The 60,847-nt window shown below is 43.9% G+C and overlaps 3 protein-coding genes across 4 annotated transcripts; all 3 read right to left on the bottom strand.

The window, feature by feature from the left end:
• Positions 1-2,513: 2,513 nt before the first annotated feature.
• camsap1b (calmodulin regulated spectrin-associated protein 1b) lies at positions 2,514-17,690 on the bottom strand. Of its 2 annotated transcripts, XM_029829090.1 has the most exons (19): positions 17,143-17,690; positions 16,194-16,360; positions 14,333-14,595; positions 12,940-13,101; positions 12,712-12,792; positions 12,333-12,365; positions 10,282-10,423; positions 9,999-10,138; positions 9,781-9,877; positions 8,913-9,060; positions 8,574-8,656; positions 8,397-8,481; positions 5,969-8,234; positions 5,710-5,846; positions 5,411-5,634; positions 5,208-5,310; positions 5,010-5,119; positions 4,576-4,694; positions 2,514-4,425 (listed from the first exon to the last, which is right to left on the bottom strand). In XM_029829090.1, exons 2-19 carry the CDS (start codon positions 16,357-16,359, stop codon positions 4,129-4,131), a joined length of 4,656 nt encoding a protein of 1,551 aa, XP_029684950.1. In that variant the 5' UTR covers position 16,360; positions 17,143-17,690; the 3' UTR covers positions 2,514-4,128. The 2 variants fall into 2 exon arrangements, with proteins under 2 accessions (XP_029684950.1, XP_011614278.1); XM_011615976.2 differs by lacking the exon at positions 12,333-12,365.
• Positions 17,691-18,421: 731 nt separating this feature from the next.
• ubac1 (UBA domain containing 1) lies at positions 18,422-23,639 on the bottom strand. The gene is made up of 10 exons (XM_003975108.3): positions 23,190-23,639; positions 22,568-22,688; positions 22,415-22,488; positions 22,170-22,277; positions 21,966-22,068; positions 21,657-21,765; positions 21,243-21,513; positions 21,074-21,160; positions 20,730-20,868; positions 18,422-20,625 (listed from the first exon to the last, which is right to left on the bottom strand). Exons 1-10 carry the CDS (start codon positions 23,325-23,327, stop codon positions 20,510-20,512), a joined length of 1,266 nt encoding a protein of 421 aa, XP_003975157.1. The 5' UTR covers positions 23,328-23,639; the 3' UTR covers positions 18,422-20,509.
• Positions 23,640-24,182: 543 nt separating this feature from the next.
• Positions 24,183-55,735, bottom strand: notch1b (notch receptor 1b). Its single transcript, XM_003975109.3, has 34 exons — positions 55,476-55,735; positions 54,868-54,949; positions 44,876-45,138; positions 44,430-44,768; positions 43,369-43,491; positions 43,021-43,254; positions 42,504-42,659; positions 42,220-42,405; positions 41,501-41,614; positions 39,449-39,562; positions 39,096-39,329; positions 38,908-39,018; positions 37,603-37,795; positions 37,293-37,438; positions 37,100-37,213; positions 36,312-36,431; positions 35,877-36,029; positions 35,540-35,768; positions 34,930-35,131; positions 34,653-34,806; positions 34,355-34,539; positions 33,843-33,975; positions 33,214-33,471; positions 32,730-32,842; positions 32,064-32,635; positions 31,470-31,904; positions 31,226-31,374; positions 29,706-29,919; positions 29,316-29,406; positions 28,955-29,120; positions 27,613-27,911; positions 27,169-27,316; positions 26,989-27,086; positions 24,183-26,870 (listed from the first exon to the last, which is right to left on the bottom strand). Exons 1-34 carry the CDS (start codon positions 55,531-55,533, stop codon positions 25,515-25,517), a joined length of 7,542 nt encoding a protein of 2,513 aa, XP_003975158.2. The 5' UTR covers positions 55,534-55,735; the 3' UTR covers positions 24,183-25,514.
• Between the last annotated feature and the right edge of the window lie 5,112 nt (positions 55,736-60,847).

Genomic DNA, 60,847 nt, shown 5'->3' with positions numbered 1-60,847 from the left:
CGTTTCGCCCTTTCGTGAGGCACCAGCAGGGGGCGCTTTGCAGCCGGTCGCGCTCCTGCTGGTCCTGCTCCGTTTCTCTGCTCTGGAGGTTCAGGGTTTCCAGTCAAAACATGCTCGTTTGTGCTGTTTCCTTCACTGCTAATCTGCCTCGAGGTGATGTAATCATTTCTGGATGCGTGTCACCAACACATGCAGTCTCGTTTCACTCTAGAATCCCATCCGCAGGTCTGTTTCCTCCGTTTCCTCGTCCTTGTTTTCATGTGGAGGCGAAGGTGGATGTGACACGACCACATTGAACCCAGTCAGTGAAGGCATCAGACCCTCCTCTACTCATCCTTTCTGGCTCTCATTTATGCTCAGAACAGCAAGGTTTTAAATGATGAATTAGGTGGTGAAGACAGCAAAATTAGGTGGAATAAAGAGAATCGCATTGGCTGACCTGACTCCAGGAGAAGGCCTCAAGCGTCCCACCGATGGTTCCCCATCTCCACCGTCCGACCTGCAGTCGCACTCTTTGGACAGTTTTGTTGCGGCAACTTCTCCAGCGCAACAGTCCCGGGAAACACACCGCGAGTAGGAGTGAAACGAAGGCCGCTGCAGAGGAGTGAAGCACCTGAAAGAAGCAGCAGAGGAATCAATCGGACCCATCCATCGCTGCAGGGCTACCGGGCCACTGTTGTGACCTCTCACATCTTCAGCGATGGAAAAACAGGCACAGCTGGATTTATATAAGGATAAGTTCCCCCAAATAAAATAAAAAAACACTACATTTGTCCAGCGGAAATTGAGTCAGAGTTCATTCTGCTCGCAACGTGCTGCCCTGCAGGTGGAAAATGACATTTCTTTTAAATACCAATAAGGACGACCAACCACAATTATCGCCTGTGGTGGTGTTGGTGCTGTTTCTGTGGGTTTTAGAATTTTAAATCTGCTCCATCACGAGCATTAAAGCTGATGAAACAAAAAAAAAACAGGCGTACCAGGAGTCAAGGAGGTGTTTGGTCTTGGTGGCTCTCAGCTCCAAGATGAGGGTAGATGGGTCCCAGGGTTGGAGCTGAGGGCCACCGAGACCTGAGGGCCTGCCAGACCTGATGTGAAACCAAAGTTATTTTGTTCTCAGAACGGTCCAGGTCAGCTAAAAGGGAGATAAATGTATGAGGACCAATTGTTGCTACGCTGCTTTTTGTTGGACTGAGCTACTCAGTCCACTGAGCGCCATCTTGTCCAAAGCTTTTGAGCAGTTCTCCGCCAGGCTGAGCTCACTCAGGACTTCTGGGTGACTGAAACAGATCTGAGGTTAAGTTGGACTATACCCGCTCAGCCATTCTAGTGACCAAAGCCTTGTCAATCCTGGGCCCGGTCACCAAGGTGAGGAGTTGAGCTCCGGGAAATTATGTCAAATCAGCACCAGAGCTAAATAACCAGACCCAAATGCTAATAGGGAAGCGGAACAAACATATTACACAGAAATGTGTAGTGTATTGTTTAAGTTACACACACAAAAGAAATTGGTCTGGAATTGGACCGTACCTACCACCGTTTGCTTCTCTCTGCCCCATTTTAACCAGCACATTTTGGTGTCTCTGGCGCCCTCTACTGTAGATAATTGGTAATGTAAATCAATTAATTACGTTTACAGAAGAAATTTTAAAAAATCTGTTCCGGATTCATGGCAAAACCTCGCTCCTGTTTTCATCCTGCAATAATGATTAAAAGCTAATATATGGACATTTTCTCAGCTAAATCTATCGGAAAGTCTGTCGGTAATATATTTTAGTCTTCACTGCCCCCTGGTGGAGGTTTGTTATATTACAGCAACACTGCACCGTAAACATAACGGGATGGATTCTGTTACTAACGTGACACAAACCACTGCAACCGTCAAAAAGTGTGACAGCCCTTCAAATGTAGCACAAAGTAACATTTATGCTACATTTGCTCCTTTGTCTTTCACAATTCATATGAATCTTTTAGAAATTTCAAACGTAAACTGGCAAAACATTTCCAAGTATATAACACTGATCAATTTCCATCATATAGAATTAAAGTCCTTACCTGAAAGTATTTTCAAGCAGAATATAACCTGCCCTTCAGCGAAGCAACACTGGCTCCATGTTCACATTTAGGAGCAGCAAAGAACAAACAGCAAAAACGGTGAATTCGTCAGTTTCACTCTGTTATTTCTTACACGAGACATGTGAGCACTCACCCTTCTGCTGGACATGTCCAGACGACCTGAGGCAGCAGGCATGAAGACGAAATGGGACAGAGTTGACATCGCTGTGGTTACGAGAGTTGAAAGGCTGTTCCAGTTGGTAAGGAATAGCCACTAACGGATGTCATGATTTCAGAGGAGTGCTGGTACAAAGGTTATCGGCTCAAATGGGGAGCAAAAATAATGCAAAACAGCAGAAAAATTAAACCTGTTGTCTAATTTTAAGAAAATGAAAACAGCCAGGCGGACTGACAAATGACACTATGAGAAAAGAATTTTAAAAATGAACATAGGCTACTTTAATTTACTTGAAAATTTATTGTCAGTGCTTCCATTTGCAAAATAAATAGATGGCATGGAATTAAAGATAAAAATCAACAAGGATGAAAAGTAGATGTGTTAACAAAAACGGTGAGCAAATGCTAGTATCATCATTTAGTGTTGATAAAAATACACTCTCATACCAAATACCCCCCTCAAAAATAATTCGAAATACAGCAAATGACAAATCAAGTATAGTGTCGTTTTTGGAGACAGTAGTAACGTACAAGACGGCCTTCGAGTCGAACAGGTCAGCATTCAATATCGGTGTTACGGAGCAACGCAACAGCACTGTTACCCATTCCAAAATTCACCAACAGAAAGTAAAGTGCTTGTGCAAAACGTGTTTGTTCTCCAGGCCGATGGATTTCTGTTTTCAAGGACTTCTGATGCAGAGACACACGACGTGGCAGTATTGGTCAACACTTTGGAGGAATGTTCTTTAATGTCGAGACACAACTGAACCAAAATGCGGCCCCAGTCGCACAAATCCTCTGTAAAAATATCAAATACTGTCATTCAGAGCAGTTACGGAGCGTCACACAATCAGCTCTTCACAAGTATGTGTGTGTGTGTGTGTTCTGTGGTTACGATTAAAGACAGGGAGGAAGAACAAAAGTCCTCGGGGAGGGACATCGGGGGACAGAGCTAACATTGCATGACAGAAGCCATCCACAAGTGTTGGTGAGTGCACCTCTAACAGGGTTCAAGAGTGTCCTGTGGAGAGAAAACAAAGCTAATCTCTAAACATCGGAGAGTTCTCGTTATGATAAAAACACATAACATCAGCTCGGACTCCATATTACATCGCTTTAATAATATAAAGTTAAAACCAAGAAAAAGAAGCATTTTCTGTGTACCAAAATAACATTCACCCTTACGACACCCTCAAGAAAAAGGATGCGTTAAAAATTCAAACCAAAAGGCTTTTTGACCACCAGCGGGAACATCTGCGCGCCTCTGTTCGCGTTCTGGGCGTCAGAGGATCAGCCGCTCGATTAAAAGGAATAGACAACAGTACCATGATGAATGAAGGCCAAAGGACGTCTGAGGGACACCTGAGCAGCTCCCCCGTGACAAAAGAAGAAAATCGAGGCAAAATTGGTAATGCCAGCCCGGCTTGATGGTCCGCACAGGAAGAACCGTGAACCATTCACGGGGACAGAAACAGAAGCGTCTCCACGTCGCCCAACGCCGTCTTCAGGGCCGAGGCTGAGCTGGCGACCGAGACGGTGCTGGACTAATAAATAAAATACATCCACCAGGTGATGAGACAGAAGACTCCACAGGCCCGTGTGTGGTTTTGGAAGAGGGAACCAAACCAGCAGATAGCGGAGCACGCCGGGACCACGGACGGAGGAAGTGGATTCAGCGTGCACTGGTCTGTTTGAAGCACCTTCCCGTCAGAGTCCCCCCCGGCAAGGCACGCGCGTCTTTGTCCCCGCCTCGCTCCTCCTACGGTCCAACGCCACGGCCGCGCCCGTCCAGCCTGGCCGCGAGCGACAACGCCGTCTGTCCAGGACACGAGCAAGATGGGAAGGTATGATGATAGGTAACCGGTTCTTTTTTTTTTTTTTAATAATTCAGGGTCTTTATTTTCCATTTTTCTTTGGCACGGAGGTTTTTTTAGCCTGCCACAGGTGGTTGTGGATGGTGATGGCGTCCACGCTGACCGACACGGTCTTGGCGGGGATGACGGTGAACTGCTTTCGGTCCGAGTTGTACTTGTACAGCTTGTCGATCATCTTCTTGCTGATGCTCTTAGGTCCAGTGCCTGTCAGCTTTAAGATCTCCTCCGTGTCGGGGAAGTACGAGTAAAGTGCCCTGAATTGACAGCCGCTGTCACGAAACAGTATCATCAGATGGTTGGACTCGCACTTCTCCAGCTCCTGGTGAGAAACAAGGCGAATAAACAGTTTGAAAACAGGATTTAAATGTGCCTAAGACGGCAGGTGTTTCTTGTGAAAGGCCTGTTGACCCTAAAATAAAAGGTTGTTTTTAATGAGAACTCAGACGGTGAGATGTGTGACAGAGCCCACCTCTAGGATCTGTTTCTTCTGGGGCTCATTGACTTTGCCGGCCAGGCAGCAGTGAGAGATCGCGTTGTGGATGATTGGTTTGTTGGACTTAGCGCTAGGCTCCTTGAAGAGCTTCAGACCTGAAATATATGCCAAAAAAATGAAAACCAAAGGAAAATCAACAGGAATACATCACTTCATCAATGCGAGTGGTGCCACATCCATTCTGACAGCAGGCCTGCCCTCAGAACCGCCATGATTTCACGACCATAAGGCGCCCTTAAAAGTCTTCAATTTTCTCCAAAATGGACGGGGCCCCATATAATCCGGTGCACTTTATGTATGTGTTAAATACAGAAATAGCACCCGTAACTGAGACTGCGCCTTTTAACGCGGTGCGCCTTATGGTCACGAAACTCCGGTAGTTCAACCCGTCAGGGTGCCCGAGCCCTCACCGGTGTATTCAGCCTTGGCAGTGGTGGACGACGCGGTGGAGCCGTTGTCCCAGTCCCTCTCTGTCGCGCGGCTGTTTACGCTGCCTGTGAATGACTCCACGGAGTCACAGCTGGAAGCAGCGGCAGAAATAAGACTTCTCTTTCACATGTACATGAATGGAAAAGAAAACAAAACCAATAAAGTGTGAGGGTGCTCACCGCTGGGATCCCGCTCCCCCAGAGTTGATGCTGTCTGCCTCATTGGTGGCAGCAGACGCCAGCGACAGGCTGGAGCCCGACTGGGCGTTGCTCAGGTTGTCGGCTGTGTGAAACAAAAAGGATCCGTAACACTTAACGGCGTCATTACTGCAGCAGACAGAAAATAAGCGTAAAGAAACCACACTAATGAGCATTTGTCTTACGTGTAGAAGAGTCCTTGGAAACGTCGATGGAGGACTCCTCTCTGAGGACAGACTTGGGTCTGGGTCTCTGCTTTGGTTTGGGGGTTTTGGGTTTGAAGAGCTTCGGCGAGAGCTTCTGCTCTTCAAACATCTCCTGCTGCTTCCTCTGCTGATATTCCTGCTTTATCAGCTCTCGCCGCATCTTCTCCTCTTCTTTACGCAAGCGATCCTCCTCCGCTTTCCGTCTAAGAGAGACCAAACTTTTTCCAAACCTTTTCTAGAATGAACACAATCTGCATTGCGTGGAGACCGCGGCGCACCTTGCTTCATCGCGTTTGAGCTCGGATTCTGCTTCCAGCTGTTGTCTACGCAGTCGAGCCTCCTCAGCTTTCTTTTGCTGTTTCAGCAAAAACGCCGCCTTCTTTTTAGCCAGATCCCCCTCTGCCTTCCTGTCATCCTACAACAGGACAAAGAACCTCACTGACTTTTCATCTTTATCTGGTTTTTCCTCCCAAAAGAGAAGCATTTACCACCTTTTGGTGGCTTTACTAGAAGCAGAAAGTCTTGTAATGCCGTTACCTTGAAGAAGAAACCCAGGACCGACTTCTGTTCTCCTTCACCGCCCTCTGAATTTGCGTCCTCGACGGCCTCGTCTTCTTCAGATTTCAGCTCGGACAGATCCACCTCTATCAGGGGGGCTTTGCTGCGTGGAACCTCTGATGGTATGTTCTCCCTCCCTGAACCGTCTGATGAGTTGAGCTCGGACTCTTTCATGGTGCTGGAAAGGCACTCTTCGAAGGACACTTCTTGGGCAGCCACTGCAGTCAGGTCTACTCGAGTGGGCAGGCGGATATTCGCTTCATCGTTGAGTCTGAAAGTGGTGTGCACATCCCCCGGCCTCTCGGCTGTCTCCTCTTTCACAGGGGTTCTGGGACTCTCCCGCTTGGGGGATCTGCCCCCCTCTAAATGCCTCGTTTGCGGTAACGTCTTGGACCCGCTGTGGGCTGGGTGGAGGGCCTTGGAGGCCACCCGGCTCTGCTCCTTGCCTAACTTTAGCTCAGAAGGTTTGGACCTGGAGCCTCGGCTGGAGCTCAGCTTGGGTGGTTTCCTGGTGGGTACAGTGCTGCTTCCGGAGACGTGGTCCACAAAGTGAAAACTTGCACCTGCCTTTGAATCTCCATTTTTCTCAGCGGCAAGAGGAGGAGTTGGAGATGCTCCAGGGGGAGACTGTACATTCTGTTTTATCAACAGCTCCTGCTTCAGTGACACCTGCATCATCTGCTGCTGGATGCTGTTGATGGCTTCGTTCAGCTGCTCGATGGAGCGACTGCATTCGTATGGGTCCAGTTCTTCATCAGGACAAAAGTTTCCATTGTTTTCCTTCTCATCTGCTTCTAAGGCACCTGGCAGGAAGGTTCCCTCCAGTTCTCTGTCTCCCTTTTGTGTACCCGCACACATTAATTCTTTGCTTGGAGGTGCTTTCTCCCCACCCAATTCATCCTTAGGAATATCAGCTTTAAGAGGATTGGGAAAGGCATCGCTCCTACCTCCATCTTTTTTTACAATGTTCAGGAAGGCAGCCTTCCCGAGCTTCTGCCTCTGTCTGGCCATCAGCAAATCCCTTTTCTTCTTCTGGTGCTCGATCGCACGTCTCTTCTCTTCCAGCTGCATATGGAGCTGAACAAGTTCCGAAGCCAGCACGTTCGCAGAACCGCCACCATCGCCCGTACGAGACCACCCGCCCATGGGAGAGGAGGGGCTCTGGTCTCTTTTAAGTCTCCAGGAGTTCAGGGGCCCACTGCTTTCTGACCCATCTGGAGTGGTCCTTTGTGAGCTGGTGGCACTGGAATATAAGTCGTGATTGCTGCCGAAGCGCTGCTGCTGCGCTTTGCGTTCGGCAAAGGAGGTCATCCGTACGCTGCCGCTGGCCATGCTGCTGGCCTGGGAGTGAGTGCTGAGGCAGGGACTGGAGCGCCCGCTGCCACCATTCAGGTCTTTGTCCTCGTGCTCTTTCACATTCATGTCTTCTTGTAGTTTGGCTGATTCTTCTTCTTCATCGTCCTCAAAGGCTTTCCTGGTCCAGTTGGGGTCTTTAGTGGTAACAGCTTCATCCAAGTCTTCCTCTTCTTCATCCTGGTCTTCCAGTTCTGTGTCCATGACTTGGCAAGACTTTGATTCTTCAGAATCGGACTGTAGATAAACCCCAGCTGACTCTTTGGATGAGGGGTCTATGCTACTAGTAACAACAGGCCTAAAATCTACCAGACTCTGTAAAGGCTCCACTGACATGTCTTTCTCCTCACCAGGAGGAGGATACGTCTGGTTCATACTGCATGGAGGTTTTCTACGAACAGCTGACGTAGAACCATCTCCTCTGTGTAGAGAGCCCCATCCTGAAGAACAGGGCCCCTCACCACTCTCCTCCTCCTTGTTTAGGCATACAGACTTCTCTTTAGCAGTTTTGAGCGCGGCAGGCATCAGGGGTTCCAGGTAAAACGTATCCGCTGCAGGTCTTGGGTCAGTAGAGAGTTTGGCTGCTACTGTTGCAGCTGGTTGTGTTGCATCAATCCATTTGGGCATTAAGGAAGCATCAGTCCTGGTAACTGCCAATGTTTCTTCTTCATTCTCTACGTGCACACTAGCATGGAGGCCATTGACTCTGCACATGGCAGCCTGTGGAGGCTGGTTGGCAGCTGGCAGGTGTTTTGGTGTGGCGTTGAGAATGTTGGAGGCCAGGCTGTCTTTACTTATGGAGCGAGCCAGACTCACGCTGTCGCCAGAAGCTCCGTCTACGTCCCCGTCTGTGGCTGAATGAAACATGAAGGGACTCAGGGTGGACAGCGGTCTGTGGAAAGAGTATAAAAAAGAGAGTAGATTAAGTTGATCCTTTTTCATGGAAGAAAATACATTTTTTTCATGTAAGGTGCTTAGAGTTCATTAACCAACCTGGTCAGTTAGTTTAATAAGCACAGAACCTGAATCAAAACGTTAAAGGAACAGGACAAACCTCTGTCTTTTGTCAGGCCAGGCAACGACAGAGCCTCTCGGCTGTCCATCTGTTCCAGTCAGAGAGTTGGATCGGTTTCTCATACCTAACAGCAAAAAGTAAAAGCATAAAAAAACTGGCCAGAAATCCTGTAGCCTTAAATTCAACAGTGAAAGCTGTGAAGAACTCTCTCCCTACCGTTACCATCCTCCTGCTGCTTTTGCTGCCTCTGTCTGAGGGGCAGCAGTGGGTGGGAAGGACTGAAGGATGGACCTGCCCTCCTGGAAGTCAAGTAATCCTTTTTTTAGCAGGTGTGCAATTAACAGATGAGATTTGCAGAGACTTAAAAGACTTAAATTCCTTTTTCTGTCCCAGATTTACTGCACTGCTACCTACAACACAAATCCTGGGGCTGTGTAACATATTGTACAGGAAATAAAACCAAGGTATCAGGGCCTATCACTTCAGCTAAAGTAGTGAGTTAAAATGCAGAAGATGAAACAGAATGATGTTGATGTGAAGTGAGAAAAAACTTACGGGGTGTCGGAGTCTTCAGGGTGCAGGAAGTACCTGTTACACACCTCTGGGCTGTTCTGGTTATCAGGGTTGGCCAAGAAGCTGCGCTTGGTGGCGTTGGAGATAGGCACTGCTGGGCGGGTACACTTAGGCTGACATACGACTCGAGCTGATCAAAGGAAAAAAAAGGAAAGTCTTTTTATTGTCCATTTTGTGTTTAAGAAATTGCTTTATAAGATTACCATTTTAAATGAAACGTGTGGCATGACTTTGAAGGGGCAATAAGCAAAATCCATCGTGTTAGAAGGAATTTTTTTTAAATCGCTATGTGAACATCTGAAGGTGTAATTTCACCCGGAGTGTAACATGATGACACCTGTGTGTGTGATCTCCAGCTCTTTGTTAAGCTGGTCTCGCTGCGCGTTCACGTACATGGAGCACTTGGCCCCGTCTGTAAACGGCTACAGCCAGCGGGCATATCTTCAAAGCGAAGATGGCGGAGATCAGAACAAAACGTTCACCTGAAGACCAGGATCCGACATGACCTCTAAGGAAACAACGGTCATTGGCGAAGAGGATGTCGGATAACGAAAGGGAGAGAAGCCGGATTAATACTGTGTTTGCACTTTGCAGATCTTGGTTCACAGACGAGACGGGGGAGTGGAGAGCAGAGGTAGAGGGAGGTGAGGCTCGTGACACTTTGTTTTGGTCTACAGACAAAGCACAACAGCGAACCTAGCAGAGAAAAAAAATTGCTTATTGCCCCTTTAAGCTTCATAAATAAAAATGATGTTTATCAAGCTATGACTACTTGAGTTTAAAAAATATTAGTGTGTTAAAAGCAAAACTATGAATAATGTGGAATCTTCTTCAAGAGTGCGACACTTACAATCTTTGAACTCTTGGAGATCACGAGGTTGGACAAACTCTGGTTTGACTGTTTCAAACCACCAGAACAGTTCAGCTATGAACACCATAATGTTGTGCTGCACAGGGAGCAAAAAACACACATTTTAACCAGTGTAAACAGACTGGTGACTAATTCTATGTCCTTAGAAACCACCAAAAGTTACTTCTATTTACTCTAAACAAAAGCTGTGCTTGTACCTTGAGCACCAGGGGGGAGTAGAGCATGTCCTCAATCGTCAGGTAAAAACTTTTGTTCAGGTACTCATTGGCAAACTCTCTGAGTAGCTGGATGTTGTACAGGCTATCAGCGATGGATGGGACTTCCTTCAAGCAAATATCTAATCAAGCAGGAAAAGGTCAGTCCAGGATACAGCTCAGTGACCCGACGGCTATAAATGCCACACCAACTGGACTGGGACAGTAGTGCTAAAAATAGTGGCACACGGGGATATTGGTGTCGATGCAGGAAATCACAGCATACCCTCCAGCTTCATGAGGTCTGGGCAGTAGCAGTGGACCAGAGTGAGTAGAGCCGCTCCGTCACAAATATCCCTCATCAAATCTTCCAAAACTCGGAAGAAAGGCAGCTGTCGGCCAGATGCGTGGTCCCGACGGTACCTTACCTAACCAAAGATAGGGCCAATGTGAATGCAGTGATTAGCGTCACGTAATCCATCAAGTGGACGCCCCATGTTTGAATCCCAAAGCAAACAAAAACATCCATTTCTACTGGTCAAACCTGTATTCAATTTATTAAATAAATTACTTTTTACAAATGTATGGGAATGAAATCGTCTGTCTTCTCGGCCACCATGAAGAGAGAAGCTTGCTCTAACAACCACGAGAAGGCAGAGGTGCTGCGACATGACCAATACAGACGGGATGGAAGATTTAGGCCTGCCAGTCAAACTTGGCAACATGTCTCAGATGACTGGAAACTTAGAATCACTGACCCACTTATAGGTACGTTTAAGTGTGTGAATAGAAAACACACTCGCCCCAGTTTGACATGCACACACTATGCAGGTAAAGATGGACTATTATCGCTTTACAGTTCACAAAAAAACACTACAAATATCCAATGACAAAGTTACATTTGGAGCCAAATATAGTTAAACATATACATCAAAAACCAGTTAATACCCAAACTACTGTCCTTTAAGCTCTTTCATAAAGACTTAAGCACGATCATTATGGTGCTATTTTCCCGCATCGTGTTTAAACATACAGCATATGAAATGTTTTTTGCAGCAACGTAGTTTAATAACAAGCTGCACTGACTGTAAAGAAGCAGTTCAACTGTGAATCTACGAACACTAGATCCAGGATTTAGGACCTCTGTGGGGTCTTTTGCACACTAACACATCGACGACAGGATTTTTTTCTTTAAAAATACTGGAAAAGTTTGACGGCTGCTTAATCTTTCTTGGGTTATGCAAGTAGAACAACTGCTGTGCTGGTTGTGCAAACAGAGCAGCTTTGCTCTGCAGACTAAAACTCACTGCTGCATACTAATTTTCAGAACTGGTATTTGGGTAGCTTCTATAAAGCTGATGAGTGAAGTGTGGAACCAATATGCATTAGGTAACATGACAAATCTGGCAAAGGTCCATTTTATATTTGAATATTTTTATGCAAACTACATTTTAAAAAAGAAGACCATGTATTTATTTTTAAGTTAGCAACATGACTGAGAAAAATCCCTTTTTGAACATTTGTAAAACCAGATAATTCCTGAAAAATGTAAACTTCCAGGCTGGCTTTTGACACCATATAAGGTATCTGGCTGAAGTTAGAGAAAGAGGTTAAAGGAATGTGTGACATGCTCTATACCAAGCAGTACTTACTCAGCTTGTCACGTACCTAACCGCCACATACCTGTCACATACCTAACTGTGTGAGAGCAGCCCTGCCGATAGCAGAAGCTAATCGCTGTGATGGTCGCGATTGCATTGACGCGATTCAATCGATTTCTTTTTTATGCCACTGCAACACACATTTTTTGCTCTCTAATACTGAAAAGGGCTTATCCTGAAGATGAAAGACCTTTCCAGGCAACGCAAAGCCTGCATAAAGCCAGAATCTACAGTCAAAGGAAGTTATAGGCATTGAGGAAATTGTGTGAGAGCAGAAGGTAGAGACTGGAGGAGAGAATATCAAGGTAGATCAGAGAGGGGTCAAGGAAGAGACTGCAAAGCAACGACAATATGTATGCATCTAAACTCTCTTTGATGTAACACAAGCATACTGTCACTTTTGAATTTTGCTGATAGTTCTGCATGAAATGGCACAGCACACATTGTGTAGCTAGAAGTACACGTTACTTCACACCTGTGTGGGAAATTCACCACACACAAAGGCTGAATTATAGTAATTCACTTCGTTGACACACCGGCTACAAGCAGCACAGAATGAGCGTGGATGAGCCATGGTGGAGTGTGCGCACACATCAACACAGGACTATGCGTGCAAAAGGGGAAAGGAGCAAAGAAAATGGAATTATAGGGAAGGGGGAGCTGGCATCCAACTTACAGGGACTAGCTTCCAATACCATTTGGAGGGAGACTATCCAGTGTGCAGGGATAAGAGAAGGGAGGAAGGACAGTTGAAGAAGCAAAAAAGATCAACAGGTCAGAAGCAAAGACAAGGATTTGATCTGTTTCTGGTGTAGAGAAACAGAAAGCAGGGTCAATTCCTGAATGCCATTAGGAAGAAACTTTCCTTAAGCAGACTAATGACTGATGTTGTAAACCACGTTTTTGGGGTTTATAAATCTGAAAAACCTTAATAAAAAAAGCATGGTATTAAATTTTGAATAAAGCTACATATGGACCAGCAGAAATATGGGGAAAAAGTGGTAGAAATGTGATCATTTTTCAGTTTCTCTGCAGTGGTCAATGGCCTGCTTTACCTTCTGATGGCTGGGAGACTCCAGAGGGTGATGCTTGACTTTATGCTCCCTCTCTGTAATCTCCCTCATCTTCATATTCACCTGCAGAGCAAACCTTGTGTTAGTGACATTATTTCAAAGAGAAACCATGACACACGCCAGTGATCCTAAACTAACAATGTCCCTCTTCTTTTGTGACAGAAACTGAGCTGCTGCTGAGGGGAGTTAGTCGTGTCTGTACATTCAAACCTTGTTAATCCAAAAGACCATAGCATCCTCCAGGTCAAAGGGCAGCTCTTTGGAGGCTCTAAAAGTGGAGAAGCGTTTGACAGAAGCCACCACTTTCTCAATGCTGATCATCTCCACCGTGTAGGCCATCATCAGAGCATCGATCATGGACATGTGAGCACTCTGAAGTAAGAGGGGACAAAAACACAATCCAATTACTTTGGTTGCAAGTCAACTGCACTTGAGATTAAAATAGAGACAAAGTTTGCAACCTTAAATAAACTCTTCCTAACAAATCTGAAAAGCAACAATTCCGATTTTATTCCAACTTTTCCACACACAGCCTCTCAGTCCGGTTGAATATCATCTGAGTAGACATTGGAAGAATGCCTTCAATGTCTTCCTCATAGTTAGAACACAGGTTTTCATACTTTCCACAACAATAGAGCAAGTACCACAAAATCTAACGTGAATGTAAAATGATTCCAGCCTGTGCAAGACGCTGCTGCTCTAATCCAATGTATGAGGGAAATGGACAGTGATTAGACTAATTATCATTATTAATGAGTTGTGCAGCGCTTTGTGTGGAAACAGAAAAATACCATTTTGGTATCGGGGAGGAACATTCAAACATTGAGAAAGGACAAGGACAGCATTTAGTACTGCCATCTTTTTATGATCATGATTATGTAGAACCTGCCCCAGCCTGAAGTATTTTAATAAATTCTAAAACTGTAATAAATACAATAGACAATCTTAAGGTTGTTAAAATAAAACTATGATGGTTTGGAGGGATGTACCTCTGAATTGAGAGCTCAAAATCAGGTAGAACACAATGATGCACCGACTGGAGAATGAGACTCAGAATAAAAACGTATAGTTCTCTTTACTGCAGCTTGGAGGTTTGTGTGTTTAAACACAGGCCCGCCTGGATTATGTTGTCAGGCTGCATGTAGGAACAGACTAGGAGTGACTAGGACTCCTGAAATCAAGGTGCAACAGCTTCCTGGTTCCATCATAAACAGAAGAACCTAGAGCTGTGACTTCACTGTGGGCAGATTTTTGAATCCACATCAATGCAAAACAAATCACACCAGAAAAAAAAAGATATCAGCAGGAAATTGTGGACCCCTGTGGGGTTTTTTTCATCCTCCGCCTGAGCTTTCTGCTCCCACATCCGTCTGTACAAACAGTCTCAGTGTAAACACCTTGAGATTGTGCAGCCGCTGGTGAAAGAATGAGAGGCGTTATGTCTCCTACAGATCCCTGCGCTGCAGGAGAGGTGCAAGCAAGCGCGCATGTTGACATTTAACCTTTAAAGTGGGCCGAGTTACATACCCAACTCTGTTACTCTACACCAACGCCGTCACCTTTAAATCAGGTTACTTCGGCCACTCTAAATCCAGCAACTCACCATTTTGATGGGCATGCAGGAGAGGTCCTCATCAGCGACGGGAGTGTCATCACTTTCCACTACATATATTCCTTTTCTGGAAAGGCTGTGGATGACAGACATGTGGGACTGAAGCGAGGCCGCCTGCTCCGTCTTCAGGATGAGCGAGCAGACACGGCAATAAAGCTCAGAGGACAGCAGCAGGTGAATGACGGGGGGCTTGATGTGCTCCTGGTCATACTGGTCTGTATAGAACGGGTCCCTCAAGTCCTCGGGAATATTTTCTGCAAAGGAAAAGGGAAATTCCCAAGTAAATTTTGCACCAATCAGCTCTACGTCCGTTTGTGTGGAATGACAGGTTGGAACACTGCCTCCAGTTCTTCTAAATCATCTCTCAGGTCATGTTTCCTCTGTGTTCTGCTGTCTCCAGCGCCCATGACAACCGTGATTATTATGACGCCAACAAGCAGGTCCGTGTAGTAGGTGGTTACAGCGCCAACATGGAGGAATGTGAGGAGCCAAAAGCTCTCCATTTATCATTTGCATTCAGTTCACCTGGAGCAAATACGGTCCTGTTAATCCCATTTGTGAAAGGAAACGCAGACTTTTTTAAAGCAACAAGTTATCGCGGCAGCAAAAGTTGGGGAGAAAACGGGATAAACACACCTCGGATTGGGTTGCTTTGGCTGGGAAGTTGCGCAAACCCAAAAAGCAGATCCATATAAGGGCAGGAGGCGAAGCAGGCAACTTTAAACATGAAAGGCTCATTTGTGCGCTACGATGGCATTTATGACGCCTCAGAGGAATAAATTATCCACGAAACCTATCCAATGTAGAAAAAAACCCTGCAGAAGTAACACAGCAGTGTTGAATCTGCCTCCATGCTGAACTCAAACAACATTTGAGTTGTTTGCACACACTCACACACACAAAATGTGTGTGTGTGTGTGCATGGTGTTCCTAAGGTTTGCCATGTTTGATGGATATAAAGCAATGCTTGTGATCTCGTGCTCATAAAACCTAAGCAGAAGAGCACGCAGCTTCCTCAAGCATGCTTTTGTTGGTGGTAATAAGCTATGAATAAAGGCTGATCTGCACAGTTGGCAACAGCAGTTCAGTGAGAAAATGTCAAAGAGGGAAAAAAAGATGCCACAACAACATCTAACATTCAGTAGTTTGGTCATTTCTGTCCAATTTTGTACTGAATTTGAACATGTGTTCAAACAAAGGGGGCAGGCTGGGGTGAGAATTCACGTCTGACTTCATTCCAAGGACGCTGATGACCCCTGGCAGCAGCCGCCCACCCCGCTGCAACCAGGGAGAAACATTTATTAACTGGCAGGAGCCGGACCAGAGGACGGAAGTGGGATTTGAGCTTATGCAATTAGACGAACACACGAAAACACTGAGATCTGTGATTTAAAAGCATACACACATCTGCAGCTATTGGAACCTTTGCTCTGTCTCTAGATGGACTCTAATGTGAGAGCTGATAATGAGTCTTCATTGATGACATTATTTAGTCTTCTTATTGATTAAGGGAAAACGAATCACCTGATCAGTGTGAGGGGTTAAGACTACAACAGTTCTGCTCCACCACCCCACCAGGATCACCACCCATTCAGAAGGGCAGCTACAACCAGGCAGTGATGTCAGCACTGTGGATCTTTAAGGATCAATGATCAAGACCAAAGTAGAGATGACTTATTGCTGGTTGTGCTAAACTACAGGGTGAAATATATCACCTTAAACCCATGCAATCTCATGAACCAGCTGAAGAACAAGCATTTTGTCTGTGCTATTGCAATAGTGTAACCACTGAAAGACAAAGGATTAAAATCCTGATTTCTCTCTTGCATCCACCACCCTGTATATTACTCACCAATGCCATAAGCTTTGGCAAACAGCCATCGCAGGTTGGCTGCTATTTTGGCTCTGGCCGAATCATAGAGTTCCAAAGGAATGATGTCCACTGTGGCTTCAGCAACGGCAGGAATATCCACTTTTCTCCTGCTACCATTCCCACCGGCAGATAAATCAACATCCATCCTGAATGAAGCATAATTAATAAAGAAAGTGAGGCTCAGTGCTAAACAAACAGAACTGCAGCAGTCAAACCTGTCACAATGCTGGTATTTTACTTCTTTAGTTTGCTGACTATGAATACAGGGTGGTAGCTGCTGATCTTAAAATCCTCTTTTCCAGTCAATTAGCCTTGCATGTGCTAGTTTAGCCATAAGTGCCAGAGTAAGCACTACTGCAACTGTGAGCCTCTTTATTCTGTCAGAGTGTGTGTGTGTGTGTGTATAGGGGGGGGGGGGGACTTCTCATTAAAGCACAATGAAAATGAAGTTTGAGAGATGTGTGATCAAATTTATACAGAGCAAATCGTGTGTTTTGGCATCATTTTAATTTCAGCAACTTGTCTTGACAGGTTTCAAGAAGCCACCTGCACATTCCAACTCACAAGAAACGTGAGTCAGAGCACAATTGTCAGAAGGCAGTATTTTGCCACTAAATAAAAATAAATCTAGTGAAAGTTAACACAACATTGGCATTGATATTGAATGCAACATTGGCAAGTTACGTCCATCTGTTGTAAACTAACGGCATCATTTAGGCTGGGTGATAAGCAGAATAGATAGTTCCTAATTACCTACAATGGATAGAAGATTGCGGTTGTGATAACGTAAAATATATGTTAATCTGTATAGCATTTGTTCTGTTTACCAGCTAAGCGTTAGCCTGCTAGCGTGTAGCTAGGCAGTTCGGGAGCAACGTCTCAGCCCCATGAATGACGTTGGCTAGCTGGCCAGTGGCATCAAAATTACCTTGAAAGGTGTGGTGTATTTCCAGGTCGCCCTTCGCTTAAGTTCCGTTGGTGGTAAACAATTAACCGAAGACCTGCCTGGCTTTATAATGGGCCGTTGGGCAGCGAATAGCGTTACACCAGGAGCAGCGGCGCATCATAGCCACCTAATCATGCTAGCAAGGAGGCGAGCCCGAACGGTCTCCTCCCAGCAACACGACCCGATTCATGGCCTGTGTGACAACAACCCAACGGCAGTCTTCCCGCTGAAAATCGAAAGGACTCTCCAGGCAATTAACGCGACGTACAGATGCACCACAAATTGAAATCTACCTCCGTATTACACGCCTCATGTTAGTCAACAGCTACCTGCCCATTTTTGTCAGAGTGGAGCCGCGAGGACCGGAGGCGTGCGCGCGGAAACGTTGACTGGACCAGTCTGCCGCTAAAGGAAGACTGCGCATGCTCGTTTTCCCTTTTGCCAGACAATCTCCCTATTTTTCTCATGTAATCGTCGGCCAAAACGCATACGGCTCAGTTGGTGCTATTGTGAGAGCCTGCTTTGCCCTGATTTCCATCAAAATTGCGGCATTGTTTTATTGGTCACTGTACTGCCCCCGTGTTGTTGTCAAACAGCGCCGCCCAGTGTTTAAAGGTGGGAGGTGCGCTTCAGAACAGCCACCAAATCAATCAATTAACGTATGTAAATTAGGTTTTATATTGCAAAATAATGGACATTTAGACTGGTGTAGACACGCCACACGCAGCCTATGTGCATATTAAAAACAGCTGTGCTTGAAGGTTTGTGAATCAAAATCCATATGTATAAAGACTTAAGGTCACACCAAAACACACATGCTAAAACAAAAAAATCTTTACTTGTCTCTTAACTGATAAACTTGTGAAATAGCTGCTGATATGTAAACACCCAGGATGTTGAAATAGTGTTTCCTTGCCAAAGAAGAAAAATATTTCATTTTGCTTCATGCCTCAAAGAGGAGAGAACAAAGTGCTGGGAACTCCAGAAAGAACAAGGCTGCTCAGCAGGAAGCCAAAGCAGTAGATCACCTGATTCAGAAAAACCTGCCACTTGTTTCTGAGATCAAAAGACCGCATTGACTGAATCTGATGTCCCAACGCAGCATCAGCTCACTTAAAACATCCAGGGAGATGAAGAATCCTCCCTCCTGCCAGAAGAGGCCGTGGAGAGCATAAGCAAATCACTTGAGTCGGTCTTCGTTAAAAAGAACCGGAGATCATTCAGCGTAAATGAGGCGGAGCAGTTTGATCAGGTGGTTTCGTAAAAGCAGGCATCAATTGCTTTTTATTACAATTCCCTGTAGGGAAAACAACCTATACAGAGTTTTTAGCATGAAGGCACTAAGACAAATGTGTGACTAGTACATTTAAAAGAAGCACTTGTCTTTAGTTTGCCATTATTGACCTTGAAGAAAAAATGAAATCAGTGACTGTTGCCACAAAAAATAACTTTAATGCAATAGTGATTTCATTTCCAGTCCTTATGAGGCTATGGGATGAACAAACTGAGGGTATATTGCATAGGTTGTTAATCTGGGACAGTCCTTATTGAAAACTGAGGGGAGATGTGACTCCTACTGATCCCTAAAATTCCAAACAAGGTCTTTTTTGTTATTTTTGTTTTTTCGCAGAGTGAACGTATCCCAGTGTTCTGTGGACATTTCCCCCTCCTGTCATTAGCTTTATGATATTTTGGAACACTTTTTCTGCACAGGGCAGACTGTACCTGCAGCTGAAACGGTGTATTTTAAACCACAATGACTAATGTTTTTAGAATGGTTTGTTAAAAAAAACCCATTTGAATCATGTCATTTTCACATTTAAAGTTGAGCTTCAAAGTGATCTAAAAGATTTTTTTTTTTTTAAAAAAGAAGCTTTTCTAGGTTGTCTACTATGATGTGATATAGATTCACAGTAGAACAGACGCGCTTCTCTGGAAACAGTTAAAAACGTTCAATTACGGCATCACCAGAAATGTGTTAAAGCCATTTTCAAATGTGAAAATAGGGGTGATGGGTAGCAGAGGTCTGTTGTGAGGACACATTGAAAAGAAAAAATAACATCTCAGCCTCCCTGAGCAGAAAGTCACATCAACGTCACGTTTTAAAATGATTAAATAAAGCAAATCCAAAGCTTGGCAAAACAAATCCCTCTCCAAATCGACCTCAATTCTCAGTACAACCAGGAGAGGTTACACTCTTCTGGTAGCTGGAGAGTTTTAAGTAATCAATACAGAGGCTAATATTGTAGAACTATTAAAGTTCACACTGCTCTTAACACTCACATTATATTCCTTTACAGGACAAACTTGGTATTGCACAAAGTATTTTTTTAGCTGGGTATGATAAATGACAGAAGGCAGATTATACAGTAACATTTTGGTTTGGTTTAACAGCATAAATGTCCATCGCTCTAACAAAAACACCCCAAAAACATTCTTTGTTTTTGTCTCAGACACGATCTATTGTGTCATGAAGATGAATTTCTCTTCACATTCAAAGGTTATGAGACAAACTCCCCCCCCCCCCCTTTATCTTATGAGGCTCAGTGTCATCAGGCTGTCCAACCTTCTGAGGCAAAACACAACCTCCGTTTAACCTCCGCAGCACTGCAGCCAGTGATATTTATAGAGGTGAACAAGATCTAAACTGCAACATGTTCATCAGACATTCAAGAGCACATAAAAAAAAAAACCCAAAAAAAACAGAGGCCTGATACATAATGGTTTTGTAAAAGCACAACAATTACTTACTTAGTTGCAGCATCTGTCTAAAAAGGTAAATAAATATATCTGGGACAAACCTCACACACTGCTTCGTCATCAGCCTCCCAAGTGTTTACTTCAGGAAAAGGTGATGGACAACAGTGGATAATGACAAAAAAAGGGAGGGGGGGTACGACAAGTCCTCCATAAAAACCACAGATGAACTGATAATTAAATATAGCAAAAAATACAAAAACAGTTTAAAGTGTAAACAATAAAATTGCTGTTTTGATGTTATTTTTTGCACACAACTTATATAGAAAATAAACCCAGACCTTCATTAATATAAATTTATCTCATTAAAATGTAAAAACATTTCCTCTTGTATTATTACTGTCACGTTTACATTTTTTGTATAAGCGTATTTACTGTACTGTTAATAATAGCTATTTGTAGAACATCTTTCATTTCAATACATACTTTGACTCCATTTTTGTCTTTACAAGGACAAAACAATACTTTTGTCACACACACACACACGCGCGCACACACACATTTACACACTCGAGCCCCCAATATCATCCTACATGTGTACAAGCTGCCACAGTCACACAAGTTTGGGGTGGGGGGGTTGTCACCAGAGGGTCTATGTGCGATTGAGGGTCTGGAAGATTCTGGATATTTGAAGCATGACAGGACCAGTCTCTGGGTCGTTCATCCACTGGGTGCTGTTTAGAGGATTCTCCAACATGTCTTCAAATGCTACACACACAACCACACACACACACACACGTGAGAAGCAAATTCAACATCTGTAATGCTTGGTGACGTCTCAAGCTGGCGTTTCTGAACAAATCTGCTTGTACCTAGCAGAGTCTTTGGATTGGTCAGACCCAACTGGACCACGGGATTCTCCAGAATGGCCTGGAACAGTGGGCTGTCAGTGTCGATGCCTTTGTCCATGTCTTCTGGAGAAGGTTTTCTGTCTCCCAGCAGCCACTCACACTGCAAAGAAAACAACACCCCGTTGCATTTTAAATTTAAACAGGATTTAGGTCACTGGATCAGCTGGCTTCTACATTCCAAACTGCTGCAGTTAATTCTAGTCCATAAAAATCTTTACAAACAGTGATTAACCATATTGTAACCAGTTAAAATAGTAACTGTAATGTGTTTTTGTGTTGTTTTTTTTTACAGCAAGGACACCTACCGCAGCATCTTGCTGGTTATTATTCACCCTTAGAGCATCAACCACCTCCTTTTCATCAAACCCCATCTCCATCAATGCAATGACAGCCTGCAAAGACAAACACAGGTCAACATTAGAACTGTATGGAAAAGCAGGCAATGGTAACTTCCAACTGGGTGACGCCACACACTCTTGAGTCTGGCCTGAACTCCCGTTTTCTACGGATCCTCTTGAAGATCTCTGTGAGCTCATCTTGTCGGCTGCTCTCCTCTGTGCTCGACTGACTGGACAGGCTGCGTAAAACCTTGGGGCCAGAAGCTGAGGCTGATGTGGAGGGGCCCGCTGTGGCAGCAGCAGCTGCTCCTGCTGCCCCAGAAGAGTCGTGGCCAGGAATTGGTGCGTCTACAGAGGGATCGTCCACGTGTTCAATAAGCCACTCCATTGCCTGGGTCACGGACATACTGAAGAAAGGAAGGAAAATGAAGACCAGAAAAGCAACCAAGAGTGAAAGCCATGCATATTAGAGGTATTTGTATACAACAAACGTATCTGGGGCTCTTCTGATATTGGACAATTTCAGAATATAGTTAATCATTAAACATACTGGTTCAGTCTGAGAGCTTTGATCGCTCTGCTCTCAGGAAAACCCATTTCAGTAAGCTGCTGGAGGGCTGTTTCATCTACCCGATCCTCTTCATCTTCATCCAACATTGCTACAAGTAGCACAAAGACCAGCTTAGAGCATCGATGTTTACTTGGATTACTTGATGTTTACTGAATCTTCTCATGATCTTATCAACAACTACACGTGCACATAAACCATTTTCATAAATATTTGATTTAGCTGATAAATGAACCTTTCAGACAGTCAAATAATTAATACAGACTAGATTTAAAGAGTTCGATGCCATACCATTGGCCTTTTTGAAGAGTTCGACAGCATCAGGGTTCAAGGCAAGAAGTTTCTGTGCAACTTCAATGAGAGAAACCAGGATTTTGCGTAGTTCTGTCTGAAACTAGGACAAAAACACAAGTGCATTTGCTTTTAACAAAGGCTACAGAAAATTATATTTTTTTCAATAAATTTAGATTTACGTAACTTTAGTTAGAGTCTTACATCTCTGATGTTATGCTGGGTAACAGTGCGGTCCGTGTGGCGTGTGGTGAGGCTGGCAGTGGCTTTTAAAATTGCATCCTTGTCGGGAGCCTTATTATCTTGTTTCTTCTATGAAAATAAACATAAACAACAAATGATTAAGATCTGGCTAAAATGTAAGAAATTATTTCAAGCTAAAATAGTAAGATAAAACCATGATGACTCAAAGCCTAGTTCTATATTTCAAATCAATTGATGAAGCGCACTTTTTCCTCTGAACTAACGTCTCCCATCTTTGGAAGGGTCGGCGGTGGTCTTTTCTTTATGAGCAGCAAAACGTCTGTAATACACAAAAAAAGGTGATTTAAATGGCGACAGATCAGAATCATTCCAAAGGACCAAGACAGGGTGATACTTGCCTTTTTCCTTGAGATTTTCATCAGCTACAGATTTGGTATCAGAAAGGACGCGTTCTGTAGCAGCATGTATGAGTTTATGGTGGGTAAGTGTTTTCGGGTCTTCTAGCTGTCCATGCAAACACTAAAGGACAAGCAAAAAACCAACACACATCAGAATTTATATCCCGATAATATTCAATGCTCACCACATTGATACATTCAATAAGGTGAAGAAAATGTCTGGAAAACACGTTTATATGATGAAATTCATATATAAGTGTATTCTTTCCATCAATATCTACCAGAAAAACGGACGCATTGTGTTTGGAAATAAAACCAAGAAGTATAGTAGTGATTTTGATATGCTGCTGGAATGAAGAGCAACATAGTCTGCCAGTAAAGTAGGATTCCTTCAGGACTAGCTGCAGCGAACAGAAAAGACTCACTTGGGCTGGTACATAGCCTGACAGAGGCAGCCAGTCTACTAAATTATAAATAGCAAGGACTTCCCAGCAGCTATAAATAAAAGCCAGCGACACTGACACTGGCGGTGTAGAGAAGACACACCAGCCTGTAAACATCCCAGACAGAAGTGACAGGATAAAAAAAAAAGGCAACAAGGGAGACTCCATCCACAGCCTACTTGTTTCAAGCACTTCTCCTTCAGTTTCTCAATAGTGGTGTCTTCCGTCACCTCCTCCAACCACTCTGTTCCGTCCATGGTGCAAATGTGGATTTTCAACACTTTGCCGGCAAAGATCTTCTCCTCCTGGACGAACATGACTGCAGCCTTCAGGGTAAAGAGTACCAGTCCAGTGACGTCTGAAAGCAGCAGTTGCTATGTGCTTCAAGGCAGGCTAGCAGGCTAACGATAGCCGTCTTTCTGTAAATCCGACAATCGGGCCAGAGCAACCGTCGATTAGCTGAGAACCATTTTCGGTTTCCCCTGCCGCTTTTCGGTCTGGTTACAAAAGGGTATCTCTGTGACAACCGTGCTGTTTGTTGTTCGAGACGAACACAGGCGTCCAACCAGCAAGAACCCTATTTTTACTGTAAGGTTTGAACTTTGAACTTCACGGGTGTCGGTGCGAAGGCATCGCGGGAGTTGTAGTTTTTAAAGCCACAGGGCGATCATCAAGTTGTACTCAGCCAGACTGGATAACGCTTGTTATACTTTTAAAAACTCAACGTACTGAGATGGCAATATACGTCCTATAATTTTTTACTAACATATTCTCTTCCAATAGGAACTTACTGTTTCGTTTTTGTTTAACTGTTCTCCAACACAAATGGATACATATACAAATAACGTAACTACAATTAACCAATCAACTATGTTTATTTGTAACAATATTTTCCAAAAAGCATATATTATTACACAGCTATATTATTGAATCATCGGAGTTTGATCTGGAATACATTATAATAGCATAATGAATAAAAAACACAAACAAAATCTATTTAGATGGCAGTGTCACCTAGTAAACACCAGAGGGCGGTGTTACTCTGTTACTGTGATGTTAAAAATCGTAATAATTAGCTCTACAGTGAGACAAACTTACACTGTACAGCATCTGCTCTTATTAAACCCAGTTCATGGAAGAAAACAGCCACCTGACCCTAACAGAAGACAGTTTTCAAGCTATCACGACACAAAAATGTCCTTTATTATCACAAGAAACATTTATACAGATTGAAAATGAAAACAGGAGACATTTCTTGCAAATTATAACTTCATAATAAAAAAGAACCATATTGCTGATATGAGGATTTAACTACAGCCAATATGAGGGTCTCACAAAGTATTTAAGTTGTCACAACTGATCATTTTTCAAAATTTAAGAAAACATTTTAGAATTCTGCAAAATGTAGCTGATTTTTGTGCATTATAGAACAGTAAATAAATATGATTTTATAAAACCTCAATGTTAGTTTTTTCTTTTTGAGAGAACTTTTTTTCCTAAGAATATATTCTGTCTATGTGAATATAATTCAAATCTGTTTATGCACAATGCAGTGTACAATGAAAAATATATTTTCTGTTCGGACATTTTAGAGGCTGTAAATTGGTAAGAGACCTATCAAAACTGCATGCTTAAGACATCAGATTTCTTAAACAAAATCTTGCTTCCAAGGGAAATACGTAACATATTTACAAAGCAGAAGAACACAGCCATAGGCTCAAACTAAAAAGGATGGAGAGGGCAAATGGAAGTTTCCTTTTTCCCTCTCAACAAACATTGCGGCCAACAGGCCAAGTATCCAACACCACAGAACTTTTCTTAAGCCCGCGTTAACTGCCAATCTCCAAGATGGCTGTGTACTGTACAATTTATCACATTTTTCACCATCTTTCTAACTAAGAAGGCAAATAAATCTAGAGGCACAACATTATGTTGTTTCATTGACTCAAGATAACATCAAGTCTAGACTGCAACTAAGAATTCCATGATAGTAGAAAACAGGACATGTGCGTGAAATACAAGACAAATCCTGTTGACATTCACAACCTGCCTTTCAACCGATGGAAAGGCTAATTATTACACTTAGAATAGGTTGAAATTACACTGAAACTTAAAAGAAAATGCTACAGAATGCCCCTTGATCATAACTTTGATTATTAACAAGATTATACAAAAAATATGAACAAAGATTGAGAAATCATATAAAATGCTAAATGTCCTGAAGAAATAAATACCCAGTGTGGATGCTGAGACGTACTGAGGTTGCAGTAAATAAATGCTAAAAGAATATAGAATGTCTAAAGAACTTCACCAAAACAAAAAGGGATCCAGCGAGGCAATGCATATAAATAAGGCATTAATAAATAAAATGAATGAATGGAAAATGGGAGTTTCTGTTAGTATAAAAGTGTATAAAAAGTCCTATTCATCTATGTTTACAGCTTTGCCCTTACTCTAGTTTCCCCCCACAGTGCCTATTTACACAGCAGCTCATCTGGAGAATTTTATTTGAACTGTTCTGGTATAGGTCCCATCTGAGACTGCATGCTTGTCGGTGGACTCGAAATGCCCTCTGACCAGTCGGACATGTTGGAATGAGGAGAAGAGCTTGACCACTGATCTGGAGAACCGGGGGAAGGTGTTAGAAAAGGATGATCAGCCACTTGGACCTGATGGTTTGGAGTGTTGTCTATGGGACCGGAATAGCTGTGCTGGGAGGGTGGGGTGAGGAACTGTGTGCTGGCCATTGACTGACTGAGGGTAGAAGTCATAATCTGCGTCTCCTGTGGGAGGATGGTGTGGATGGGAATGCTGGGGTTGGCCGTTCCCTGCTGGATCTCTGGGGAACTAAGCTCCCCTCCGATGAAGCTCTGGCCGTTGGTCGTATTTGAGTTCTGGTGCTGCAGTTGAACATTCTGTTGCTGCTGAAGCTGTTGTAGATTCTGCATCTGTTGCATCTGCTGCGGACTGATGTGGGACTGCGGACCCAGTCTGGAGCTCTGAAGCCCCTGATAGTTCATTATCTGAGACAGGCTGGTGGTGGGGTGGCCATTACGGAGGGAGGTCATCAAGGCGTGCTGCCCTGCCTGGTGCAAACCTCCCTGACCACTCAGAGCTCCTCTCAGGGGGTTGAACTGGCTGGGCTGGCTCATGTTAGGGTGCATCCTGGATAACCAATCACAGTGGCCGTTCATGGCACCTTGGCCACTGGAGTTAGACACGGGCATGTGGGTGAGGCGCGGCGGCAGAGGGTCGAACTGCATTCGAGCGAGTTCCTGCTTGTTTGGCATCACCATGTGGTTTACAGTGAGGTGTGGGTCAGACATACCCTGCAGATGGTTCAAGGAAACAGATGGTGACTGCTGGAAGGGTGAGGTCATCATGGGTGGGGAGGCAACATCAGAGACATAGCCGTGTGGAGACTCCAGTGAATCCACCGGTGACAGAACAGCTGAGCTGTCCAGGAGGTTCCCAGACTTCCCATCCTGTGAATTCTTTTTCTTCACCTTCATATCTTTGCCATCTTTGCAGGCAATGCCTTTGATGCTGGGCTTCCGTGATTTTTTCCCCTGGCCTTGACCTTGAGGTGGGTGTTGCTTTATGCCACCTAGGTAGCCGTTGGGGGAGCAAAGAGGGGGTGACAACGTGGTGCCGAGCGATCCTGCGTGCATGTGAGGGCTCTGTACCAAGTTGTACTCATCCATTAGCCGTACAATGTCGTGATGCATTCTCTCCTGTGCGATGTCTCTAGGCAGTCGCTCCATGTGGTCAGTTATCTCTCTGTTTGCAAAGTGGTCCAACAAGACCTTGGCAGTCTCGTAGCTTCCTTCCCGAGCAGCCAAGAATAGAGGGGTTTCCTCCTGATGCAGCCAAAGGGAAAAGAACACATTACGTACTTTACAGCTGAACAATGAAAGATGTTCTGCAATCTCTTTCCACACCACTTAGAGGAGAGACAGAAAAAAGAAAGGTTTTTACCTTGTTGTTTTGCATGTCCTTGTTTGCCCCGTTCTTGAGAAGCACAACTGCAGCCTCCACGTTGTTTACTGCCGCAGCCCAGTGCAGAGCAGATTTACCTGGAGAACCAAAAATAGCTCGTTCGAAAACCTCCAGCTGTAGCGATATTTATAAATACACCTTTAAAAAACGGCTCCATACCAAAATCATCAGCTGCATTGACATCGGCATGACAGTTAATGAGCTCTTCAACCATGCCTTCCACTGCCAGCCTGGCCGCTAAAATCAGGGGAGTCGTACCGTCATGCATGCGGGCATCCAAGTCCGTGGCACGATTCCTTATCAGAATCTACAGATATAACAAAAGGTTTTTTTTACTATAACGCCACTAGATCACTGACATACTGTATGTACACACTACAGTAATATATTGGGTCAATTCAACATTTGGCATTGTTATAAATGATTGATTAATGTTATCTGTCTTCTCCATATCTGACCTAATCTCATCTAAGAGATGGATAAAAATAAAAAGCATCAACTACTTATAATTGAGAAGCTATAGGCAGCTAATGTTTGGTATTTTAAAAGAAAACAACTTTCAGTATTAACAATATATCACAGTTCCACAAGACTAACACCTACCTGGAACACCCCCTGGGCATCAGCTGCCACCGCAGCATGGAGAGGCGTCCTTCCCATGTTGTCCTGAATGTTGGCATCAGCACTGGCTTCCAGAAGGCGCTTGGCGGCATCGGAACGCGCGTAGCGAGCAGCGAGATGCAGAGCTGTTTCACCTGTGCGGTCCGTCTGGTTGTGAAGGTTAGCGCCCTGGTAGATAAAGTCATTTATCACATTGGCTGAAGCATCCTCTTCTTCCTCACTGTTGCCTGTTTCTAAACCTCCCCCGCTGCAGGATGCAATCATCAATGGCGTGAACCCATCTGGAAAGAGAGATAGAGGAAGTTGAACAAGCTGCTTGGTCAGCACAGGTCCAGTACTTGCAACCCAAACATGGGAGCATGCGCTTCAAAGCAGCAGGCAGATCAAAACAAAGCAACAAACAAATCGAAAGTGGATTTGACTCCTTTTGCTGGTTTGAATCATTACAGCTCTCCCCTTTCAATAACGGATTCTGATCAAGGCCCCGGAAGAAGTGGAGCTTCAGAGAGAAAGTGAAGCTGGGGGATAGAAGCCTGGTTATGGTAAAGCTAGGTTGCTGCAAAAACGAGGCATTAATATCTAACAGTGAGAAGCAGCTCAGTCAGTTGTCTTGAACAGTTTTTCCCTCTTCAAAAAGAAATCGAGCTCCAGATCTCTCAGATTTGGTCGATTCAGGTGCATTGATCCATCGCGAGTAAAAAAAAAGCGAACTCTCAAGGTTTTAACCCCGCTATTTGATTTGGTTCTCTTTCCCAAAAAAATCTTCTGCAGGAAATGTGGCGCTTAAAACAAAATTGGGTTAATGGATTCGATGCTGTATTTGTTATTTTTATAAAATGTGGACTAGAACAAAAAGACGGGCACCCATTACTGTTCAAATGATTAATCTGATCAGGAATCAGTGTTTTCCCTGCAGGCACTTGGCTTCCAGCTGACTGCTTTGAAGATGATCCTTACCCTGAGGACATGGAGCTTTAGCAACTCCTACATGCACAGATACGTATCCATAGACACATAGACACGCGCACAATGTGACTAGAAGAAATCCACTTTCAAATAGATCAGAGTGAATTTGGTTCTAATGTATGTATTATATTTACCCACCAAGTTTTGTATATAATGTATATACTGCATATACAAGTGGTGAAAGCACCAGTTACAAAACAATCCATAATTAATGGACCTTCTTAAAATATTTTATACATTGAGAGAGATGTTTTAATTACACTTAAAAAAAAAAAACATTAAAAAAATTTCACATATCATGAATTGTGACACCTTATGAGAGTTCTTTAAGTCCAAGATTAGAAAGTATGTAACAGACCTGGTCCCCGGACATTCACGTCCATGCAGTCGCTCTCAATCTCGCCCTGAGGTGGAGTCGGTGCGATGGAGGGGACGCGCAGGTCAGCAGCATCCAGGTGCTGCTGAGTCCACTGGCGATGGTCCGTTTGGTCGTCAGCCTCCAGGATTGCCTGTTCATCGATTTGCTGGGAGAGAGCAAAGACGACTAAAGCCCACAGTAACATAAAGTGCAATGTCCAAAAGGGGAACTTAAAAATCAGAAGCAGATAAAAGCAGGAAAATATAAAAGCGCTGAAAAGCTGAGTTTTAACTTTCATAAGAGCACATTTAAAACAATCTTTCAGTGAAACCGTTGATAAAGTCACTCGTAAAATTCTTACCCTGAAGCGTTTGGCATCGGAATGCTTGTCGTCTTCCCAGTCATTGTGGGTAACATCCATGAGTGAAATGTCGGAAGTGTTTTTCAATTGCCTATGAAGACACAGGAAACCAGTTAGAAATCCTGATAGATGATTGTGTCCATTTCAGCAAAGCTTCTAACCTTTAATGGTGCATCAGTGCCAAAAAACCAAAGCATTAATTAGACCCTCACCCCACTTCTCCGCCCTAACGACTCGCACACCCGCGCCCCCATTACAATTAATTATAATAGACACTACAACTGGCACCCCCCTCCTAAATTTTCCTCACCAGTCACCCCCAGTGACTTTGAACCAGTCCTTCACCTGGCCCACAAAGAATCAGCCAACCAGCGAAGACCTAAAACCTACTTTAATCCAACGGAATCCTCTCCGACAGGCTCCCGTCGCTTCTTCTTGCTTGTCTCAGTGGTCTTGAAGCCTTCGGGAAGCCAGAGACGCCCATGCTCGTGACGACGCTTTCGGGCAGCCACCATTCCCACTCCAAGAAAGGCCAGCATCCCTATGCCAGCTAGGACCAAGTAGATTGGATAAAGCTCTTGTTGCGGCTGAAGGTCCACATCACCTGGCCGGAAAAGGGACATGGTGGTCAAGGCAGAGACCGGTAAAAGCTCGCGATCCTGTCCTGGCGGGACAGCGGGATCTGCCTGCGCGTTTGAGCAAAGCTAGACCCGCTTGTCCTCGCCTTCAGTTCACCGCTCCAACGCAGACCACAACTGACTGGCGATCTCCTCCGTTCGTAAAGCTAGCTTCTACTATCTACTCAGTAATAATCAGATGTGCTAACCACTTTTCATCAAAAAAGTGAAAAAAAAGGGATGGGGCGTGATAAGTGGGGGGAAAAAAAGAAAAAAGTGGGAAAAAAGAACACCACCACCTCCTCTCTCCCTTTTCAACCCAGGGTATCAAGAGACAACTTTACCATTTCTTCTTTAAGAGAAAAAAAGGAGGGGGATTAATGAACTTCAAATTACTGCACGCGCTTTAAGCTGTAAAGACGAAGGATTTATTAGGATTTTCAAGATAACAAAGACTCCCAACTTCTAGCACACTCCCGATCAATTTTTCCCCTTCTCTTTTTTTCCGCTAACGATTTTGAAATGATAAACTCCCCCAACCCAAACCCTTGGAGATGCATTAAGTCCTGGTATTACATTCAGTGAGGTGAAGGTTGCAGCAGCCCCTCACACTGTGGGATGACGTGCCGGAGTGTGCGTGTGCCTGTGTGAACTCGTGTAGTTTCTCTGGGTGTCTATGTGTACATGTTAGAAGACAGACAGACAAACCAGAGACTGAGTGTTACATTCTGTAAGTAGGGGCTGGATGACTTCAGTAGCGGCAATTAACCATTTTGGAGCCTGAAGCCAGTGGATTTGCACATCGAGGGAAGGATTGATTGTTCAGGCCATGAGATTCACAAATGCATTTGTTCACCGCTGCATAACAAATATAAAATTAAAGAGTGCCGAGGTTAGGACCCGCCCATGGGTGCCTTCTGCTGCACTGCATTTGTCGACCTTACTTGTGTATAAGTATGCACAAATGTGTGGATAAAATCCATCAAAGGTCATGCACGTGTTTTTGTCCGTCCCGCCAAATCTACTGTGAAATCTAATTTAATATTTAATTCCCCACCTGACCTTATAATTGTGGCATGAACACAGACAAAAGCACAAAGAATGTTAATCTCAAATAAACCACATAATTGTTGCATGATTGGCAGGCAATTCATGAATATTTACCCATCAAAAGCTCCTTCAACTAGTCTTCTGATGGATTTTAATATTATACAGGGATTCAGCAAATGACTGACTGGAATATTCTACAAAATATATGCAGGAGGAAAAGACATGATTGAAGTTTACACTCACTATAAACAGCTTCAATAGTGTAGGGAACATCCAGTTTGAAACTGGATGCCAGTGCTCCGAGGAACGCGGCGGCATCGTTGGTGCTCTGGAAGCACTCAGTGGACTGCTGGAAGCACTGACGGTTGTCCATCTCCAAGTGAACCACAGAGCTGTGGAGAGGAAAACAAACACAGACAATTGTGAAACATATTGTGCCCAGTGAATCCTTAAAACTGTAGCCAATAAGGCAGATATTCCTCCTTACCCTTTGACCTGCAAATGATCCAGCTCCCTCCTCCTTCTTTTGCTCCGACCAGCCACATCATACAAGCTTTTCTTTACCCTATTCAGCACCTGTCCAGGGACTTCTGACCAGTTGTCCACTGAACGCTTCACGTTGTACTTCTTCAGCTCGTGTTCTTCCCCGTAGTACGGGTACACCATCAGCTCGCCTTTGCCATCTTTCCTTATTATCATATTGGTCCGCAGGACACGGCTGAGCTCACGCAGGAAGCCAAAAGAGTTGTTCAGGAGATGTTCGGGAGCGACGTGGACTACCAGGATTAACTGGCCAACAGCGAGCTTCTTGGGAACATTATTGGCACAATCTAAACCATCCCACTCACACTCAGCATTGTTGCAGCCTTGGTCACAGTGGCCGTCAGCGTAGTGGTCCTTGCAATACTGGTCATACAGAGGACTGACAAAAAAGAACACAATTTAAGGAAATGAGTGCTGCATGGATATGTCTTTGAGTGTGTGTAATGACTCACACCCATGAATGGTTTAAAATGGTTTAAAAGAACAGAAGCAGAACAGAATTTAAATAAAAGTGAATTTGGTCAACTTATACACTCACTTGCACTGTCCCTCCAGATTCTGACAGTCAAAACCATCATATAGGCATCCGGCGTTGTTGCACTGCGAATCGCATTTGCCATTATTAAAGTATCGCCAGCACTGCAGCGAGGCCAAGCAGTTCTTCCACGGGTCGTTGAAGTTGAGGGAGCAGTCGCCCTTGTCCCAGCCGCACTCATGGTTGTTACAGTGGGCATCACAGACCCTGTTGTGTTTTAAAGTTTCGCACTGCGGGTTCTCGCACTTGACCTCCACCTCTGACTGCGGTGTGATGTCGTGGCCGAACCCTCCGGGGAAGCTGTAATCCAGGATGTGGCATCGGAGGCCGTTAAAGTTCGTCGGACAGGCGCAGTGGTAGAACGGCGCCTCGGATATGTATTGGCACGTGCCACCGTTGTAACAGGGGTTGGAATTACAGGGAGTGTCAGTGGGATACTGACACTCAGGCCCAGTAAAGGCTGGCATACACAGACACTTCGGACTCTTGCTGCCAGAGATGCAGGTGCCTCCGTTACGGCAGTTGAGGCTGCCGCATGCTTTAGCGTCATAATCACACGTGGCTCCACTAAACCCCTACGAGAAAAAGTACAAATAGTTCAGTGTCAGTTTGCGTTACAATGATCCTTTATGCAGAAAGCTTCAATCTGCATGTTGTAAAGATGCTCACTGGAGGACATTTGCAGATGAAGCCGTGTGGGGTGTTGCTGGCAACAGCACAGGTCCCTCCGTTCCGACAGCGTGTTCCCGTACATCCGTCAAACACAGTGTCACAGTGCTGACCTGTGGAGAAATCAGTCCAAAATGACTCTTTGTCCAAAGCACATGAAATCAGGATTTCAAAATAATACATACTCCAAATATTCAATTTGTTGGAACCCCTAAACTATTTGGAGCCATAGCAGTAGATATGATGAATAACACAACCAATACAATATATAAATAATTTAAGAAATTTAATTTAAAAAAGTCAAACGTGAGAAAATTAATCACTTCTTAAATCTATCAAGTGCACATTTTCTGCCTGTCCTATCTTTGAGTGATTGGCCATATTTGGACTCTGCAGGTCAATATTAAGTAATTATAGGCCCATGAATTCTTTCTGTGACTGAAGAAAACAAAAATGGAATAAATTCAGCCACCATTTATCTCACCTGTGTATCCGGTGCGACACTCGCAGCGGTAGTTGTTGGTAAGTTGGATGCAGCTGTGTGTGCCTCGGGGGTCACAGGGGTTGGAGAGGCATTCATTTACGTCTCCCTCACAACGCTCCCCGACATACCCCGAGGGGCAGATGCACTGATACCCTCCGACCTGATCCACACACTTGCCTTTGTTGAAACACTTTGGTTCTTTGGTGATCGGGTCAAAGAACGGGTTACAGTCATCGATGTTGATTTCACAGTGCACACCTGAATGAGATACGGCAGGTGAAGAGGGACACTAAACGTCTCAAATATATTCTTTTAGTAATGGGATGTCATTCATGGTAATATACCAACACTTCAGATTGAGCTGATCCTCTAAATGAGAGGGCTTTTTATTTATAACAATTAAATTAATATAATTATGGCTACATCTTACAAATGAGCACACTCCCCTTCATTTCTGAGAGAAAAAATTAGTATTTAACAGGCAGAGGAAGAGATGGAGACGGGATGAGAGAAGGAGTTTTCAGACATGCCCCGGCTGCTGTTAAGCCCTAATTAATGAAGCGTGGAGACAAGGAGAAGAGGATGGAGAGGCGGAGTGGTGTGGAGGAGTGTGCGTGGGGTCTGCTGACCTTGGGTTCCCCGGGGACAGGAGCATTTGTAGGTATTGATCAGGTCAATGCAGGTGCCCCCGTTCTGGCATGGCTGGGAGAAACATTCATTGATCTCGTCAGAGCAGTTGGTCCCCACATATCCTGGCATGCACTGAGAGAGATAAAGGAGAAGAGAGAGGGAAGAGAAGGAGCCAAAAAGAAAAGGAGAAGTAGAGAGAAGAAAAAAGCTTGAGTTAATCAATGTTTGACATGAAACTGAGGTGGATTTTGTTTACCTGGCTCTTTTCTGGCTTCTATACTGCCAAGGCCAGTACATTATCTATTTTAGCTGAGTTTACATAACCATGAAGAAACCAAGCACCGCCAACTAACAAATAACTAATGCATTATAATCAAAATGAACACACAATTTAAAAAGAGAAATGTGTTTCATATGGATTTTGACTTCCACAACACAAGAACTCATAGCGTTAATTTACATTAGAAGACAAATATGGATGTAATGTGTGTTGTTCTTTTAAGCTGTTTACCTTGCAGCTGTATCCGCCTAGAAAGTCAGTGCAGGTAGCGCCATTCTGACAGGGATTTGGAGTACATTCATCCACCTGCTCTTCGCAGTAACTTCCAGTATATCCAACCTGGCAGAGGCAGTGATGAACATTTCCTGCATCCAGACACTGACCTGAATTTCGACAGAGTTGGGCAACATCCACTCCTACACGGGCAAGAAGAAACTTCAGTTATAAATTTTGTTTTACCAGGGTTGATCTAGTGTCATTTTCTGACTTATAGGACACGTTAACTAATAAACTGGTGGTCACGTCTTGCCTCTCTGTTTGGCAGCCACCTCACAGGAAACACTTGGGACGTCACAGTAAAGTCCCATCCAGCCGGTCTCACACCCACAGCTGTAAGTGGTTCCTGTTTGCCAGCAAGTTCCCCCATTCTTACAGGGCGATGAGTCGCACCACCGGACCAAATTCTGCAAAATGCAGAATAGTTTTAATTCAGACGTAACAAAATTAAACAAGCGCGGCTTCAAAAACTGAAGAGATTTTGAACTGCATCAGCTTGAGGGCGCATTAAGCATTTTACAGCCCCCTACCTGACAGTTGAGGCCAGTGTATCCATGTAAGCAGGTACACTTGTAGGTACCGTAGCTATCCTGGCAGGTGCCCCCATTTAGGCAAGGTTTGGAGTCACACTCATTGATATCGTGCTGGCAGTAGTTACCAGTAAACCCCGATGGGCATAAACACGTAAAGGTATTGATACCATCCACACAGGTGCCACCGTTAAAGCAGGAGCTTCAGGGAAAATGAAAAATAAATTCAATTCACCAACATGAAACTTGAAGCAGAAACCATTTCAATAAAATGATCCCCTAAAAAATGTCAGAAATGTCTTATTATTACATTCTTTTTTCTTTCTGTTTGGTTGTCACTTCGATGCAGATCACCTTTTATAATCACTTGGGTTTTTTTTTTACAAATACAAAATTATTAGCTTATTTATCTTGCAAGGTCTATAAACTACTGTTCATGGGAGAACAATAATGTCGAGGTACGCTGATGTACATGAATGCTCCACCAGAGGGGGCAGTGGTAGACAAACTACATGGTCTTTATTAATTTGCTGAAGGAAAACCAGTGATCTTTATAAAAAGAATCATAATTTGTGAGACTCGGAGAGCATTTTGTCAGTGAGCTCCCTACCTCTCGGTACAGTCGGGTGTGTTGTTTTCACAGTGGATTCCACTGAAGCCAGCGGGGCAGGTACAGGTGTAACTGTTGACACAGTCTGTGCAGTTGGCTCCATTCTTGCAGGGGTTGCTCTCACACTCATTGATGTCTTCCTCACACTTTGTGCCTCGAAATCCTGGCAGGCAGATACACAGGAAGCTGTTCGCTTCGTCCACACAGGCGCCTCCGTTGCCGCAAGGGTCTGTGGTGGAGGTAGGAAGCATGACACTCAGCTCTTCTTTTAAAAGCACACGTTCAGTCTGTTTAGCCTATGCTAATTTAAAAAGGAAATATAAGGAGAAAGCTTTACTGGGGTTGCAGTCATTGATGTTAGTTTCGCAGTTACGTCCAGTAAAACCAGGTTTGCAGTTACAGCGATAGCTTCCCAAAGTGTCCTTGCAGGTTGCTCCATTGAGACAGGGACTATTAACACATTCCTTTATGTCCACTTCACATGTTTGACCTTCGAGGGATGGAAATAAAGATGTCTTTAAATGGTTAAGAAAAAATAGAACAAATGCATAGCCTATTGTTTTTACAAATGTGTACATATTTAACCACACACATAAATGCACGCCAGAAAGACGGGCTAAAAAATCTCCTGACAAACATAGAAATAAGACTTTCATGCTAAAACTAAGCTATTAACTATACAGGTGGTTTTCAATTAGGTGAACAGCGTCCAACAAAAAAAGTAAAAATGGTTTGACTGCCTTCTGATTAATATGTAAATGCTTTGATTTACCCTGCCATCCTTCAGGACAGACACAGGAAAAGTTCTGATAGTCTTCTGACTCCTGACACACTCCTCCACGTTTGCAGGGTTCACTGCTGCAAGGCGCCATCAGCGTTTCACAGTTCACTCCTAAAATGAGACCAACACCTTATTCATCAAAATTAAATTAACACTGAAAACTGACTTTCACCATGTGATATCAAGTAGGGGTCGTGAACTTGGAGATAACCCAACCCAAATAGACACAGAATCATCTTTCAATCAATGCTATCAGAAGATTTTAGCCAGGTTCTGTCAGTGTCTGAGGCCTGTAGAAATAGTTCCCTATCTGTTTCCACAGCACATGACTCTTACAGGAAGCTGGCTCCAGTTTCCGGCCATTGTTAAGCTTTTGCCTTTCTGTGAGACAGGAAGCATGCAAACAGGAAATGTGTCAAGCACCCTGTTCCCACCCTGGCTCAAGCAACAACCTTCTACTACTCAAAGTTCAGTGAATTTTCCAAAAACGACCCAACACAGAGGACATCTTGCCCCAAGGCATTCCACCGTATTTGTTTTTGTCAAATAATACACAAGATGGCATGAAAATATTTTCCAGCTCCATCATCAGACATATTTGTGTATCACACAGGGGTAAAGGTGGAGTGTCTTCGATTCCAGAGGAAATCTTGCCAATGAACCTCAATGGACAGTTATTTAATCATCCAGACATCTTTCCTTGTAGTCAAATATCATGGTGGCATCCAAACACATGGGGGAGTGAAATATTCCCAACAATTTCCCCAATATTTTAATACCTGTGTAAGGAAGGATGCAGTTGCACTTGTACCCGGCAACATCATCAATGCAGGTCCCATGGTTCAGGCACGGATTGGAGGCACATTCATTGATATTAGTCTGGCAGTTTGGGCCTGCAGGACACACATTAAACACACTTCAGTCCCAGACTTTAATACAGAAAATACTGGCGCGTGCAGCACAGGTACTGACCAGTGAATCCCATCCGACAAGTGCAAACATATCCGCTGGTCATGTCTTTGCAGGTACCTCCATTCATACATGGGTTGGACTCACACTCATTATTATTGATATCGCAGTTTTTGCCGCTCCAGCCAGAGTCACAGAGGCATTTGTAGCTGGCAGGGAGAAGATATAACACTTTTGAGTCCTCATACAGTAGGCATATGTGTGTCACACGCCAAATCGTAAAGACGTCAAATAGTTTTGATGGAGCAATAGAAATAAAAGGAGCTGGATGCAAAATATTTGAACTTGAGGAGCCAGCCGTAGTTTGCCTCACCCATTAATCTTGTCCTCACAATGACCGTGGATGCAGGGATTGCTGAGGCACTCATTCACCTGGGAGAAGCACGTGGCGTCATGGTAACCTTCGGGACACACGCAGGTGAAGCTGTTGATGCCGTCAATACAAGTGCCGCCATTGTGACACGGGTTGGTGGCACATTCATCGATGTTGATGTTACACATCATCCCTAAGAGGAATAGAAAGAAAATCTTAGTGTCTTTTCTAATAATTCTTCCCTCTAGAATAAAAGAATATGCTTTTAATACAATGTAACATGTTAGTATTCCAGATGCAATAAATTCCTAAATAGTTTGGGATTTTGTTTAATTCTCCATGTCTCCAGTCATCATCAACCCAGTCCTATGAGGCCTGCAATTCAGCCACTTTCTGTGCTACCAGGCAGAGAGCTGCTTTCACCTGGGATGCCATTTTTCTTTGTGAAAGCAGTTGTCTACATGGTGGGAGAGAAAATCAGCTGGATGGTGGGTGTTGTGGGACTGCTCCAGTCTATGAGCAGTATATAAAAATGTCCAAATATAACAGGATTATAGCAAAAAAATTAAGATTAAGATTAAGATTAAGATGTACTTTATTCATCCCCGTGGGGAAATTGAATTGAAATTGAAAAAATATATCATTACAAACTATATAGGTGGTTAAAAGGAGTTTATTTTTAATACTATAAATATTTTTCACTTTTTTACAACACACTGCAACAGAGAAAGCTGTTACGACAGTTATTTGAGTGGAATTTCATTTATCCATTTCGAAAAATGAGGTTTTTAAAGACTCCCCTTTGTTGACCAATTGAGGGATTGACGCCATTCAGCCTGGTGCCAACAATAATGTGAAAGCGGCTCCTTTTGCTTTAAAGCAGAGGCCACCGTCCAAGCTTTTAAAAGCTCAACTTTCAGGAATCTTTCAGGGAATCTTTTCACCCACTCAAATCCCAGGCGATGTGCACATGCGCGAGTGTGTCTTCTTTGTGCACAGGAGGACAGCTTGCGTGTTCTAACACTGGCAGGTTGGGGGACAGGGTGGAGCTGGAAAGTGACACCGGTCAGGCCTCAGAGGAACATGCTCGCTCGCCATCTGTCACCCCCAAGCTTCCATCTACACTCAAAATCCGACAGTCCCCACCTTAAACACTTGTTTTGTCTATTGGTCACCTGAGACAGAAGTCGCGTCCACAGGAGTTTAAATGGACTTTCAAAGGGGAAATCATCTCCAGAAAAAGACTAGTTAAACACTCATTACATTACATTGACTAGGACTATACATAAAATCCCAGTTGCTTACCTGTGTAGCCAGGTTCACAGGCACACTCGTACCCATTGATTTTGTCAATGCAGGTTCCATAGTCGCAGGGATTGCTTTTGCAGTCATCAATGTTGATTTCGCAGTTGATTCCTGAGAGAGAAAAGATTTCTCTCAGTAAAATGTCCACAACCAAGACGTCATGAAGTCGCATCTGACTTTTTTGTTACCTGTGGTGCCTTTAGGGCAGCTACAAATATAGGCATTCTCTCGGTCCTGACAGGTTCCGCCATTTCTGCAGGGCTGGCTAAGACACTCGTTGATGTTGGTCTCACACAGTCGGCCCGTGTATCCAGGTTTACACTGGCAGCTAAACGATGCCAGCCCATCGATGCAGGTTCCATAGTGGCACGGGTCTGAGTAGCATTCGTTGATATCTGTCTCACAGTGTCTGCCAGAGTAACCTAACGAATGGAGGTTTCTTTTAAAATGGCATGTTTTGTTGCTTTGGCTTCCTTTGTGCTTTTCTAACTGTCGGTTGAACATGTTTAACAACCCTTTGCTTTTGACGTGATATTTGTACCTTCAGTGCACTCGCAGGTATACTTGTTAGGCCCATCTGTGCATTTGGCGCCATTTTTGCAGGGTGTGCTGGCACATTCATCAATGTCTATCTGGCAAAGGTTCCCTGTAAAGCCTGGAAAAAACAACAAGCAGATGTTTCTATGTGCAGAATAGAAAAGTTGTGTCTCTCTGTCTTCTAAGCTGTTACCCAACAATTTGAGATCCGTATTATAATAGCTTTTCATAAATTGTGCAACATCACAAACTATACTGTTTTCCCTCGTGAATATGTCGAGTGCTGCTATTAAGGGGAGGGATTAGACTGGGGAAACTAACTCATGTAGGGCAGCCGGGAGGGAGAGAAAGAAATGAAAAAAGAATGAAAGTTGCAAGGCCTCCTGACCAAGAGATGAGAGACAAAGAGGGGCCTGTCTGCTCAGTGCAACACCAAACTGAGCCCGTTGCCTCTTTTGTCCCCCAAAAACCCTTCCATCACAAAGCACATTCTTCCATCTTGCTTTTACTCCTTTTTCCACACCCCCTCCCCAACTCTCTCCCTACCTCAAAAAGAACCCGCTTGACCTCCGACCTACACTCTTCAAGCTCAATGTCATTCAGAATCAAGCACCAGGTCTTCTCCTTTCTCTTGCTGCCATCCTCATATATTTTATTCCTGTTTCCCCTCAGTCACGTACCAGTACAATGTCGTACTTGAAGGGGCAGTTTTGCCCCCCCATCTCAACATGTGAATGCACAGGTGGTTTGATCTTCAGCCATTGCAGGGGTGAAACCGCTGACTGTGTGCATGCAGTGTGTTCTTTTCAGAATAAAAAAATGTTCATGTGACATGCTGATCCATGGGGGGTCATGCTAGGAATAGACTTCAATCAGCCCTTTGACCTCTGCGGCACTAATAAAAATCATTCAATAATGCCCAATATGAGAGGACGGAACACAAGGACCTCAGGCGTGAAAACAATTTGTCTGTTAAAGCTTCTACACGGTTAGGCTACCCCTGACTGAGATGTAAAAACAGGTTCTCTAAAGGACTTTCTTTCCAAGATGCATGCATATGATCACAAACAAAAAAAATCTAACACAGACGCACGCTCACGCGCGCTCACACACACGCACACACATGGTCTTGAGCAGCCAAAGAGGGATTTATCCTGAGTGCTGGAATCAGAAATTTCAATGGCTCTCAGCAGGGTTTCCATGGCTATTCCATGTACAGAAATAATAAGAGGGGACCCTCGCCTCAGGCGCCGCACACAAGAGGGACAAATTTACATCTCAAGCAGGGTAGATAGACCCCTTCCCCTTCTTTTCCCCTCCTTTCCTTCTTTATCGTAACGGTCCATGTGGGCCCCCCTCTTCAACTGCGCTCCTGAAATAAGTTTCAATACCGCAGTCCTGCCACTTCCTGACATAACCCTCTCTCCCTGTCACACACAGGGCTTCCTTTAGTGTTACGATCTTGTGTTCACACTTGAGTAATTCGGGGGCCTCCCCGTTGAGGCATATCTCTTTCTAGCTTCTTCTTTCAAGTTTCCCTCCTTCCATTTTTCTCTGAAAAGGAAGAATTCTGCCTCTTTGGGTCTCCACTCACAATAGCCAAATAGCAAACAATTGCTTCTAAACCAAGGAGCCCACTTGAAAAATGCAAAAAATTCTTTGTTTTGTTTTTGCATTTTGTCTACTTGACTAATTAAAATTTGTTCCTCCTGTAGATTTTATGCAAACTCGTAGCTCTGCACGCTGCCAATTCTACGTCTTAAAAGCTTCACAGGTGCACAGAGAAAGTTGGTTTGAAAGTTTATTCTTCCTCAAGTCCTTTCCTTATGGATTTTCTTTCCTGGCTGCTTTTCAGCTGCTGTATTTGTTCTGGGCTACCCGGGCCAGTGTAAGCCTGCCTCAGGGCTGGGATTAGAGTCCATTCAGAAGGTGTTTGTGTGTATGTGGGTGTGTGTTTGATTAAAACAGAGAGTAAGCAGGGTACAGGGAGGGAAATCGACCTCTGTGCCCCCTGGCCTCCAACTCTCCCTCCTTCGCAGCAGTGCAGCAGCCTCACCTGTGGGGCATTGGCAGTGAAAGGCATTGATCTTGTCGATGCATGTGCCGCTGTTCAGGCAGGGGCTGTTGGCGCACTCGTTGGTATCGATCTCACAGAATTCCCCTGTGTAACCTGGCCAATTAGCATGGGAGGGTTAGAAAGAGACAGTGAGAAGCACTTTTTACCACCACTTTTAGATATTAATTATAAACAATGGCTACATAAGGACCACTAGGTCTCATCATTGCTCAGTTCCATTCATTAAGAAAAGTTTCATTGAGACATTCAGATTCTTTGGTCTTGTTGCACTAATCTAATATTAATATTAATTACGATTATGTGGTAATAATGAGAAAAGATTTTACCTAGTTCTTGTAAGTTAATAACAATTAACTACTCCACACCATAAACGAGACACAGGATGCCCTGCATTTGTATATATATATATATATATATGTATTACATATGTCTTATATTTTCAGACAAATGTTTTGAGCCATGTGGTCCCATTTTGCAGAAGTTCCAATATTCCGAATAGTTTCTTGTAGGACCATAGGAACAAAAAATAGCATCAAATGTAAAGAGACTTTATAGAGCCGTACCGACGATGCACACAGACCACATTCTGTACAGCATGATTTTAGAGGCAATGACAAATCTAATTATATTAAACCCGAGCATAAATGAGAGTCAAAGCTGTGGGTTGCAATTAGATGTCGGTATTAAATTTGTCTCACCTGCCATACAAATGCAGCGAAAGCCTCCTATTTTGTCCAGGCAGGTGGCCTCATTCATGCACGGGTTGGAAATACACTCGTTGATATCCAACTCACAACGCGGCCCCATGTAACCCCGCTGGCACTTACACTGGAACGAACCCTTGGTGTTTATGCACTTCCCAGCATGCTCACATGGGTTAGGGCCTGTTTAAAACATGCAACACCGAGATGTTACAAATGTTGCTGGGACAAAATTGCTTAACTGACAGAGATGTTTGCTGCTCAGATGCAACAGCATTTACCCAGTGAGCATTCATCAACGTCTTGGTTGCAGGAGGCACCAATGTATCCTGTCGGGCAGGTACAGATGTGATTTCCGCTCACCGGGCTGGTGTCACAGTTGGAGCCTTTTTGACAGGGATTGCTCATGCAGGCGTCATCCACGTGACACAGCAGTCCTGGCAAACAATAAGGAAGATGAAGATTCTTTCTAATGCTGGATGGAACTTTGTACAACTTCTTCTGACAGGAATCTTCACATGTCAGATTGCCTGTACACATGCCTGTTTACAAATGTTGAAAGCAACTACACTGCAGCAAGTATTGGAAAAAGTTTCACTAGGAGGAGGAATGCATCCGATAAAAATAAAAGAAGATTCTATTTATTAGCAGTTCAGCAGGCGGATTTAATGATTTGTAGCTTGAGTCAGCCTTCACCATTAACTAATACTTGGAGATGTGGAGTCACAGAAAAACATTAAGTGGTAAAAGTCTGTATTGTGACTCAGTCTCCTAATAAAGAAGAGAAAATAATAATACCTGTGCGGCCATGGGGGCATTCACAGTAAAAAGAAGCTACTCGGTCATGACAGGTGGATCCCTGGTAGCACGCAGCACTGGCACAATCATCAATGTTCTCACTGCAGTCATTCCCAGTCCAGCCATTCACGCACACACACTGGTAGCTTCCATAAGTGTTGTGACACGTGCCCCCGTTTTGGCAGGCATTGGGCATCAGCTGGCACTCATCAACATCCTCCGTGCAAAGCTGTCCTGTGGGAGAACCAAAAGTCAGCTTGGGTCAAAATTGAAAAGCTAAATCCTCAAACAGTAGGTTCAGGTTTTTGGCTTTTGATTTTTCTCATTTTAAGAAAGAAAATTACAAACCTGTGAATTCTGGGTTACACTGGCAGTTGTAGGTGTTGACTCCATCGACGCATGTTCCTCCATTTTGGCACTCGTGACCGGGACAGTCATCGATGTTGTTGTCACAGTTTTTGCCTGTAAAACCTGAAATAAATGGCCAGAAAAACAGTAAATGGTGGAACCCTGAAGAAGTACGGGCTTCACATGTTAAGCTGATGGTGTCAGCCAGGCTTAAACACAACATGCCCCCCACGTTTCCAAAGAAAGGGTGAAACCTTATTACAGTTAAATGTGGTCAACTGTCAAGTGAAGGCAAAAAAGACAGCTGTACCCACTTGAGGTTTGTGGTGCACTTGGCAAATAATAACACAAGAGGAACCTACTGAGTGACATATGTTCAAGAAGAGCCAAGACAGGAAAGGTAACATGAGCTTCTCATGCCACAACTCATTTTGGTCATATTTACGAAACATTTAAGAAGTTTAGGTAAAGCCTGAACATGCTCACTGGCTGCATCTTTACATAATTGCAGTGTTTTCCACCAATCCCTGCTGATTCAAACCCTCTGAAAAAAGAGAAGTTGTCTCATCCATTAATTTGAACTGGTTGATTGTAACTAGTGACAACCAAAAGCCATGCAATGGTAAGTGGAGTGCAGGGCAGTCCTACAGTACGTTCCTAGTAAGCTTTGTAATACTCTGCAACGTGAAAAGGATGTTGTTCTTTGGCCATTTCCTTTTGATAACTTCTAAGCCCTTCCTGCTCTGCCTTGTTCACACACTGTAGAAACACAGAAGCACACGTGCAGATGTGCACAGGACATACCTACACACAGTCCTGCTCTAGGTGACATCATTATTGAGACAGACAAAGGCCGATACTCATACTGTATAAAAACTCGGTATATATGAAATCAATGACAGACCAGAATCCAAAGGATCAAATACTTTGTTTACCTCATTAAGGCTAAAGATTTTATGGTGTTTCTAACTGGTTCTTGCTGAAACAGCTCTCTAAATTTGGATGTTCAAGCTGTACTTCAACCATATTATAGAAAGGTAAATAATATCTGAAGATTTTACCTGGCACACAGGAGCAGTCATAGCTGGTCTCTCCTTTCTGTATGCACGTGCCTCCGTTATGGCAGGGTGATGGACTGCAGGGCAGGTACCGACTATCGCAGTGCTTGCCCGTGTACTCTGCGGGGCACTTGCATCGGTAGCCACCCACATCATTTATGCACACACCGTCATTCTTGCACAGTGACGGGCTCACATCGCACTCGTTGACATCCTGTTTGCAGGTCTTTCCTGAGAAGAAGGGCGTGCAGGTACAGACATAGTGGGACTCGATGGCAGAGCAGTGGCCACCATTGGCACAAGGATTTGAGGCACAGGGATCAGCTTGCTGGCAAAGTTTTCCTGAGGATGTAAAGAAATTATAAAATAAATGACCAAGCAATTGTTCTGTTGGTCTGTGTGCTACTACCCCATTATGAGGTACTCATGGTAATGATGTTGTATGTTACCTGACCACCCAGGTGGGCAGCGGCACTTGTATGTCTGGAGGGTCTCCAGCTCACAGGTGCCTCCATTAAGACAAGGCGAGCTGATGCAGGCATTGATAATGGGTGTCTGGCAGTTGTGGTCAGTAAAGCCTAGTTTACAGGTGCAGTTGAAGTCCACTGTATTTCCATTGGTTACAGAGCGACAAGTGCCCCCATTCTTGCACGGCAAGGTTGTGCATGGGTCAGGAAACTGGCAGCTGCTTCCCAGATATCCATCTGTGCACCTAAAAAAAAGGAAAGTACTTAATCTGTAGTGGCTTTGCAGCTACTGGCACATTGGTAAAGACTATAGTAAGCATCCTATATGAAGTAATGAACTTTGGAAAAATTATTTGTGTGGTTGTTAAAAAAAAACTAATGCATCATTAGGAATAAATAACTAAAGCTCATGTCATAAATGCCAATTTTTAAGATATATTGGACTATTCATAAATGTCAGTCTTTATTCATTTAAAATTAGCATTACAAGGTTTTTCAAATAAACTCTGGCTGAAAAGTTCACGAGGTGAAATAACATTTTGGATGTTGGGTCATCCTTTTCTGGAAATCTAAAAGGTCAATCATCTATCCATTTTTCTTAAACAAATTAGTTCCATCTTGCTGTTTTACAACATGGCAACACAACCAAGGGAAACTATGCTTTAAAACAGGGCATTCATCACTCAAACAATGTGTGTGGGGCTGTAAAACCAAATGGTTTGAGAAACAGAGGATAAGCGCCTGTGATGTTTCTCACAGGTTGTGTCTGAATCGTAAATATCGGCTTAGTGGAGATTGAGACAGAGAGAGACAGAAAGGGGGCCTTTGCACATCATTTGGACACTTTTACAAGTACAATGAGAACAGATGATGGACACCGCATTCACACACTCACACACAGGTTTTACACAGACATATATAAAGGTTATAAAATGTATTTAACATGATTATGAATTTTATAAAAGTGAATTAAACTGTTGACTTGGTATTACACCTCAGGCCTGCTACATTATGGCCTCTTTTCAACAACTTTAGTGGTTCAGTGGTGTTTTTCTACAACGGTGGGTGGCCATGGAGGATGGGTGAGTACAGAAACACTGTATATATAGTGCAAGAACCAAGAAAAGAAGAGAAGTATTTAAAATTCTTGTTCCTAATCCAGCCTTTCCAAAGGCCGACATACAAAAGAGCAGCCATGGTGGAATCACTCAGTGGCTCTCTGGGCTGAGAAGCACTGGCTCTGACCCTTTTGTCATCTCTCACTCAACAACACTCATCCTGACAACAAGGCGGCATCTATGCCACCGCTTTTCAGCTCCAAGCGGACGTTGCAGCAACTTCAAAGTACCGTCTACATCTCAGCATTCATTATTATTCACTCTTCAGGTGGGATTTTCTCCACCACCACACCAGAAATGCAAAGAAAGCCAGAATTTTTATAAAACAGGTTATCAAACAGGTGAAAATGTGGAAGTTCAGATGAAATGATGTAGATGTTATCACATTTCTCTTGTCTCAAGCTGACACAAGCTGATGTGTTTGCCAGTTCCTTTTTCTGTGACTTAATAGGTCAAATGTAAGATGGTCTGATGCTACAAATACCAGAAAAAATGTGATTTAAACATTGATAACCAAATACCATTCATAAAAAGAATATGTTTAAAACAGTAATGAAGTAATGTATAAATAATGACATGAATGAATAATGACAGTAATGAAGCAGGCTTCCCACGATATTAAAACCACTTTCAAATACCTGAACAGAGCCAGCGAGTCCGTAAGCCCTGAGGGCCTGACATGACCATACCGCCTAACATTCCCAGGGGGTCCTGTGTGTATATGCATGTGCATAAATGGGGACCGTGCAGTGGTCTATGTGTGGGGACAGGCATGTGTTTAAACAGGGTCTCCCTCTCAGGGGATTAGGAAGCCTTAGGACCGTGGTAAGCAAAAGAAAACATCACATGCTAGGTTACCCGCTGCATAAACAGTAGCAGTGAGTGGTGGTATATCACCACTACCACCACACAGACAACAGAGACTGAGGCCTGAGTGTCATTTAGCCTGGGACCACTGTGACATTAAGGTTAAACAAGCAGCACTGTCTCAGTTTTATTTGTCATATCATGTGGGCCTGTGATTTCTGAAGGGAAAATACTCTACGCTCAGCAGGGCTTTACATTTGTCAGTCACTGTCAAAAACAATGGGAAATGAGGAAGTTGCGAAACGATGAAAATATTAAAGATCCAGGTTGTTATTAAAAAAAATTGCAGATGGCAGTAAAGGCTGATGTGTGCAAAAAAGTTCTTTCCAAGATTATAAGATGTGATATAAACCAGATCCACAATTAACAGACATGAGCAGTCCACATTAAAAGACTTTCTTTATCATGTGGTGTTGCACGCCACGAACAGTAAATCCCTTAACTGGTTATGTTCCACACAGCAATGACATGGATTCTAAATTTGTAAAACAGCATGTGCATGTTAACCATCCCAGCTGATTTTTAATGACTGGTTACAGAAACCTCTCTAAATGGAAAACATGACAAAATTCTAACTCCTTATATTTCACTTGGCCAGAAAGGATAAAATGGAATAACAGAAATTGCATTTTCCCTAATAAAATGATTAGAGCATTCAATTTGTTGTAAAATCCTCCCTATAATTTCAGAGAATCTTCAACCAGCACAGTGTGTACATGTGCATTATGCAGGGAGCGTTGAATCAAAGGAGATGAGCAGCAGATCTGGCTGCTAGAAGGCCAATCGGCCCAGTTTAAGTCCCAGCAGTGGCGGGCGCTGAGGTCGTGAGGCGCCACACGAGCTTGCTGGAAAAAGGCCGCAGGGAGCAGGTGCGCATGTTAATGAGGAGACGGCAGCTGCTGCCCCGGCCATTCACCCTCCCCTCCGACATCCCTTATCCCACCATTCTGCCTCCTTCCATCCCACCACTCTGTCTCCTTCCTCTCCATACTATCCTTCAGCCTATACAGGACAATCACATGGACTGCAAGCAAAATAATTAATATAATCATATGATTAGATTAATTAATATCTAAAAACAAAGGAGTTTGCATGCATTCTTTAAAAAAAGGAGCTTTAACAAAAAACCTGTGGAATCAATGTTACTTTAGCGGAAATCTTGATTTGGATGTTTTTACAGCGTTGGTATCTGGACAAGTTGAGGGGGGAAAACAGGAGTGAGTGCAAAGGAAGAGTGGGCCCATTGTTTTTCTTTCCCATTCAGATTTGACCACAGACTGGGGAATATTCTACTGCAGCACCTCTTCCCTCTTAAATCACGCAAAAAACTTTATCTGATTCTTCTTTCATCATATACGGCTCAGAATTCCCCATTTTTAACCATATTTTTGGCCTCAACTCCCGCGTGCAAAGCCACATGGGTACTGGCACCTTCTAATCCCATGAACCCCCTCACCCCTTTCTCTTTTACAAACGCTTAAGAATGAGAAGAGTTTGGATTTATAAGACTCGATTCTCTGTTGCTCCTTTCTCCAACATGTTTCTTTAAAGTTACTCCAAACGTATGAAACCATGCATAAAGCCCAGCTTAAAATCTGCAGCAACAAAGACGTCTGACAGGATGGAAACTGGAAACCCTATGGTTGAGTTTCCGATGGGGAGAATGTTGGGGGGTGGGGGATTGCCAGTTCAAAAGGCATTCTGATGTTTACTAGAAAGACTCACTCGCTGGCAGCCTCACTTCATGGTTCATGAAAAAGGAAGGTGGGGGCACCTTTCTTCACAAAACAGTCCAGTGTCTCATACCAGGACCTTAAAGACAAACAGACAGACCCCCCGTGCACTCACCTAGGTGTGTGTGGACACGCTATTCAAACACAGTCTGGCAGAGGTGCTGGCAGTAAGTCAACTGTAGCACACGCCAGTCAAAGAATGGTAACAGTTTGCTCTTTACCCTTGCAGGAGCCTGTCAAATACGAGCTCAGCACAAAACAGCCTTTAAGGGCATCGAGCTTAACTGCCTGAATGAGAACACAAACGTATTCGAAAGGGTCCGTTAGACAAAAGAGATTCAACGAGTCTTTTATGGAGTCTTGACTGTGTTCAAAACAAACAGGGCAAAGCAGCTGCTCCAACAAGTGAAATCTGCCATCTTGGCCAGCGGGATAATCTCGACAGCAGCAGGTAAACCGGGCTGCTGCAAAGGTAAATAAAGAAGACATGAAAAGAAGAGCACAAATCAGAAGCAGAGCAAATATCAGGTGTTCCAGAGGTATTGGATAGAAGAGAGTGGAGGAAAGCAGTGAATTTATCCTCTGTGGACCACACTGTTGGTATCTTTGCTGACATCCTTGCCCCCGTGGTCCCTGTGCTCCACAGCTCATACTTCAGGATCCCTGCTTCTTTGTTGCTGCTATAGTAGTCCATGGCAACAGGCTCACAACACTGATGGGATGCATGGCAGGGTCGGGGCGGCGGCTCGGGCTTGCAGCAGATGTTGTGGTGACATCTGACCCATGGCCAGGCGTCACTTTAAAGGGGTTTTCCTGAGCGTCGGGCCAATCTGCCATCTGCTATCACTCTGAGGTCACCCACAAATGGGGACAGATGAGGCTTTGAACGTAATAAGCAGGCTACACATGTGCACTGTAAACATATATAAACCTAGAAAGAGTATGTGGCAGCTGTATGTGACTAAATGAGCATCAGTTTTAAGAAGCTTAGTGAATTAGGCTGTGCTTTTATTCAATTATTAGGCCACGTAAAGCTCCGTGAGAGACAGAATTGGTGTCTGGTTCCACCTCTGCATCTGACAGGATCACTAAGACCATATTAAGGTGATTCTTTGTGTTGTTTTGTATGATTGCTCCCACCAAATCAGGGATAACATGGAGATTGTTATATATGATGCCATATGCCAACGGCAACAATCACAAGCAAAGTAAAGCCTAAAACGATAGTAGTTCAACTAATCCATTTACTGCTTTCTCACTGTAAGGTTTCTGTTTTTTATTGCAAGTTTTTGAAAATATTGATCAGTGAGTAGAGCTCTAGGTACTTCAGCAGTCCCTCATGGATTTTTCCCAGAAAGCCGTTTTGGTAAAGGCTCTTCTCTTGCCTCCTCCTCTCAGACTTGGTCTCAGCAATGTTGCCAAGCACCAGCTCTCACGACCAAAAACAAGTAAATAACTTGCAGTAAACTAGGGTTTTACTTTAAGGCTCTCTTGCTCCCTTTAAACTTTCAGCCAGGGGTCAAACGGTGTTAGTGGAACTTGTTTCTGCCTCCATCAACCCCTTCTCCTCATCCCTACTGTCCCCCCACCACCCGCTCTCATTTCCTGTCTCATCCTTGGTCCTCTGCCTGCATTAATTCCCTGTTAGTTTTTTCTGGACTGTTTTAAAAGTGCTGCCCAAGGGGTCTTCTCCTTTCTCCCACCCTCTGGTTTTCCCCCTGGCGTATTCCCAGTAACATACAGTGGTTCACCGCAGAGGTGCGGCCACCAGTCGAGAGACACCATTGGGACACTTGCACAGAACAAATTGAGCCCATTGAAATAAAAATAACTCATCTAAAACTGAACCTGCCACAAAAAGGGTTGTTTGTTGTGGAACTGCAACCAGTGTTACCACAAAAGCGCCACTGGTAACACAAATTACAGGGGAAGTTCTGCCCCTCCTTCCCTCTCCTTACATGCATCCTTTTTTCCTTCCTCTCTAATCGCGCAGGAGAACTGACCTGGCCAGCCCACATCATCTGGGAGACTTCATTAGAGAACCTGTTTATTTGGGAGCATTATTATTATGGACACACCCCATGGGAAAGAGGAATAAACCACTCCCTCAGGGATAAACCACTCTGCGCATGTGTGTGTGTGTGTGTGTGTGTGTGTGTGTGTGTGTACATGGTCTGAGAGTCATAACAGCTCTAATGACTTCTGCTCCTGCCAGGTTTACAAGGCTGGGAACCACTTAAAGGTTTCAAAGACTGTCTGAAGGTGTAGCTGACGGCGTAACTGGACACGACGTTATCGTACACGATGACTTAAAGTTACTTAGCCAAGATGTCGAATCGGTGCATCATACAAGGGCAGGGCTGTTCTAAAGAAATCAATTCTAGCATTCAACCGCAAAGTTATTTTGTCCGTCAACCTGCCTGGGAGTCAGTTTGTGGTTGTAAAGATGTTAGAGATAACAACACTATCATTGATAACACAATATTAGACAGCTGGGAGCATCAAAGGAAAAGTTTTCTTTTGATACTTGCAGGCAACCCTGGCTCAAATACTGTATCTCTTATAAGCCTTTAGTAAACCTAAATGCTTTATATATACTGTGGCTGTTATCAGTCGTAGCATCAGGTTTGCAGCGTAACTGAAATTGTCGCTACGCTTGCCGAGACAGTTTTCCTCCAAATGCTCTGTCTGAGAGCCCAGCAGACAGCGAGCGCGGCTGAGAGCTGAGAGCCCACCTGGCAGATAAAGTGGAACTGTTCCTGTTTGGAGCTGAATGCAATCATGGAGCATTATGCAGGACGCCGCTCTGTGAATGACTCATGACCTTCTTAGTTGTTGAGTTATTATAACACACAGACAGACAGGTGGTCTGGAGAAAAAGAAAGAAGGAAGTTTGGAATTTGTCCTTTGTCTCGCACACAAATGCACTCACGCACGTGCCGTCATTCATTCTCGGCATGCAATCAATGTTTGAGTTTTCCTTAGCTGTGAGGTTGTCTGCCACAGAGTACTGTATTTTATTCTGGGGCTCTAACCTGCCAGACTTTTGCTGAAGGGAACTCAACACTGCAGTTAGCGGCTTCATAAAAGACTCGCGCTCTGCGTTACTCATTGTGCAACGATGATATGATCAGATACAGCACCTTTTCTTCCCCCAGGACCCTCTGAGGCCGTTTCCTGACTCTGAATGGAAGGTTGTAGGGGGAGTGCTGTGGAGTCGGGGAGGGGGTGGGGGTGGTGAGACGGACTAGTCTGACCAGAGCAAACAAAGGTGCCATTAAGGAATCTGCCCAACCTGAGAGACAAGGGCTCACTTTCATTGAAGTGGATGTATACTGTAGCAGTTGCCGCACATGCCAAGAGGGAATAAAGGACTTTTTTGTTGAGCTGGAAAAATCTAAAATGCTTCAATATTATCCAAAAACTTGAATAAAGCCATGCACTATACAATGGTTCATGCAAACACAGATCAAAAATCTCTGAACATTTTCTCTATCAGCAGTATGTGCACATCTTTCATGGCTGGCCTTATCGGTCCAAACTATGGGCCCAAATTCTAAATCCTCCTCATCATGTGACTCCTCGCAGTCAACAGGTTGCCAGAGAGAAGTTGTATATTTTCATCACACTCACTAACTGATGATAATGGTATGCAATATCTCTGTAGAATCCTTCCTCACCCTTGGAGCCAGTCTCTACAACACCCCCCCCCCCCCCAACTCCCCAAATCATCTATCTGGACAGGGTGAAGAAATGCTTTGATTCTGGTTATTGTGCCACTGGAATTTGAGAGTTATTTTGCCTGGTCTGGATCGCTCCCTCCCGCTGCCAACTGCAGTAGACAGAGAGGCCTCCTCAAAGCTCTTTGGAGATAAACCTGGGTCAGGATCTCAGAGGGCCAGGAAGGCCAGATATGATGAGGAGATGGTATTTATGGTATGGTATGTCAAGTAGGAATCTCTATAAAAAACTGAAACATCCCAGGCCACATACTTGGCTTCTAACAAAACCTTTGAGTTCATAATTGGCAGCATTTTTTAAGCTGTTTTTTATGAGCTTAAAAATCAATAATGTATTTGATACTGAGGGACCTTTAACACCTTCCTTTGAAGAATTACTACAACAAGAATGGCTTACTGCTATACTTAAAGCAGGATCCACTTGGTTACAATTATTTCTTCAAATTTCAGTGATCGATGGCATCAGCGAAAAAGGCCAACAGACATTTAGCCAAGAACCTAAAAGGTCTGGCTAGCAGAGGCTGAGATGGTACTTCAAGTTTGTAGTGCTTTGATGAAAGAAATCCTTCTACAGTATGTGCAAATCACATCATTCCAATTAGTCTCTCCCACTTTTCTAGTACTCAACCATCAAGTGGGTTGAATTTTTTTCCACATCAGTCTGCTTGTCTCCACTCCCTTCCCTCACAGTAAAAGCTACAAAATTAGCACACGTATTAACTGAGTTTAAAAAGCAGTCACTGCCCATTAAAGCGATCATTTCCACAGTTTACATATTTCCATGTCATCTCTTTCGGAGAGTTTTACCAACTTTTCCTGTCATTATTTTGTCTCTAGTAACAGGAAAACAACAAAAATCGCCTTGTTTTGTTTAGCTTAGCTCAAATGTTGATACTTGTGAAATAGAGCCAAGCGTAAATCAGAAACTTATTTGAATCTCTCAACATCCAATCATTTTATATTCAGATTAACATGTTTCTTTGAAAACAAATGTGTTCCAGAAGTTGACCAACGTCTGCAGCATAGATTGTTTACGGAATCCATATTTGGTTTATTTTGAATGGCAATGTTCTAATCATGGTCCACCAGCAAAAAGTATTTTTTACAATCACAGGGAAAAGAAAAACGCTTTCCAGAAATTTACATATGAAACCACACTGCAATTTGCGGTCAAGTACCAGGATTTGATTAGATAGTGAGATAATGCACTAATCTGAGCATAAAAATGCTAATGTGGTGAATACACAAGCCACAACATGTGCACAAGCCTTTAGAGTTGTACATTTTAAAAGTTTATTATGTTAGATAACATGCTGGTTCTTCCCATTTACCAGCATTTAAGCTAAGTTAAAATGATGATTCATATCGTATCTTTAGAGAAGAAAAAACTTGCTTTACGCATATTTTTCTGACAAGTTACGAGTTATCAGAGACCTCTGAAAATATTAAAAGTAAAAACTACATAGACCCCCAAACAGGGGTGTGACTTTACCATTGACTTGTATTCATTTTCACAGCCCAACCCAAACCCTTAACCTTGACCATAACTACAGCTAATTTATGCATTAACCCCAAACTTAACCCATCCTTCGGTCCTTACCCTTACAATTAAGGCTTTACCATCAAATGTACCCACAACGTTGTGGTCAGATCCCAGAGCAAGTCGATCCCCAACCTATTGAACCCCACACACACACACACACACACACACACACACACACACACACACACACACAAATGCGGAGCTACTAACTGAGCCTGGAGTGCCCGCTCAAACTTTTTTCAAACTGTGAGAATGTCCATCTCCATGTTTAATTGGAGAAGTCTGGGGAGGAGGACAGTGTTACAACACAATGATGCTTTGTGGCCCAGTGAGTAGGTGGAGAAGGTGGGGCGAAGGGTTTGAGCGTCTGATTGAGCAACAGAACCAGACCAAATTAAGACGTGCTGGTGGTGGTGGTGGTGTGTGTGTGGGGCGAGGGGGGGCATCATGCAACACTAAAAGCTGCGGCCACATCATTTGCTCACCACTGCCAGCAAATCAAACGCTGAGGCTTATTGGCTTATGCGAGGACCAAAAACACACAAACGCACGGACTTGTCTCCATTTTTAGCAGGTTAGAAACATGTAGCCTACGCCATCTGTCCGGGAGAATGAGGCAGAGAACTGAAGGCCATTGAGGAGGGGACAAAATCCCAGGAGAGGGGAGGGGGGGCTGTAAGAGGACAGGGTCTGGGGATCTCTCTGGGAAGCCTCACCCAGATTAGTCACACTGAATTAATCGCAGCGGAGAACAATGGTCGCGGAGCATCTAGCAACCCCAGCTGTCGCTCCCTGAAAGAAAAGATTTAGGGCCGCCAGAGTTTGGCTGCCGAGTGTGGTGGCACTCACACGCCGTCTCACAGTGAGCCGTCCTCAGTGTCCACTCAGCCAGTGCATCGAAATCTGGGAAGTTTCTAAAACTTTGCAGTCTTACTCCAAAAAAACGTGTCTATAGCCAGAGGTGAACGCTTACCTGCACTGTCCGTTTCCATCCAGAGTTGCTTCACACTTCCCCTGGTTCAAACAAGGCTCCGAAGGCATGGAGCATCTTAGACCTGCAGATTGTAAAGTTTTAATATTTTTACGTTTTGGTAATCCTAAAACCCCAACAAATCTCTTTCAACACTTTCCCCAGAAGGGTTAGAAAATACCCAAAGGAAATGTTCTGTAAATCTGAGCCTGAGGGGCTATCCTTGCCCATTTCTTTATCTTGGGCATGCTCTTGACACTAGTTTGGCAGATCCACAAAGAATGTGACACTTTTGGAGTAACGCGGCTTTGCCATGACATAAAAACACGCTTTTGCGCCCAGACTGCGGAGGCATGCGTTTACATGCAGGTGAGGAAAGGGGATGAATGTGTGTCGGCAAAAGTGTGCAAAAGCGCCGCAAAATAACAGAATCGATGTCTCAATCCAACAAAAGTTGAAGTAAAACGAATCTCTGCCTTCAGAAAATTGGAGGAAACTGCCGCGCTTCAGTTTTAGAGAGTCTTGCTAAGTAGGTGAACGCAACAGGTTCAATTCAAACTTTAACTCCATGGATGAGGTTAAAAAATAAAGCCCTTAATCACGACACTCACCTTTTGCACGCGCTATCAGCCACAACAAGAAAGTTAGTTTAACAAAAAATATATACATTCCTCCTGGTGATACAAATCCACGTGGGTTTTTTCATAGATCCGATAAAGTGTCGCCCGGTGCGTCCGATGAAAACAAAAGAGAAAGTTGTCTCGGTTCGTCTTCGTCCAGTAGGTCCGGTCAGAGAAATTGTGTGATCTCCGAGCATGAGCTGTTGTCACTTCAGACCCCGGGCTGGGAATGACACACACACACACACACGCACACACACACACACACACACACACGCACACAAACTCTCTCTCTCTCTCGCTCTTTCTCTCACGCGCGTACGCACGCACGCTTCTCCATCCGCTGCTGCCCTCCGAGGGGCGGTTTTTACGCGCACGCACGCACAACTAAATAAAATTGGTTGAATGTGAGGTTTTCTGCAGCAATTAGACGGTCCCACCGCTGCATTTGCTACTGTCCAGCTTTTGCTCCAAACACCTAAAAGGTTGTTTCACATCTGTCCCTAACTTTAATTTAACATTATAGTCAGGCGTTCTGGGGATTTGTGTGTAGGGGCGGCCTTTTAGCTCACTTTGGGGCCATTTTAGGTAACGTTTACAACTTTTACCGATCAATTAATAAGCTACTGGTATTATAGCTGTTGTTGTTTCTATATTTTGTTGCCTCTGCAAATAAATGGGCCAATAAAAGGCAACATCAATCCAACTAGATCGATCATAACCTTAATAATGCCCTAATACATCAATACAGCATTTAAATTATAAGACTTTACCATTAATGTGTATTCAATATTTCCATATTATGAATTCCAACAGGGTCTTCATGATTATCATGGGTTAACAATGTTTTCCAAACTCCCAGAGACGATTTAAGTGAAAGGGTCCAATTTTCTGAAAACAGTGGATTTGAGAAACCAATCCAACGCCGCTTGATATTATCGTCTTAAATTTTAGCCTGCGTGGACCAAACACGATCCTATCAGGGCAGCACCAACTGACAAAGCCTGGGAACCGACCTGTTTAGCGCTTTGGATTCTCGACAGTGATAAATAACTGCTGACTCGGGGGTAGGCTTCCCCTGCTGAGTCAGCAGAAGGAGGAGCGAAAAATCCCATCAGGTGGTTTGTGAACAGACTCTGAGCTGCTTCACACAGGTAACCACTGTCGTGCACAGGTAGACCACACCAAACAAGAACACCTGTGTTTGGAGATCAGTTTGGAGATAAGATTGACTTCTCATTCATTTCACATGCCCTCCATGACCATTCACAATAAATCAGACAATTATGTGGAGAGGATAATTGTGTGATTTGCCTAAAAGCCCTAAAACAGGTGACACGATGTAAATTGAGATTTATGACTGAAGGGTCAGCTGCTGATTTATTAACATTTATTAAGGACTACAGAGGTAAAAAATACTTTAATACGTTAATGAATAACTCAAGCTTAGATGAACCAAGGCTGTAATTCTGTCATTAACACTTTCAGCTGAGTGGCCCAGTCAGTTTTGTATTCTTACTGATGGCCAACAATGGTGGAGCATTAAACTACACTACTATACAACTACACTGTGTTGAGAACCTAGAATAGGTGCTTGATAAGATTTAGGAGCTTGTTGTATAGTTTTGTAGGTTTTTAGCCTCAATTTTCAAGGCAACACAAGCCAGCAGCTGTTGAAACAAAGCAGAATCATGTGTAAATATAGACTTAATTCATAAAGCCCAGTCAAAAGTGGATGGTGTTTCATTTTTAACCACATTATGTCTGAAAAAGCACATTATTTCACAGCAGCGGCCATCATTGTGCGTCCGTCCTTGAAACATGCCTTCAAAAGAACTATTTCATTAACATACCATATTGTACTATTGCCGACTGTTGGGAAAGGAAGGGGCTGTTTATTGTATCACATTGTGAGTCTGCAAGTAAACAGGATTTGTCTTGATTTCCTTCTCATTGTGTTGACCTGGAGGTCGGGGTCTGAGCCCTTGACTGGTGATGGAGAGAGGCGCTCCACTTTATCAGCCTGGCAACACAGGGGCCGCTGCTCAGGGTCCTGCATTCATGTGGTGTAATTATCACGAAGACTTGATAGTGTAACGTTGCAGTTTAAACACTCACAGGAATATTCTGATCATATTAAAGAAAAGAGCACGCTCTCACGCCCAAGTCGTTAAGTGACAGGTGCTCCTGCAGTCTCACGTTACGCAATCCTTTATGATATTTCATGACAGCGGGTTTTCACAGCAATTACACCCACATTTGACCGGCTTTGGACCGTGTGGGTGAACACGTTACATCCAATCACGTGCAGGTTTGTAATTTGACCATTAGGTCGTAATTTGATTGCGAAGCAGCTGTCTGTGTACTTAAACTGAAAAAAAAAATGAAAAAGTGGAGACGCTTGTATATGGTGATATGATCAATATCTCAGTGGTGCATGGCTGCGTGACCAGCTAACTGCCAGTTGTGACTGGATTCATAACAAAACAAACCAAAAAAACGGTTAAACTGCAGCATCAACGGTCTGTTTTTCTGCCAGGGACGTGCAACATTAATATTAGTTTTGCATAAAGGCCTCCTGTCACGGCCAGAGCGTGGCGAGACGCCTGCAGAGGCAGACGAGCCACAACATGTTTCATGTTGTGGAACTCGCTGCACTGGCAGGATGTTGTGGACGTTCACTTATTTATCCTCTTTGATCGTAGTTTTCTGTTGCATGTGTTACTTTTTTAGAGAAGAGCACGCTCCAGGTGTTCCAGGTGTTTATCAGACACATTGGTGGCATTAGCCAGCTCATCCCGGGAACGACTTCCCTCCTCGCCTCCACGTCATCCTCAAAGTGCGACATGTTTATTGTCTGCAAACGTCTTCTCGGCGGGTTGTGAAAACCCTCCCGACACTTACAGTGAACGAGCACTGAAGAGCGAGCCTCTCTAATCCCCTCAGACACCAACAGAGCGGCTCCTGCCACTCATTACCACTGTCTCCGACTCTCCCACGGATTGTCACCGAGCATCTCAGGAGTTCCCATGGGTGGCCCCAAACGAGCGTCCTAGTCGGAGCCCAGTGGTCTTGTTTTCTTCTTCTGTTTTTTCCTAAATCACAAAAGCTATTTCTAATTTTAGTCTTGTTTACTACTTACAAATTCACAGGCCTGTAACGATCTTTTTGGATGGGGAAAAAACTGACCGCTCTATTTCCACCCCCCACCCCCGAGGGATGCTACTTCATTAGACAAGACTATTTAGGCCCTGTTCCATCTATCTAGAACTGCAACAATACATTTGTTTTCCCACTTCTAATTCAGTCCGACTGCTGCTAACGGTGATGTTTTCACAATACTCTAATGGTGTGAACATACCACATGATAAATCGCTTCCCATTTCTTTTCATTTCCTCTTATTTCTAATTTCCAATAAAGGGCCTCCAGCATTTCTGGCTCTGCTCTTTTGTCCGCCTATCCTTTTTCCCAGAAAACAAAGCAAGTCACTGTAACGCAGCTTTCACACCCAGTATTTGATTTATTGTTTAAATCCCTATCAGGCCCCACTGAGACAGTTCTTATAAACTTATTATCACTCGGACACAAAGCGTACCTGGGGAAGGAAAATGGGCCATTGTATTGAGGCCGTATTATTTCCGTATGCGTTTCAAACAGGCATTAATGTATCCTGGTTCCGCCACATTGTTCTCCTGAGAGGGGAGGATTTTGCAGACCTAATGGTCGAATCATAAATGTTGGCCGGTGGCAGGCAAGGGTCTCTGGCTCCAGCTTTTCTGGAAAGTGAAGAGAAGGAGGTGGCTGCCCAACAATGTTGGGACTCTGCTTTGATTTCATCAAAGGAAATGCTTTTAGCATTTGTCACACGACCCCTCCGTAGATATTAAAATATTACTGAAAAGGCGATGCTCAGAGTCATTAGTCAATTAATGGTGATCAATATTTTACTTGATTTTCTACCTAATGGGTATTACACTGGAACAAAGTATGTTTTAAAAGCTCCAGGAGTGTGTCCACAAATTAGGCTAATTGCAATGGTGATGATAACTGGTTAACTTTGTTCCATCAGCAGCAGTCGTTTGTCACTGCTGTGTCTCCCACAGCTGCTTCCCAGTATTGTGGCACCATGGCTACGTAAGCACATTGTACAGACAGCCAGACGCAGCGGGTCCCTGAGTGAAACGGAGTCGTGGGAGGTCTAGAGACCCTGCTTCTGTTTTTGGATTCATAATCGCAAACAGGAAGTCACTGCAAGCCGGTCACACAGGGCCGCTTCCTTCTTTTGTTTACTGAGAGGGGGGGATTGGGGCGGCATGAATTAAGCTCAGCATCAATTTAGCTTCTCAAGTTTCCCAAAATGCTTTCTGTACAGTATTGTAGCTCATCTCATTCTGTAGACATTCTGACATCAGGCTTTGAAAGTGGAGATTTAATAATAATGAGGACCCCCCATCCCCAGTGAATCGATCAGCATTTTGACTCATGCACTGCCAGTGTATTTATAAAACTGCAGAAGGTTTTGTTAAACTGTGACGCTGCCACAACTCTGTAATCTAATCAACCAAGCAGAGCATCCTTTGTTTCCTCAAAAGTCCCCCCGCCAGTGAGGAGTGAACTCATCCTTTAAAAATAGAGCTACATTGTAAGTTGTCCACTGCTTTAAAACCTTCAAGGTGTAATGAACGAGCGATAAGAAAGGTGCCCCCTGAATAGCGACTGCAATGTGCATTTTTCTTTCAAAGGTATGCACTTAGCCTGGCTCAGGTGTGCCACACCTCCATGTCTGTGTTCCCAGGGAAGCAGTGATCCTTTGTTGCTGAAATATTTGATAATTACACTGAGATTCTGTGGATGTCACCTTTTATGTTGTCCATTTGCTGTACAAAAACATGTTGTTCCTAATACTATGGCATTTGAGTGAAAACGGAAAAATTAACACCAGTGGCGGTGTTTTGACGATGCAAGGGCTTCTTAAAAATAATTATGTCATTCTAAAACCTTAATTTCCCAACACTGCACTTGCCTGGGGCATTTCCACATGGAAAAAGGCTGTTTAAGTGGGTTTGGGAACTATGCGGCCTTTGCCTTATTAGAAATCCCTGTGGGACCAAGCAATTCCAATTCCTGCACCTTCCATCATTCATCTTTCTCTGTGCTTCTTTCATTTTGCTTTGTTTTCTTTCCTTTTTTTAAAACTTTATTTCCCATTTGATTGCCTTCCAAATGCCCAAATAGTAAAAAAAAAAAAAAGTTTTTTCCAGTTCACCCCTCCCAGATTTTCCTTATGAATGCAGTGGTTTTACTGATTTGCCAGAATAGTATACTGCTGCATCTGCCACACAAAAGCTTCACTCGTCGCAAT

Source organism: Takifugu rubripes, chromosome 21 (assembly GCF_901000725.2).
Source record: "Takifugu rubripes chromosome 21, fTakRub1.2, whole genome shotgun sequence".
NCBI classification, from domain to species: Eukaryota; Metazoa; Chordata; class Actinopteri; order Tetraodontiformes; family Tetraodontidae; genus Takifugu; species Takifugu rubripes.
The sequence above is the reverse complement of the archived record's forward strand: the minus strand, read 5'-3'. Positions and strand labels throughout refer to the sequence as shown.

Bases quoted from the DNA above. Each gene is read 5' to 3' on its own strand.
- notch1b (XM_003975109.3), bottom strand. From the start codon at position 55,533: ATGTATATATTTTTTGTTAAACTAACTTTCTTGTTGTGGCTGATAGCG. The intron at 42,660-43,020 runs GTATTATTATTT...ATTGTTTGCCAG, and splicing joins ATGCCCCCATGGCCGCACAG to GACTGCTGTGTCACGTGGAT. The intron at 39,563-41,500 runs GTGAGGCTGCTG...TGTTTTTTCCAG, and splicing joins TCACTGCCAATGCCCCACAG to GCTTTACAGGGAACCTTTGC.
- camsap1b (XM_029829090.1), bottom strand. From the start codon at position 16,359: ATGGATGTTGATTTATCTGCCGGTGGGAATGGTAGCAGGAGAAAAGTG. The intron at 13,102-14,332 runs GTGAGTTGCTGG...CTCTTACTTCAG, and splicing joins CCTGCATGCCCATCAAAATG to AGTGCTCACATGTCCATGAT. The intron at 9,878-9,998 runs GTACAAGCACAG...CTCCCTGTGCAG, and splicing joins ACTCCCCCCTGGTGCTCAAG to CACAACATTATGGTGTTCAT.
- ubac1 (XM_003975108.3), bottom strand. From the start codon at position 23,327: ATGTTCGTCCAGGAGGAGAAGATCTTTGCCGGCAAAGTGTTGAAAATC. The intron at 22,278-22,414 runs GTGCGCTTCATC...TTATTTTCATAG, and splicing joins ACGTTAGTTCAGAGGAAAAA to AAGAAACAAGATAATAAGGC. The intron at 20,626-20,729 runs GTACAAGCAGAT...TTGTGTGTGTAG, and splicing joins CAATCCAAAGACTCTGCTAG to CATTTGAAGACATGTTGGAG.